The 72,089-nt window shown below is 48.1% G+C and overlaps 1 long non-coding RNA gene across 1 annotated transcript; it reads right to left on the bottom strand.

The window, feature by feature from the left end:
* Nucleotides 1–51,236: 51,236 nt before the first annotated feature.
* On the bottom strand, nt 51,237–62,123 carry LOC102555030 (uncharacterized). Its single transcript, XR_005489311.1, has 2 exons — nt 61,929–62,123; nt 51,237–52,385 (listed from the first exon to the last, which is right to left on the bottom strand). It is a non-coding gene; the product is annotated as an uncharacterized LOC102555030 (long non-coding RNA).
* Nucleotides 62,124–72,089: the final 9,966 nt, after the last annotated feature.

The raw sequence follows: 72,089 nt of genomic DNA, 5'->3' as shown, positions 1-72,089 counted from the left end.
AAGGGTTTGGTCCTCTGCCTCCATGGCGCCTGCTCCCCTCTAAGTTTCTGTGATGGATTAAGTGTTTACAGCTCCCCACTGCCTCCCCAAACTCTTCTTCCTTCAAGCCTGCTGTTAAGCTGTCAGTATAAACAATGACTCTGCCATGAGTTGCCCTCCACGTCCATCAGACTCAGAACAGCAGACGACTATTGTCACTGTTGGCTAAACGCCCATCTGAGGGCAATGGGGTTTTTTTGTTTTGTTTTGTTTTTTGTTTGTTGTTATTTTTCCTCTGTGTGGTCTTCATCTGGCTGGAAACAACTTTCCACAGAGCAATTAACTTTCCATTAGGAATGAAGTAAGCTAAGTTTTTCTTCTTTCTCCTCCTCAAGATGCTTTCAGGCTGTCCAGAGCTTCTTCAGACTGACTCACGATATGGGGAAGGGGGAGATTCTAGAAGATTCCACAGGTTAGGGCTTTATCCTAGATCCATCCCTACACACCCCAGGAATTCCATCAGAAGTGGGGGGAAGGTTTTCAGACATCTGGAACCCCGCCATCGTTTTACTGTCTCTCATTCATGCCTTTGCTCCTCAGAGTTCTCTTGGCTTCTGCCTGGCCCCGACCACAGACCATAACCACACATAAATGCACACACAGGCCAGCTTCTCTGGAATGCTCGCCAGGGACCACTGTTGGAGGCCACACAAAGGAAAAACCAGAGCTAAAGGATGGAGGAGGAAAATGGCAGTCCTCTGTATACAGCCTGCCACCTGTGCAGTCCCCAAGAGCACATCCCACTGTGTCTGCTACAGGAGTCCTTACTGTCTTGCTCAGTGGTTCTCAACCCATGGACTGTGACCCCATTGGGGTTGTCTAAGACCATCAGACAACACATGGTGATTCGTAACAGTAGCAAAAGTGCAGTTATGAAGTAGCAATGAGAATGATTTATGGTTGGGGGCCCACTATGACATGAGGAACTGTGTTAAAGGGTCACAGCATTAGGAAGGCTAAGAACACTGCCCCAGCTAATGAACACTTCTAGCCTTGTGACCAGGACAAACCAAGTCATGCTATGTAGAAAATACACACCAATTTCTAAGCCAACACACACACACACACACACACACACACACACACACACACACACACAAAGTCATCCCATTGATTTTCTTGTAGGACACATGGGGTAATATAATATTTTGCATGGAGTAAATTCAATAAATATATTTTTCCTCTTTTTTTTCTTTTCTTTTTTTCTTTTTTTTCAGAGCTGGGGACTGAACCCAGGGCCTTGCAGTTGCTAGGCAAGCGCTCTACCACTGAGCTAAATCCCCAACCCCAATAAATATATTATTAAAATTAATTCCACCTCGTTTTAAACATCAGAACACAGATTCTAGAACATTTAAATGTGCACATGTTGAACCCCATTGGATGGTGCTATCCTTGACCCTTGCCCAGGGAGCATGCTATTTACTCCATCTTTTGGTGTCCACTTCCCCTCATAGATGGTACTGCTCGGTTTACCCATTCTGAGGGCAAAGGAAGCTGGACTCCAGCTGGCCAGCAGTATCCACCGAGAAGGTTTCACAGGCACTCACTGCACACTGCCTGGCTAGGCACTCTGAACAGCCATAGGGCACACCTCTGTGTGTGTCTCAGTTCTATATGTTACACTGCCATTAAGCCCCCACATCCTCCACACAGAGAACACCAGCGTTTGCGAGTTTCCAGAGTCCTATCCACAGCTCCTCCAGGCCACCCCTGAATCCTTCTGGGATCTCGTCAGGTGAAAGTCTTGAGTTTTCTGCCTCCATGTCCCCCTCCAGGAAAACAGCAGAAGAATGGGATCCTGAGACTCTGGCTTCCCATGAAGATGCTCGCCAGGAGCTGGGTAAAAAGTCACAGAGAGTAAAGGGTGGGTTTGTTCTGGGAGCTCCTGTCACTAACAACTTCCGACCATTATTTAAAGTGACAGAAATCCACCCACTTATATGTAGGTATGTCAGAAATGAAAGCATCAAGGTGAAGAGAGCACAGCCCTCTAGGCACCTTGACTTGAAGCTCAGTGAGATGGCACTGCTGACATCCTCTCTGTGGGTACTTATGACCTCCTCGCCATCTGGACACCAGTCTATGCTTTCTTTTTAAAGTGTGTGTGTGTGTGTGTGTGTGTGTGTGTGTGTGTGTGTGTGTGTGTGATGTATGGTGTGGTGTATGTGTGTGTGTGTGATATGTGGTGTAGTGTGTGTGTGTGTGATGTATGGTGTGGTGTGTGTGTGTGATGTATGGTGTGGTGTGTATGTGTGCGTGTGTAGTGTGTGTGGTGTGATATGTGTGTGTGTGGTGTAGTGTGTGTGTGTATGTATGTAGTGTATATGTGTGGCATGTAGTGTGTGATGGTGTGTATGTGTGTATGGTGTGTATGGTGTGTGTGTTGTGTTGTGTATGTGTGATGGTGTGTGTGTGTGTGATGGTGTGTGTGTGTGTGACATGTGGTGTAGTGTGTGTGTGATGTGTGGTGTGGTATACGTGTGTGTGTGTGTGGTGTGTATGGTGTGGTATGTGTGTGTATGTGGTGTAGTATGTGTGTATATGTGTGGTGTATATGTGTGGCATGTAGTGTGTGTGATATGTGCGGTGTGTATGTGTGTATGGTGTGTGTGTGTGACATGTGGTGTAGTGTGTGTGTGTGTGTGATGTGTGGTGTGTATGGTGTGGTATGTGTGTATGTGGTGTAGTATGTGTGTATGTGTGGCATGTAGTGTGTGTGATGTGTGTGGTGTGTATGTGGTGTAGTATGTGTGTATGTGTGGTGTATATGTGTGGCATGTAGTGTGTGTGATGTGTGTGGTGTGTATGTGGTGTAGTATGTGTGTATGTGTGGTGTATATGTGGGGCATGTAGTGTGTGTGATGTGTGTGGTGTGTATGTGTGTATGGTGTGTGTGTTGTGTATGTGTCTGTGTGTAGTGTGTATGTAGTATGTGAGTGTGTGTCTCTGTGTGCCTGTGTGAGTGTAGATGTACCACAAGCTTTTGGAGACCCAGGGGTATCTGATTTCCTAGAATTGGACTTACATGCAGTTGTGAGCCGCCACTGTGGGCGCTGTCACCCAAACTCAGGTCCTCTGGAGGAGCCATGAGCACTCTAAAAGCATTCGTCCGGCCTGCTTCTGACCCATTGTTTGTCATGTACACATTATTCGCCCTTGCTAAATACCCAGCATTCTACAAAGCAAGCTGTAGCAGCTCATGTTTAAGTCCCACAATGCTTCCCGGTGTACTCTCCTACTTTAATAGGCAGTAACTGAAAATTTTACCATTCCTTTCCTTCATTCCCTACTTTAAAACACACATACTACACTTTAATAGTTATTACTGACAGGATACATAAGAAAAAATTAAATATTATACATGTTTACAGTATTTAGATTTGATTCTTTCTCAACATTTCTTTTTTATTGAAAATAGACTATTTTCATACAATATATCTGATCACAGTTTACCCTCCTCCATCCTTCCCACCTCCCCAGCCACCCAACTCTGCTCCATTCTTATAGGACACCCATCAATGGACTTGGGTTCCGAATTCTTAAGGAGATCATGCCTTCTGTTACCTAAGGTGTCATTCACAGGTCCCAGGTGATACATCTCTGAGGACACCATAGCATGATATCTTCTCGGAGGAAACATTTGCCTGAATGCCACTGGCATCCTGGACATCAGATGGCACAAATGCCCTCACCTGGGGTTCAGGGAAATAACAAACTCCATATTTCATTCAACTCTTCATTTGCTCTAAGTGAATACCCGACAGTCTGAAACCAGACAAGTTGCCCCTCTCCAAATTATAAGTAATTGAAATAGTATAGATGCTTACAACGCACAAATTTCTTTTCTTCACCACACACATGTGGACAAACCCAAGTTCGTTGGGAGCTATGAACTGATTGGTTTCAGGCATCCTGTACCTAAAGACCATGATCAAATCCACCCTCTCCACACAAACGTTTTTCTGTTTTCAGGAACATCTGTCAGGGTGCCAGCTCGCCAGACTCCCCCATATCACAGCCTCTGTGGATAAGAAGCTCAGAAGTTGTCGTGTACTAAGCCACCCTGGGCTCTTCAAAAGAGAGTTCGATGAGGACGTTTGACCTTCTCCTGGCCTCTGGGATTAGGGGACACTGTTTCTGCTAGTGTGGCATAAGTATAAGACGGGGTCATCAATCACACAGTGAAGATTTTACAGCGTGGGCCTCAGTCCTTGCTTCCGGACTGTCTGTAGCACCCAGTGCTGGCTTAGCTCTCTGCTCAAAATGAAGGAAAGTACCCTGCTTCCAGGACTGAGTCTGAGCCTGTCATGTCAACTAACTAGGGGTGACGTTACCAATTGGTCATTTTTCTTTCTAATTTTTTTTAAAGATTTATTTATTTTATTTATATGAGTACACTGTAGCTGTCTTCAGACACACCAGAAGAGGGCATCAGATCTCATTACAGATGGTTGTGAGCCACCATGTGGTTGCTGGGAATTGAACTCTGGAAGAACAGTCAGTGTTCTTAACCACTGAGCCGTCTCTCCAGCTCTCGTTCAAATTTTTACGTTTTAAAAATTAGTTCTTTTAGAATTTCTTACAATTAATTTTGGCTGTATTCACCTTCCCTCCCTGTGCTGACTAATTTTATGTCAAGTTGACACTTGCTAGAGTCATTTGGAAACAGGGACTATCATTTCAGAAAATGCCTCCCCTAAGATTGACTTGTAGGCAAGTCTATGAGGCATTTTCTTTATTAATGATTGATGTGGGAGAGCCCAGCTCACTGGAAGTAGTGCCAACCCTGGGCAGGTGGTCTCAGATATATAAGAAAGCAGCCTGAACAAGCCATGGGGCACAAGTCAGTAAGAAGCATCCCTCCATAGTATGTGCTTAGGTTCCTGCCTCCAGGTTCCTGCCTTGCGTTCCTGTCCTGACTCCCCTCAGTGATGAACTACAAGCTGTAGGATGAACTAAACCCTTCCCAAAGTTGCTTTTTGTCATGGTGTTTATCACAGCAATGAAAACCTGACTAAGACACACCCCTAATTCTTCTGTTTCCTTCCCCATCAAGTTTGTGCCTACGCCATCCAAGTCCATTTATGCTACATGAATATTCTGGGATTTGTGACCTCCCACTGAGGTATGGGGTATACTCTTAGAGAAAACTGACCCTTCTTTTCCTAGCAGCTAACAATTGCCAACAGGTTCCTAAGCCAGGGGCGGAACTTCATACCCAACCCTTCTTCTCATGCTAGAATTTGGTCTGCCTTGGGCTTCACAGATCTTGTGTATACTGTAACAACCACTGTGAGTTCATATGTGCAGCTGGCTGTCCTACCACGGGCAGAAGACATTGCTTCTTCATTTCCACTGGCTAGCTGTCACAACACTGGGAATGCTCCTGGCAGAGAAAAAAATAGGCATCAACCATACTCACCTGTGAACCAAGAGCTTCAAGAGCGACTGGCTTCAAAAGGCATGCGCACTGGTGTAGTACAGGCAGCAACACCACGGGAGTAACCAACCACTCTCTGGTTGGATTAAAGTTCCACTCCACAAAATAAAACCCATACCTGGTGCCATTACTGGGCTATGCACCTGTGGCTAGATAGGTCACATGACCTAGGGGAGGTCCTATGATTGTTATGCTAATACATCGACATACTAATACACTGACTCCTAATAGTTTATTGTTATACCTGTACATAGGTGCATCAGCCAATCAGAGAAGCTTCTGTTTGTAGTGGATGGTGACTAAGAGAGCCCAAACTGGCCAAAGTGCAGAGAACAAGGGACTGCAGAATCCTCAGTCCTAAGTGGAACAGCTATACTGAATCCCCCTCAAAAAAATGCCCAGGGATCATAGAGGAAGAGGAGACAGATTTAAGAGCCGGAGGATATGAGTAACTATGTCATTTTTTGATTTTAAGCGGATATAAATTTTCTCTTTTTACACAAAATGTCATGAAAATGGACTGTATTCGGTGGTCAACTTGCATCTTGGTTTGGTTAAAGAAGCCCAGACACCTGTTAAAATGTTACTGCTGGGCACATTTGTGAGGGTATTCCCAGGGGGACACTGCCATCCAAGTTAACAGACAAAGAAAGGGAGACCCATCCCCCTCCTTCAGCTGGCTCAATCTGACAGTTGAGGGCACAGGTGGAAAAGAGGTAGATAAAGAGGATGCATGCTCTCCATCCCAGAGCCTGCTACCGTCTTTTCCTGTCCAGGAGCATTGGAACTCCAGTGTCTCTGACCTTGAGACTTGTAATGGGTAGTTTTATGTCAACTTGACACAAGCTGGAGTCATCCTAGGAAAGGAATCCACAATTGGGAAAATAAAATGCCTCCATAAAATAGGACTATAGGCAGGCCTATAGGACATTTTTTAAAATTATTGATTGATGGGGAAGGGCCCATCCCACTATGGGTGGTGCCACACCTAGGTTGGCGGCCCTGGGTTCTATAAGAAAGCATGCTGAGCAAGCCAGGAGAAGCAGGACAGAAAGCAGCACCCTCCGTGGCCTCTGCATCAGCTTCTGCCTCCAGGTTCCTGTCCTGTTTGAGTTCTTGTCATGACTTCCTTCAGGGATGAAGCAGCGTGATATAGAAGCATAAGTCAAATAAACCTATTCTTCCTCAGTTTGCTTTTGGTCAGGATGTTTTAACCCTAGTTAAGACAAGGCCTCAAGATGATTCTGAGGCCCTTGAGTTTATACTGAGGATTCCAGTCATGGTGCACCAGGTGTTCAGGGCTTAAGTTTTATTTACCCACCTATGCTGCCAGCTTCCCTGGTCCTCTGTCTCGCAGATACTCTATACTGTCATCTACATTCTTTACCTTATGATCTGAGCCCCATAAATCACAACCTCTTCTCTGTAGGTCGAAATTCACTTGGTTCTGTTTCTCAAGAGAACTCTGTATTGTGTTCAGTTAGTCAGGGTTCTCCAGGGAAACAGAAATCTGCGTGTGTGGGGTGGAGGGGAATGTGTGTGTAAGAAGATAGATTTATCGCAAGCTGTTTCATTCAAAAAGGCCCAGGGAGTCCTAAGATCTGCAGGCTGCAAGCTGGAGACCAAGGGAAGCAGATGAACATTTCTCATCCTGAATCTCCACTCCAGGTCCCCTCCCTCCGTGGAGCTAATTTTCTTTGCACTAGAATATTAAAAATTCAATGGCACCCCTAAAAGGAACATCGCCGTTGAAAGCAGAAGTACAAATGTTTGAGAGTGTTTTTTGTTTAGGGCTGAACGCTTCCTGAGAAGAGAAGAAATATCTCGACATAAAAATACAAAATAAGGACAGCGGCATCCCTCAGGTGTGTGCCTGGTCAGTAGGAATGCCACCTGACGTCAGCTTTTGCTACACATTGCTTGGCGAGAGTTTGCTGGGTGCTGACTATAAGCCAAGGAAAAGCAGCCTAGAGCTGAGACTTAGGATTCTACATGAAGACTGTCATCTTTTTTCTTCTATTCACTTTACATTCTGATCACAGACCAGGCCTGCTTCCGCTCCTCCCAGTCCTGTCTTTTAAACACATAAATCTGACCCTCTATGGTCTGCTTATGGCCTCCCCTGGCCCTCCCTCATCCTGTGCTCAGAAGAGGTTCAACCTCCCTCACGGCCTCCTTTCCCCTCTCGCTGAACTGCCGATCCTCCTTCACAGGCCTCACTGTCCTTGTCCCCTTTCTCTTGAACCAGGATCACTGACATTTTTCTTTGAGGCTCACAAAGTCTGTGCCACCTCCCCAACTCTGCTGCCGTGGTGTGAAACCGCCACCAACAATATATGGCCAAGTGGGGTTTGGCTGGGCTCTAATAAAAGTTTATTTATGAATAAGCAATGTGCTGGCTCTGGCCTCGGGCTCCTCTGATTAGAGTCTGGCTGCACAGTTCTGCAGTCTCTGGGGTGCCTCTTTCTGCCTGCCTGGATAACAGTGGCTCTTCTGTTGGGTATCAGTGAATAACCTTCACCCTGGGAGTTCTTGGATTCTCCAGCACGGATTCTTTCTCAGAGCGATTATCCTATGTGCCTGTGTGTGACGGGTCGCCATATGCTTCTCCTAAAGTTACGAGGGGACAACTTCATTATTACACGCTCAGTATGGCTCCTGGGAGGTTCAGCCCTACCTCAGTCAAATCAGTCTGTGAATTGCTGAATGAGAAAATGAATAGGCAGATAAAGGTGAAGAGAAGTGTGAGTGTCTTTGATCTGCCAAGCCTGTTTAGTGCCCTTCCCGGCTCCTCTCCTCAGCGCGGGGCCTCGCCTCTGATAGCTTGGCTTTTGCTGTGATCTCCCTGAGGTGCAAAAGAGCTGTTCTCTCTGAGGTCCACCTTCAGCTCACAGAGCTGGTCTCCTATTCACTCATCTGCAAAGGTGTTAGGCACCCTTGCCTCTGGGATCTCTTAGGCAGATCAACATGGTTGATCATTGTTGCTTTGCCTGCGGGGGAAATCAACAGCCAGCACCAGGAGGCCTGTGATAAAAAGTCCAGGACCCAGTGAGTCCAGACAGTGTCTGGGGACAAAGGCCAACCTGTGAATACACATTTCTTCTAGGACAAATCATAGCTCCCCTCTCTCCCTTCTTACTGGCAGCGTTGGACCTATTTGAAATACTCGTCAAGGAAAGCATCTGCCGATTCGGAGTTTGAAGTGTATCGTCAATGCCCGCCATGTGTAAGAACAGCTAGAAACAATCTTGGTCAGGACTTACGGGTAGGGCAAGTGGATCCTGCTGCATGGGGCCATTCGGTTCTGTTGAACGTTTGTAAGCTTCGTTACATTAAACATCAACTCAACTAGACGGAAGACCAAATTAGAAATTTCATTACATAAAGCAAAAGTCACTGTGAGATACAGCTATGGGGCCAGGGAGATGTCCGGACAGGTAAGAGTGAGTACCGCTGTCGCAGAGGACTGGAGTTCAGCTCTTGCACCCCTTCTGGTAGCTCATAACTGCCTGTAAGTCCAGGTCTGGTGTATCCAGCGCCCTCTCCTGGCCTCCACCAACATTGCACTCACGTGCTCATATCCACTACACACACACATATACGCATATAATTAAACATAAAATAAGTCTTAAAATAACTAAAATGTCTCAATAAATAATGAACTAAATACTGAATTCAGTATTTCAATTAAATGCTGAAGAGTGTCTTCTTCCAGTATTTTCCTGATTTCCCAGCCTCAGCAATTGTGTGACTTTGACAATCAAGGAAGACAGATCAAGTGTCATTCAAAGCTCTCCAGCTGGACATCATGTGACAGAGCACCCTTTTCTGGGCTTGGACCTCAGAAACAGTCCCTCATCAGGGTTCCTAGCCTCCAAACACAGTGTTGTGAAAACATTCCTCCTGGTAAGGGTTGGGTCTCCGCAGGCTATGAGTGATGTCTGTGAATCTCTTCGATCCAAGGTTCCTTACAGAGGCTACCTAGAGAAGAGGGAGTACGTCAGCCATGGGAGGAAGCTCTAGCCTGATTTAGCTTCAAATCCTATTGCAGCTGTGACTTCAGTCATACCCTTTGTCCTTCTAGTGACAAAGTTCTCATTTGCAAAATGAGAAGATTGTACCAGGGCTGGGCTCAGCGGGGACAGGGTCATGCCTGGGAAGGACAAAAAAGAAGCTACTCTTAGATCCTGCAGGAACAGAGCAGGTTTCATGCCAATCTTTATCCTCTGATCCCTTCCGGCAAGGAGAGAATGTTCAAACTACTGTTCCATAGATGATAGGTCTCAGGTGAGCTGGTCTGAGATCAGCCCGGAAGGGTGGGATCAGAGCTTGAAAATGAACAGACCGGCCTGGAGGAAGGAGGGAGGGAGGGAGGGGGAATAGACAATACCAAAATGCACCTCGTGTGTTCTTGAAATGGCTCATTCACATGTGTGTGAATCGGAATGGGCCAAGAAATTTGATTCTCACATAAAATGTCTGGGAAGTCCAACACAAAGTCCCCTATCTCTGCCGAGGGCCTTGCAGACCCTGGTATCAGAGGCAGATGAGAGAAAGCATTGACTTTTATAATGAAGGTCACTTCTGAGACAACTGACCCTCTTTTATGATAATGGCATTATTCAATTTGTGAAGACAGAGCCCCAAGACCTAAGCTTCTTTTGCACGTGTGCATTTGCATGAATGAAAGCACATTCAGGGGAAAGCACACCCCACTTTATTTACTGAGGTAGAGTCTCTCAGTTGTACCCAGAATGTGTACACTCTCTAATTACTCTAGCTTGGCATCATTCCCCAGAGATCCCCTAATCCTACCTCCCAAGGGCCGGAGTTACCAGGTGGCCACCAGGCCCACCCATCATTTATTTGGTCTCTGAAGATGCAAACTCAAGTCCTCATACTTACGGGACAAGTGCACCATCCACTGAACCATCCCAAGCTCCTAGATACCCTTAGAAGTTCTTACCTCCCGAGACCTTCGAGATACCTGCTGCAGTCCTGTGTGAGTTCTAGAAAGGATGCCCAGAAGGCAACTCCCAAGTCTAGGGAGACAGCCTAGCTCCTGTGGAGCAAACACATCCCTGGTCTTCACCTACTGGGGTCTGGAGATGACAGTCACAGACAGAGGACAGCCAGATCCAAGCATCCTCGAAGGTCCTGTATCTTGAGAAAGCAGGAGAAGGAAAAGATGTTCATTCAGAACTGAATGCTCCAGGCAAGGGTCCGTCTTGCTGCCGTCTCAGGAATGGTGGGGTTCTGGATAGGGAAACTACCCGGTCCCTCATCCAACAGACACATATGCTATGATTTCCTTTTACTTTTTTAATGTCTGTGTGTATGTGTGTGTGTTTCTGTGTCTTGATGTATGTGTGTGATATAGATGTGTGTGTGCATGTGTGCATGTGCATATGTTTGTATGTGCATGAGTATGTGTGTGCGCACATGAGTGTGTGTGTCTGTATTCAGCTATGCAAATGTGGAGGGAAGAGGAGAATAGTAGGTGTCTTGTTCTATCATTCTCCTATCTCCTTGTGACAGGGTTTCTCACTAAACCTGGAATTAGGCTGACAGCCATCAGCAAGTACAACACTCCTCCTGCCTGACCCCACCTCACAGTGCTAGGGTTACAAATACACATACAGCCTTTTTTTCCCATGGGTTCTGGGGAATTGAACTCAAGTCCTCATGCTCACCCAGGAAGTAATCTTACCCACTAAGCCATCTCACCAGCCCTCTGATTTCATCTTGCAGGACCACCAGGAGATAAACATGAGCAACCTCCTTGGGAAGAAAGTCAAGAAGTCCCCAGAGAGGCCTGAAAAGTAGGGAGAGCAGTGAAGGGCTCAGAAATCTCCTGGTCACTTAATGAGGAAGCAGGACAGAGTTGGCAGAATCAGAGACCTCACTGCTGTCCAGTGACAGACAGTCTGATGCCGAAGGTCAGCACAGGGAAAAGTTGGCCACAGCGTTTGCTGTGGATCTCATGTCCTCCAAGGTGTTTCTGATGGTGTGCGTGGAAAATGTCTTAGCTGTTGGCTTTTTCCTTCCAACTAAGAAAGTCTTTGCTCTTGATTCATCATCCGAAATCCCCTTAGGAGCTCAAGATGAGATCCGACAGAGGAAATTAAGCCCAGGAGACATCAAGCCACACCACACTGGTTTTCCTTGGGAAACACTTTCTCCGAGGACCGCAGTCGTTGTGGAATGCGTGCTCACAAGGCCATTGGAGAATGCGGATATGGCGTGTGAGTGGCGGTTCCTGTAAAGGGTCAGATTTGCCTTAATAATGGCGCGTCATTAAGATGCAGACTCTGGCCAGTGACAGACGGGAGGCAGTGTGTACTTTTTCAAGCATTCGATTACGGCCTTCTCAGATGGTACATAAACACTGGAATGTGGTAGTGATTAGTATGTGTGAGCCGGGCGGCAAGGTTAATGCGGCTCCATTTTGACACCTAAAGGTGTCCAGTGAAATGTCGGTCAGAAACGTCCGGATAAGGCTGTGTGCCTTTCTGTTCCAAGAAAGCCAGACGCACCCTTGGTGCGAGTCTGAAAGCCGGTAAGAGAGAGAAAATGTAGATAACTCAAGCCATGTTCCCTCACCCTTGTTCTGTGGTCACTGTGTGGAGGACATGGTACCAGGGTGCTTAAATTACATCTAACCAAGCTCCCCATCACTGAGCAGATCTGAGAACCAGTCCTCATGATCTCTTCAAGAACTTGGGCATCAGGGTAGTTCTCTTCCTGGTGCTCTTCCTACTCCAATGCCCAGGTCTTTCTCAGTCCAGAAGCATCATTTTATTTCCTAATGTATTTGATGTATTTGCTCACTTTCATTATCTTCTCTTCTGACCCTCCCACTCCTACTGAACTATTTTCTCTTCCAAGCAGGAGAAGGGTCCTCCTTTCCTGACCTTGTCTATTTAGTTCTTCTTCTTCTTCTTCTTCTTCTTCTTCTTCTTCTTCTTCTTCTTCTTCTTCTTCTTCTTCTTCTTCTTCTTCTTCTTCTTCTTCTTCTTCTTCTTCTCCTTCTCCTTCTCCTTCTCCTTCTCCTTCTCCTTCTCCTTCTCCTTCTCCTTCTCCTTCTCCTTCTCCTTCTCCTCCTCCTCCTCCTCCTCCTCCTCCTCCTCCTCCTCCTCCTCCTCCTCCTTCTCCTTCTCCTTCTCTTCCTCCCCCTCCTCTTCCTTTTCCTCCCCCTCATTCTCCTTCTGTTGTTGTTGTTGTTGTCCACCAAGCTTAATTTGGGTGGCTAGCATGAATCTGGGTGCTTACTAGAAAGCAGGCACTTACCAGACTACACCACTGAAGAAAATGACTCCTTTTGCTGCACAGATCACTAACTGGCAATAGCTCCTTTAGGGGTGGCGGCCTCATGAACCCCTTCCCTATCCATGATGAAGTATTGAAGTTGTCTTTACCTTCCTTCCCTGCCCCCATCTTCCGTAGGTCTTGTAAAAGCAGAATCTTGATATATCTCCTGGTAGACTGGTAGGCCTCGATGCTTCAGCTGTGAGAGATTCCTGAGAAGTGTCCCTTGGAGCATGCCCTCCCAGTCTGCTCCTACACATTGTCCCTCCCCTGCACTGGCCTCTGGTCCTGAAATATTCCAGCAGTCTTTCTGCATGGTACACCCCCAAGTCTCTACACTTCCATAAGTTCGTGTAAGTCATATGGAGCCAAAGTACTCATGAGTCTCCTTCAGGAACCAGAGGACTTGAGCAGAGCCCTTCTCTCACAATTCTGAGGACCAGGCATGCTCTGTGGGCAGCAATTTTTCATACAGACCATGAGACTCCAGCACCAAGATGATGGGCAATCCCATGGAAGGCATTAAATCCTCATTTGATGCTCACTTCCGCATCTTTGTCTACCCTTGACCAAACCACATGCCACCCTCCTTCCAGGAGTCTCCCATGGACAAAAGCTCAAATTCAGACTAGATCAACATTTCCCCTAAATTATCTTCGGAGTCTCTGTAGAGCTGTCAAATCAACTCCTGGCCAGTAGCTAGTTCGCCAATCCCTGGGCTCTGTCCCCTTGTGAAGAACGGGAGTCTAAACCATGAGCTAAAGGAATCTCCTTCAGCCGGAGAAATGAACAGTCATACAGTCCATTCAAAGAGCCAGTTCCTCATACTGAAGGGCAGGACATCCACCACTGAGGTAAAGAACCCATTTCCTGACCATGGGGGAGATTCTCAGTCACACTTTATTACTGTGCAAAAAACAAAGACTTGGCAATTGACATTCCTGACTATGATTTCTGGCTCTATTTTCTACCACTCATGTGACTTTGGGCAAGATGTATGTTTAGAGGCCTTCATTTCCTCACCAGCAAATGGAGAAAGTTTAATTCTTGATGGGCTATTGAGGAAATTCAAAGGATGTCGAATTCACTGATTTACACAGTAGATGCTTGCCAGATGCCATTCCTTTCTCTCGGGTCTCCATTCCAAAGTCAAGCTTCTATCCCTGCTCCCTGGTACACCCTCCCTTCCTTTCAAGGCTGCACCTTGGAGTGTCCATGGTTGGAGGTCTTGCAAGTAGACAACTCTGGACTCAACCCACATCTAAGCCATGGCTTCGTTCTCTTCAGCCTGTCATGTACAGGTTGAGTTGCTTGATCTTTCTGCCTCTGCTTGGTCAGTTCACTGTGAGCACAGAAGAGATCACACTTGCCACAGAGAGGTATTATGAATAATCAGCAAGGCATTGATCAGAAAGCCCCGGTGATGCCTCGGAGTGCCAGCCCAAGTGATTTGCCTCTTCCTGTCTCTCTGAAGAGCTTCCAGGAGTAGGGCAGCCTCAGAACTGGTCTTCCTTGTAACACTAACCCCTTCCACAGGGTCTAGAACCATGGACTGTGTACAAAGTCATTCTATGCATTTCCAAAATGAGGGTTTGAGCACAGCATTCCAGGTCCACTTGAAGCTCCTGCATCCATCTTTCCATCTAGGTCCTCACCTCAAAGAGGCATCTGGGGGATGAGACCAACTCTGCTGGTTCTAATTCCTTTTATTTTTGTTCCCAGCCACCTCTGCCAAGGGTGCTACCAGTCCGATTATTGCCAATGGTGCCACTCCAAGCCCTTTTCCTTCCCCTGCAGGTGAGTTAAATAAAGACAACACGAACCATGACAGTGACAACAGCAAACAGATTGTGGACTAAGGAGGAAGGACTCAGGGCCCACTGGATGGCCCTGAGAACAGCCCCTCCATCTCTCCCTTCTTGAGATGGTACAGGTGGACTGCGTGTGCTACAGTGTGGACTACACATGTGCAAGACTTTCCCTTCATATCTGCCTACTGTGCATAGCCAGGAAGAGTGTACCTCTGTTTTTCTGGGGTATAGAGAAAGCAACTCAAGGACCAAAGGAGCCGATGGCCAATTTTTCCCTTTCCAGTCAGGAAGCAGGATGCACGAGTCTCTTGGGGACTCTGAAGGTAAATTCTACTTGAGCCTATCAATAGTCTTAGAAAATGCAACTTGACTGAGCAAATATTTGTCTGGACTCTCAGGCCTTGAGAAGCATCCCTGGAGAGACGTGTCAAGGGGGCCAGTGGGCCCTAGGCAGCTGCTCTGGTTTCTTTTCCTGAACAAGCACTTCACAGTCACCTGACACTTTGAATTGTGTAGCCCATAAAATTAACAACTGCCTACAAGATCAAAGGGCCCATTGGACACTGTTAACCAAGGGACAGAGGACAGACCTCATTTCTGGTGTGACAAATGAATCCCTTAATCTACAAAGAGAAATGAGAGCCTGGCAGAAGACAACTCCCCAATTCCCTAGCAGGGGACCAAGTGACCCCCAAAATATTTGAGGGGGAAAAAGAACTTTTAAAATACACGATATTCAAAAATTAAAATCATAGAGCCAGGTGTGCTGGCTCAGGGCTATAATCCTAGCACTCGGGAGACTGTGGCAAAGGGTTGCTGTAAACTTGAGGCTAGCCCAGGCTGCAAGTGAGATCGCCTCAAAAGACAAAACAAAGCAAAACAGGCAAACAAACAAAAACCAAAAAACCAAGCTAAAACAAACAAAAGCCTTTCAAGCAACTAAAAATAGAAATTTATGTATTTGAAGGCCCTGGGTATCACTTAAAATAGCCAATTGTGCTAATTTTTCATGATAAAACACTACAGCTGAAATATGAAAGTAATAAATAAGATACATTTTGACATCTGCAATGGCCAGTTTTGAAGAGGACGCATGTGGCGTGCTTTTATGTCCACTGACTTTCAGTACTAATTGAGTGCACTTGAGGACTGGGGAGCATCGGCTGTGATACGCACTCGTGTTATTAAATTAGGCATAGTGCTGGACCCTGCTGAAGAAAAGTTGAGGGGAATAAAGTGAGCGATTATTTCACAGTAAACAAAACCCTTGGCTGATGTTATAAACGTTATCTGCCCCTAGAAAGTCCATTTGTGTTCTCTCAGTCTGGTCCTGATAGCAGCCCACACTAAACCCAAAGCTGCACGTCCCTGGGTGGGAGGACAATGAGATGGGACCAGTGGGTTTCATCAAGGTAGCGACCCACATGCTAAGAGAATCTGATGTACTGGACCTAACCTATGTATGTAGTTGGCTTGGACATTCACCAGCCTGAGCAAAGCTAGGGAGACTTATACAGCAGAGACCCATGAAAAGAAAGAAAAAAAAAAGAGAACAGGGGAAAGAGACACAGAGACATCCCACTTTGGCTTTGCTGGTGTGATGGAAGATTTGTCAACTTGACACAAGTTAAAATTATCAAGGAAGAGAGTCTTGATCGGGGACTGTCTACATTGGGTTGATCTGTGTGTGTATCTCTGGAAGACTGTCTTAATTAAATTAATTGATGTGGGCTATTCAGCCCACTATGGGAGGCACCATTCCCTAAGCAGAAACTTCTGAACTGCATGAGATTGGAGAAATAAGCTCAAGGATAAGCAAGTGAGTGTGTATAAAAACATTGCCATTTAATATTTACTGTATATGTGTACATACTATATGCATGATGTGACTGTATGAAGTTCCTGTCCTGACTTCTCTGCTCTAGTGGACTGTAACCTGGGCTTGTGAGATAGAATAACCCTTTCTCCCCAGAGTTGCTTTTTATCAAGAGTATTTTTGACACAGCCACAATTGAATAAAACTTGGACAACTGGTCTCTCAGATATGCAGGTACTGGGTCATTGTCCCTATAGAGGACTGAGAGACACACGTTCTTCCCAGGAAGATACAGTAGTTCCCATTCAAGAGGTGAGCAATAGCTCAGAGACTTGGAACAGCACCATAGGCCACAGGCTGGGATGTTTCTGTGCTGGAATCAATGGGATTGACTGCATAGGATGAGGGGGATGAGGATGAGGCATGACCCAAGGTGAGGAAGGAAGAGAGGGGGAGGGGACACATTGTCGCTGGTAGACACCAGGTTAGAATGCATAGATGCTGTGCACTTCTCACTGCGTTAGGTTAACACACTGGACAGGAGTGATGATGGGTCAGGAAAAAAACTCAGTGACGAAGCCTTACTCTCTATGAATGGGGTTTGCAAATCATTCTACGTTGTACTGGGATCAAATCCATTGGGAGAGATGCCCACTACCCCCAGGGAGACCATGGGACAAGAAGGAAAAGCAGGTGGAGTTCCTGGCTCCCAAATCCCTGGGCATTGATGGCTATAGAAGGCAAGAGTTTGGTCTGACTATATGTCTCCTGGGGAGAAGGGATCCCAGAGAAGGGTTCTCTGCATCACTTTGTCCAAGGGAGGGGTTCAATGCCCATGTGATAAGTGGGTGAAAAAAGGCGTAAAGTTATGAATTTGAGTTCTAGGCCTGCAAGTAACTGCCTTTCAGACTCTATCATATTTGGTTTAGCTATAAAGGTATGATCATTGCATAGATTGTATGAAGTGAGTCACACGTCACTGATTAAAACACACACACACACACACACACACACACACACACACACACACACAAATCGTGCCTCCTCATTTGTAAGCAGAAGCTGTTAGACCAGGTGTATTTTGATATCCCTTTTTCTTTCTCTTGATATTTCAGAATCCCAAATGCACAAATGGGGCACGGATTCCAGGTAGGTATGGTTGGTCAGTGAAAAGAAGACAGATCCCACTCACGGGAGGTGGGGGTAGGACCCGTTTTTGTGATTGCAAGGAGTGTGATGGGATTTCTGACCTTCCGAGTCAATCTGAGGTAAGATGGCACATTCCTCCTTTCAATTGCTGTCACGGCTGACACATTCTTCAAGTCTCCCCTGTCCAGGGAGATGTAGAAAGGCTGAAAGCAGGCCTTCTGAAACTCAGCCCTTCACTGTGGGATAGCCCCTGCTAATGGAGTCTTACATCTCAGGACTCCATCCAGTGCCTCCTCTGTGGAGCTCTTTGAGGAGAGAAAAGCAATGATAATTGTGTATACATGCGGCCTGGCAAGTGAAACCTGCAGGTTCGCTGTGTGCAGTCTAAAGCTACAGGCATGGGGCTAGAGTTTCTTCCCTTCCCTGTGTCCTTTATGTCAATGTGCAGCTCTGGCAGAAATCCTTTAGTGGAGATCTTCTAATTGCCCATGAGAGGATTTCCGATTTGGTGTGTAAGTTCTGTCTTTTCCAACCATGAAGTCAATGAAAAAAAAGACGGGATCTCCCCCCCACCCCCAAACTGAAATTAAAATAGGAAACAAACAATACTCAAAAAAAAGTTTGACTTTTTTATGTACCTACAGGACAAGAAGGCAAACTGTAAACTACTGTGCAAATCTTACCCCCTCACTGAAGTGGAAACTTCTGGATTGTTTGGAAAGTCAGTTATGTCAAATGATGTTTTGCTGGGACACAAAGGTAAAAGGATGTTTTGCTGTAGCAAACATGTGAAAGGACACATGATGTTTAGAAGGAATATTAATGACCCCACAGACAGTGGGAGCTGGAGCATTGGTTTACCTGGCTCCACCCCGCTAGTCTTTGCTGATGACAAGCATGTATTAGTTCACTTCACATTGCTTTGCTGAGCTCCACTGGTGGTGACTTGATAGAGAGAAACTCACCAAGCAACTTCTCATGAGGTTCCTTTGGCTTGTCATTTCATCAGACTGAATTGGGAGCCTTGAGGTTTCTTCTGCATCAAACTGTCCTTGCTGATTTGTGAGTGGTGTTTGCTGAGTGGGCAGGACTGCAGCTTCTAATTCATGTTTGGTGTTTACCAGTGGACTGGACTGAGAGCAACAAAGATTGGAATCACCCTAAAGAACTATTCTGAAACAGATTCACTTCCCTCATATCCTAATAACCTTTCTTTTCCACTCCCTCTGATAGGTGGTGGGCTAGAAGGGAAGTTGAACCCTTATTAAGAAGTAGGTTGAAAAAAATATTCACCTCACAACTCACAAAGTTCCACTGTCCTGCCTACTGGGGCATAGTATATTATTCTTCTTCTATCTGGGACAAAATAACCTACTGTCTTTCCATCCAGAACATGGTCACTCTCCTTCCAACTTGGGAAGGATATCGTTTGTCCTTCTATCTTGGGTTCTTCCACATGATAGGATGTATCACTCTTCTTCCATTGGAGAAGGATACCTCACTGTCCTTTTATCTGGGGACAAAACATACCACTGTCTTGTGGGTGGCAGGATGTCCCACTGTTCTTCTTCCTAGAGATAGGATGTGTACAGAAGGCAGAACTTGTTAACCAAAGGAGCCTTAAACAAAAAGCCATTGAGAGAAGTGAGGATGGTTGTCCTACGGAACAGGTTCAACAGTCAAAGACAGGACAAAGTCAAATGTCAAGTAAACATTCTCCACAAAAAATAAATGCTCTGTGCTGATCTGATGCAATGATAGAACTGTGGTAGAATTGCCATCAGCAAGGACTCTGATGTCAAGGCTGACCATTGCTGACCTTGCTCCTTCCAGCTACCCAGCTTTGGGCCAGCTAGAGTATTTAAGTGTCATTCTCACACAGGTTCTTATGGGAAAGGCCTTCAGTAAACATGAGTTTAGGGAGAAAAGGAAAGACTTCACAAACTATCTTCCTTTCCTGCTACTATTATTAAAATACTTTGATAATTATTAAATTGCCTTAATATTATTAAAATACATCGGGGCAGAAGGAATTTGTTCTGAATCATGATTCAAAGGTTAAATCCACCAGAAGAAGGCGACAGGAGTCTGAAGCAACAGGCACATCTTACAGCTGGAAAGCAGAGAGCGATAAGTGCATGCTACAGCTCAGATCCTGTTTGAGCAGTCCAGGATCCCATCTAGGGAATGGTGCCGCCCACAGTGGGTGGGTTTCCCCAAGTCCAATGCTCCAACACAGGCACACTAGAGGCTGACCACCCAGGTGGTTCTAGGTACCCTCAAGTTGGCACTCAACACTATCCATCACACACATTCTCAGGCACGTTCTTGCCGTCTTAGCATTCTGTTTTGGCAGGAAATGAAAGTGTGGCCCAGCTGTCCATAAGCCCCACATGCTCTATGCCTGGGAACCATGTCCTTGTTTATTTTGTGCCACATTCCTGAGAGAAGGATGCCAACAACGACCCTACTGTAGCATGTGATGCTTCCTTCTGCACCTTCCCACCCTAACTTGACCATCCTGTCTTGTCTAAACTCACTGAGCAATGGGAAGCCATCTCTGAGCTCTCTTCTTCTTACCCTTGCAAACTACAGTGAGGAGACCAGGAGCCTTCAGGGACTTTCTCAAGAGATTTTATTCTTATTCGTTGACAATTTTGTAATGCACCTAATCTATGTTGATATTTTCACCCCAACCTCCTTCTCACTTTCTTCCCACTCCCACTGAACCCCTTGTTCCTAACATGCTCCCCCTCCCCGAATTTGCTTTATGTTGCTGTGATACATCGCTGACCAAAACCAACCCGGGAGGAAAGGCCTTACTTCAGCCCACTGGTGGGCTGATACTTGGTGATGCTGGCTGCCATTGCAAGCTGCCTCCCACTGCAACTGCAGTGACTTCTCTTACTTCTCTCTTTGACCCATGCCATCTGAGCAAATCAAGGTCACTCACACAAGGGAGACTTTCCCAGAGCTTGATAGGGAGGGGACAATGAGGTCCCCAGGGTCACAGACATGTTTCTTTACAGAACCAAGACTGGAAGTTGAAAGCGATATCAGACATTACTCGCTGAAGAGAAGGGGAGGCAGAATCCCACAGGCAGAGGCAGGAGAATCGTGTGAGTTCAAGGTCATCCTGGGCTACATCTAGAAGACTGTCTCAATAAGGAAGGAGGGGCGAGGAAGTGCAGGAGAGATGGGGGGGGGTGAGGAAGAAGATGGCAAAGAGGAGAAAAAGGAAGAAGAAAGAGGGGAGGAGAAAAAGGGGTTTGAAGAGACAGGAAAATGTCAAAGGGTGGACTGAGTATATAGACCCTTCCCAGTGTGGTGAGGAAGCAGGAGCCATCCTGCCCTGCCTCCTCCAGGCAGCTCCTCTAGGGTAAGTTTCCCTCTGCCACCTTTACTTCCTTCAGTTCCTTGACAGGAGTGAGGAGTGGAGAATGGTGGTAGGGGAGGAATGGGTGTGAGGATGGGGTAGGGGGATGTCACTTTCAGGCCTGCAGCTTCCTGGTCCTTGTCACCATAGATACTCACAGTCTTGGTTTTGTTTTGTTTTGTTCTCTTCTGTTCTGTTCTGTTTTGCTGCTATACCAGAATGCCACAAACTGAGTAACTTTCAAACAAGATAAATTCATCTCCCTACAGTTCTGTGAGGCTGGGAAGTCCAAGGACCAGAGGCTGTGTCTAATAAAGAGACTCCTGCTATATCATCTCGTGGAAGAGAGGCAACGAGAAAGCAAGAAAGAGGCAGAGGAGCCAAAGAGAGCCTTTTGCTTAGCCACCCCCATGATAGAGTAACAGTAATAAGCCACTCACCAGGGCAGAGAGCCGGGCCTGTATATTGTGATGGAAATGATTACAATGTGACTTGAAGCCATGAAGACATTGCAACTTCTCAGTATGACAGATGCTCTGCTGAGGCACCAGGGATGCAGGAACAGCTAAAAAGGTCCCCAATATCCTTGCTCTGACCCTGAGGCTCCCCTGGCTTTCTGTGTTCCCTGCGGAGAATCCCCAGGTCTTGCTTTCTAATAAGAACTGAACTTCAAACTATTTCAGATTACTCAAACTGCTTTTTCTGTGAAGACATTCAAAAAGACAAGCAAACCTGATACAGATGAGTGACACTTTGTGGTATTTCTTTCATTGTTAATTATAGTAACCAGAATAATGTTGTTAAGGACTTCAGGGACTCCCAAGATGGCTCAGTGGTTAAGGCTTCTGCCACTAAGCCCACCCACCTGAGGTCAGTTCCCAGGACCCATGTGGTAGAAGGCAAGGATAGATTCCCAAATTGTCCTCTGACCTTCACGTACATGCTGTGGAGCAAGTCCCCACCCCCATATATACACACAAATTATTAAATTTTAAAGGAATTCTAAAAGGTCTTTTCCATGATGTCATCATCATGGCATCATTAAAATAAGCTCACAAGACTATGGCATCAGAAGTCTAGGGATACAAGCATAGCGCTGATTAATTTGTGCCTCCATGGTACCCCAAATGCTTCCAGAAAGCGTACAAGTGATATCCAGACTTCAACCTCTGGGATGGGTTGCAGGTCTTATGTTCCTGCTACCTTTTGTTTATGTGTGTGTTTTGCCAGCATGTATGTCTGTGCGCCACATGCATGTGGTCCCTGTGGAGGCCAGAAGAGGTTATTACATTGTCTGGAACTGGAGTTACCAACTATTGTAAACCACAACCATTAGGATTCTAGGAATCAAACTCTTGCAGGTCCTCTGCAAGAGCAGCAAGTGGTCTTGACCTCTGAGCCAACTCTCCAGCTGCTATATTTTATATTTAAAAAATGATGACATATTCTGGGACCTGGACTTCAGGGACGAGAAACGAAAAGGGTGTGAAAAAATGGGGAGGTTGTCAGGACATGGAGTCTCTAGTGTCAATCCACCCCAGGGAACAGCTAAAGCTGAGGATTGTGAAGGAAGGGCTCTCATGCATGAGAGCCCAATAGTGGCTGTCACAAGACACTGACAGAGCTCACACAGAGGCCCCAGAGCCTTTCTGCAAGGACATCTGCCCAGCAAGTGTTCAACCTCAGACTAATGTCACCCTGGTTACTGATCCTTATGAGACAAAGACTGTTGTGTGGAAATCTCCGATACCCTCCGAGTTTTCAGTTTGAAGGATTTCTCCCTGGTGCACCCTTTTGAAGATGCCAAAGCTTATGCACTGCACACTCCTTTTGTAATGCTTTTCTGTGTCCAAACACAGTCACTGTTCCACATTTTGTTTTAGACTGACAGAAGAAAAGAAGTGTGGAGAGCCAGGGGTACTGAAAGGGAGGGAGGGAAGGAGGGAGGGAGAGAGGGAGGGAGGGAGGGAGGGAGGGAGGGAGGGAGGGAGGGAGGGAGAACCCCGTTCTTCCCTGGAATAGCTGCAGTTAGTTCACAGAAGTAGGTTCCCAGGATCACCACAGGACTAGTCATTTTGTGTCCTGTTAACAAAGGTCCACACAATGACTTCCTGTTTGGGAAAAACACAGGGGTGTGTGTGTGTGTGTGTGTGTGTGTGTGTGTGTGTGTGTGTGTGTGTTAAATAACCTTTAATTCCCTGCTGAACAATGAGTGGGTTGTCTGTCTTTTTTTGTTTCTCCAGCCCCTCTCCAGGCTGCCTCTGTGTATAGCTACAAGAATGACAGCCTGTCATATTTTGGGATGTACATTCCTTTGATTCCAAGCAGTTCAAAATGCTCTCCCCGAATCCTCACACCGAGACCCATCCCCTTGAAAAGAGAATAATTCTGTACCCCAAACTCATGGCCATTGTCTCCCTCAACAAGGATATCCTCAGTGTTACGTGTGGGCAGGAGCAGAGTCCCCTTTGCAGACACAGCCTTCACCCCAGAAGTCAACAGCAGGGACACAGGCTCTAGCCCACTTGCCACATACATGCACAGTCGAAAGAGAGTAATGCTATGTCTCCACAAAGAAGCATCTACCTACAAAGGCAACAAAGTTTTACACCAACTTGGGGCTTTCCACTTCTGTGGCCCAGCCAGGGAGAAGTACAACCCATGAGAAAGAGACACCTCCACGTCCTTCCCACCCTACCCCCACCATAGCCACTTAGGCCTGTCACATTGCCTTGGAAACCAGAACAATTCCCCAGACATCCCAAGATTCCCACGCACTCAGGAACTCTCCTGGAGATGGGTGGGGGACAACAGTGATTGTTTTCACAGATGAAGGGGCCAGGAGAGAACTTAATGGCTTCTTCCCCAGCAGGGAAGACTCCCTGAGTTACTTACAGCTGGTCCTCTGGCTGCTCTACACAAACCCAGGGAGCGGAAACCTGAGTGTAAGCTCCAACAGGTCACCAAGGGCTTCCTGGCCACTTCCCCCCAAGGACCTATAGAGGCTGTTGTGGCTGTGGAAGCCCTTCCCCGTGGACAGAAAGGCAAAACTTAGCCTCCAGGGACCTGAGGACATTTCATAGCCTCTGGCTTCAGGGAATGGGCTCAGGGCATGAGCAGGCCAGATAAGAAAGGGGAGGAGGTGGTTGGGGAGGAGAAGCCAAAGGGAGGAGAAGCCCAGGACTTTCAGACAAACACTTGTTTTCAAGGCTGAAGATTCCGGGCATAGATTCCCAATGTAACGAGCAGCCGTGTGCTCTCCCAACAAGTCCTGAAGATGGCCAAGTGCAGTGATTTTTCTCTCCCATATGCCCTCGGTGTGCTGGCAGGAGCACATTCTAGTCTACCAGGGTGTAGCCCTGCTTTCCCAGAAGACACCCTCTGAGCATAGGTTCAGGGGAGCAGAGGGTTCAGCTGCCTTCGGTGGTGCCTGCAAGCACCTGCTTCTCTTATAGCTTAAATGAGATACCAGATGCTTGACTCTGAGACTCTTTTCCAGAATTTTCTATCTGAACCCCTGTGCTTTCTGCCTGACGCCCATTTCTTCCACAGACTCCTGGCCAGCTAACCTTGACTTGACCTTGGCCTGACTCCATCCTGCACTCTGCTCTGACTCTCAGCTCTAGCCACCACCCTGTGACTCACTTTGTGGTGAGGATATCTCAGTGCCAGGGCCTCTGCCCAAGCAGACAAGCCCCACACACCCAGAAGAACCCAGCATGATGGCAGGCACTCCCCTGTACTCCTGTGTGCATGTGGCACTGTGCCTGTGTCTTGGGGAACAAAGAAGCTTCCGAGCAGAGTACAACATGGCAGCTCTGGGAAGGCACCGCTGTGTGGCTGGGCACGGGCCCACATTTCAACATTCCCGTCCTGTTCTGCATACAAACTCCACCTTCTCAGGCTGCCTGGCATTTGTCCTGCACTGAGGACAAAACACAAACACTGCAGTTTTCCAGACGATATTTTAAAGTGGATATTACAGTTTGAGCTAACAGAGCTGATCATTGCGCGTGCACAAATGCGCTCACACATGCACACTCTCATACAATGCACACACACACATGCACATGTGCATGCCCACCCACAGGCTCTCACAGATATGAAGGAGCTTGGCGGATTGGCACAGACAGAGGCTGTCAGGGAAGCCACAGCCTATGTTCTGCTGCCCTGGGATTTGACCCAAACAAGAGGAAGAAGACTGGGTACTATTTGCATGTGGGGAATCCTAGACCCTGAAGTTGGTACTGGGTGACTCTACCAGACAAGTGAGGCAAGGCACCCTTCAGTGAAGGATGGTAGGACCTCCTACCTCCTCGGGGATCTGATGGAGTCCTGAGTGGAGGCCAGATTGACAGATCCTCCTGTGAAGAGAGCAAATGACTGAGGCTGGGTGAGCAAGTCGCTCTCTATTAGCTTGACCTGATCCATGGGCTTGGGTCTGGATGAATTTTCTCCTCAGGTCTTAAGAATTCAAGGTTAAGATCATCATCATTGACATATTTGGAAGGAAAGGAGTAATTTCGGCATGTTCTTAATATCCATGAAAAGGAAGCAACTTGTCTCCAGAGAAACTTTTGCCAGGAGCAAAAAGTCTATGGGGAGGGAGCCGGCCAAGGTGTAACTTCACAATGCTGGAGAAGTGACCTTACCATATAGAATGTCACCAGCTACTAAAGGACACATGACATATGAAGCCTGCATTTAGTGTCTAATTTCACACATAAAGGGAGCTCACTCAAGGGGGAAGAGGAGAAGGAGACTTAAGAGAATTAGGAGTGAACTCTGATTTTGAAACCTTTGACTAGTGTAAGCTTCTAAAACTAGGTTTTCAACAGCCAAAGCTGAAAGGATTCAGATACCGCCGCCTTACATGGAGTACTCAAGGAGGTGGCTGAGTTCAGGGAGACGCTTTATGATGTTCTTCATGACGTCTTACAGGGCGAGCCTAGGCTTTTTAATCCAGCTAGAATATTCCGGAACAGTATGCCAGACAGGATCCGGCAACAGAGCCACACAGAGACAGCGACCAGACATGAGCATTGAGTGACGCTGAGGCCCCCGAGTAGGGAAGTCACGCAGTCCTTTTGGGTCCCTGTGATGAGTTGTAGAGAGATACAGAATCAGACTCTGGGGGCTGCAATGCAGAAGTCCCGCCTTTGTGGGCATCTCTCTGATGTCTCAGTCCCCTTGTTACCAGGAAGCAGGTATTTCTCCTCTGTGTCCGAGCTTCTCACCTGTTCATCCCTCACCTGAGCACTGATGTGAGCTTAAGGCAAGTACCAGGCCCAGCCCTTTTGCCATGGTTTAAAGGGAGCCTGGCTCATCTTGTGTGAGGCTCCCACCCTAAGCTGCAGGATTTATGAGTTGCCCTTTCTTTTTCTTTTTCTTGTTTTCTTTTTCTCTTTCTCTCAGTTTTGAAGTGAGGCCAATGTACTTTTACAGGCCCTTGCTTCCCAGAAACTCACCAGGTGTCTCTAAGTTGACTCCGCGCACCCCCAACCTCGAGTTATGTAGACAAGAATAAAATCCCTTTTCAAAACTCATCTCCGCCCTCTTAGTTTTACTCCACAGCAGTAAATCAAATCCAGACAATAAATTCCCAATGAAACAGGGCTTTCCTGCAGCGATTTCTCTTTCCCTGATATTTTCTAGAGCTCTGTCCTCAACATGTTCCAATCACAAATCCCTGAAGAGAGCCACAGGGAGTGGGACACCAGGTATCTCAGCAGAAACGGACCCCAAGCAAACTGCTTAGCCCGCCTTCTACATGGCTCTGCCCTGAAAACTCAAGCAAAAACATTCCCTAAGGGGTTGGCAGAGTGTGCGTCACTCAGCGTGGACAGGTGTCCGTGGGCCTTCCCTCGGTGGCAGCTGTTCTGGGATTCCACAGGGAATCTCAGAAACGTCTGTATTCTGGGCTGCATGGAATGCACCAGAACCACAAGATTAGGTCTCAAACTCACGGGTATCCCACTGGGAGCCAGGCACACCGAGAGAGTGCTACCCACTCTCTCAGACCCAAAACATGTCTGGAGCTCCAGTGCTGAATTCTGGGAAGACTTCAGAAGGCCCAGCTGTGAGGCATCACCCAGTGGAGGCGCCTGCGGAAGTTGCAGACCTTTCTTAGATTAAAGCAAGAGGGGTTGCTTTCCGTTGCTGTGGTAAACCCCACGACCAACAGCTGCTGGGGGAGGGGGAGGTATTTCACCTTACAAGTCACAGTGTCTCCTGAAGGGAAGTCAGAGCAGGAAGCTGGAGGCAGGAACTGAAGCAGAAGCCGTGGAGGAATGCTGCTTACTGGCTTGCTCCCCATGGTTATTTAGTTTGCTTCCCTGTATCTCCCAGGACAAGCTGCCCAGAGGTAATACTGCTCATAGTGGGCTGGACCTTCCCCTGTCAATCATTAGCCAGGAAAATGTGCCACAGCCACTAGCCTACTTCTACAGCGAAAATGAAGACATTTCCCCAATTGAAACTCCCTCTATCTTTCTAGAGGACCATAGCTTGTGTCAGGTTGACAAGAAGCTGACAATCGCTGCTGCAGGCTGGGATTCCTAGCCTTGCTGGCCTGTCATCCTTTTTGAAAAAAAAGGATGCCTCATCTGGCTGCTGACACTACCCAGCATGTGTCCTTTAACTTCTAGCCAGAGGCACAGCCTCTGTAATCCAGGTCGGAGTACGAGCCTGGAGGTGCACCCAGAACGACCATCAGCTGTGGGCACCGTTGGCAGGCCTCCTTCCACCAGCCCGAGGCTGCAGAGGCCTGAATGCTGACTGATGAGGAGCTGGGACGTGCGTTTTGTTCTGATGACTGTACCTCAGTATTTTACTTGGGTAAAAGGCTGACGTGAGATACAAAGAGAAGGAGGTAGAAGAACTCTGTTTTCAGGCCGGGGTGAGGTTTACAAGCATGCTGGCTGCTAGTCAACTCATAATCTTATATGCAAGAGAGCAAACAGGATACAGGAGAGCCAAGTGTCTCTCCCTGGACCAGACGGTTTGGTTAGCACGAAGAAACAAGGCACAAGATGCACCTCAACCCCTAAACCAAGGGCTCCCTTCACTTTTCCTCTTGCCCTTGGAGGTACGTGTGTCACCAATGTAATCATGAGTCCTGGCAGTGAGCAGGGCAGTTCCTAGCATAGGCTCTGTGCTCAGTGTCCTGGGGTCAAACACAGCCAGGATTAAGGAATGAAAAACAGTTGACAAAGCAGTCTTTGAATAAAGTAATCCTAGTCTGTCTTAGAGCTGTTGACATGAAGGTTTGTAACACAAATAGGGTTCAAAGTTTCCTTCGGGAGACAGACACTAGGCCTTCAGTTGTGTTCAGCATCTCGGAAAGGAGCACGGTTACCATGGTGACCACGTAGGACTGAACACCAAGAACAATTGGAAACGCCTTAGATGATTTGGGGTGTTGTTGCTTTGATTGCTATTTTTATTCATTGTGTCTATGTGCACACGGTGTGTATGTGGGTAGATCAAAGGACAACGTGCGAGGGTTGGTTCTTCCTCTTCTTCTGTGTGGTTCCTGCAGGTCAAGCTCAGACTGTTGAGTTCGATGGCAGTCTTTACGAGCTGGTCCATCTTGCCAACACAGATCACGTTTTTCATATATAAACCGAGCAGGCTTCCTGGAGAGTGTTTCTAGATTTGACGTTGTTATTTACTTAGGTTGGACACAGAAGAGCTTTTACTCAAGTTTCTACTCTGCAGTCTGCCAAGAAGCCTTGTGCCCTGATTCCTTAAAGAAACCGATGGGCAGTAGGGAACATTTCTTGGCTCCACTTAGAGACGGGATTGTGAGGGTTCTGCCTACGATGTACTGGACCCTTTTGCAATGCCAAATCACAAGGCATGGGCAGGACTGCGGCCCTCCCAGCCCGGAGCACATTTCAAAGGATCTGTTTTGACAGGAAGGGATCAGATGAAACTGAGTTGTGAAGGTGAAGAATGTCTTAAGGGGGGAGAGGTGCGATTCCGTGGATGTTACTTCAGAAAACTGAGGCTTTTTTTTTTTGAGATAAGGGTATTAAGAGGTAAAAAGAGAACTAGCTAGCTCGGATTATCAGCTCAGCAAGTCAGAAAGAGCAGTTACTATGGTGACCGTGTGTGCAACTAAAGGTGAAGAAAAGTTGGAAATGGCTTAGATTATGTTGAGGTCTTGTTGTTGTTACATTTTTATTTACTTTATGTATGTATACATGGGGGGGTCAAGGGACAGCTCATAGGAGCACCTCTGCATTTCATGCAGTGTTTATCTGAAGGTCAAGTATAATGGGATGGCCTGTGCATGCCTTTGCCAAACCCTGCAGCATTAGGTAAGGGGTGCCGGCAGACATTTCCGGGTAATCCCTGTCCCTTTATCTCTTCTTAGGAATTGTCACCACTCCTCAGTTTGAGCTGCACCCAACATGGACCCCATTTCTTAACTGGATGCTTCCAATCGTTTTGGATTGCTATCTCATAGACAGGTTGCCCTAACTCCGTAATGATTGCCCCCGAGTCCTGCAAATGATGCAAATGACACCGGCACCTATTTCCTGTTCTGGAGAAACATCTTTCCAACTCACATAGAAGATTTGCATGCTCTTGTGTTTCAAAGAAGAAAATTAAAACACCACGGTGCCACTCTCTGCATTTTACATCTGGTCAGCATGACTCTGAGAACCCAAACATAGAAGCTGATTTCTTCAATGCCAAGCACAGTATATTTGCCCTGTAATAGAATCACTCAGTTGCCTGTGAGAGAATCCCAGAAGTCTCAACAGGGAGCCTCAACAGCAAAGGGCTACTCCCTGGCAGAGCATTCAGGGAGGCTGTGGACCTTCCCTCAGGTTTACTAGCTCTCTCCCTTCTTAGCATGTGGTCACCGACCCTCTCCCTCCCCGACACTGAGCTCCTCATTGCTGCCTGCAGTTCTCTTTTTGCAAAGGACTCAGCTTCCCAGGATCAACATTTACAAAATGTTTTGGCACAGCCATCCAAAAGGATAATGATACGTACCAGGGGATACCTTGATTGGCCCAGCTAGGAGCAGCCAGCCCTGGACCAGCTTCTAGGATTAGATCATTCCCACTGGGTGAGTTTACTAATGTGTCCTCAGTAGGGGTCTTAGAAGCACTTCTACCCTAGTAATGAAGCTTCAAGGATGGTGTCTAAATTCTCTGATCTGCCAGCCAAACTTCTGCCAGTAGATTCTGCACTGAGGCATGTTGGGGGGTGTTGTAGGCGAGCTCACCCTGCAGTCACCAATAATCTTGTTTACACACGCCTAGGTATTTCTGAAGATTGCCAGCTCATCTCGGGAATCTGGAACCAACCGTGGCCCACAAGCAATCCGCCTGTGATCTCTGTCTGAACAGCGAAAGCTGTCAACAAGGACCGGTGCAGAGAAAATAAACAAGGTTGCTGCTGTAGTCTTTGTAAACTGTTACATTCGGTCAAAGTGCCACACAGTGACTTCAGTATCCGCTTCCTTTGCCCATAGGAAATCGATTGCTACATGTCAGATTCCCTACTCTTGCCCACACCCACACCTCTCCACGTTTGTTTGTTTTGGTACATAATTAATCCTCATCAAGACCATGTACACAACATCCCAGCGCAAGAAGAAAGGTACACAGCCACCCGTAAGTAGACGTGAGTGTTTCTCCACCACTCCCAGGTGAACAGCCACAGTTTAAGAGCAGATGAATTCACATACCTGCCTTTTTGACTGGAAGTGCCATGAGCTCCCCCCCACCCATAAAGATATTTTTAATGGCCACGTGGAATCCTTCCCACTCAGTCCCCCTTCTCAGATGTTTTAGACAGCCCCCACGTTTCCTGCTCCGGCCCTTGGAAGCAACGCCCGGCATTACCAGGGCCAAGCTCTTGCATAAATCCATACAGATTGTTTTTTACTGTGGTCCCGATTTCATCCCTGACCCTGTATCTACCCGGGAATGTTTTGTTTCGTGTTGCTCTGTTTCCATTTTCCAGTGGCCTCACTTTCCTGTTTATCTGTCCGTTATTGGGCTCCGGTGTTATTGTACTGCGGTCAGAGAATTCAGATGGCATGTTTTGCTCTTAGGAATTTATGGAGATTTCTAAGTAGTTCAATATACAGTCAGGTTTTGTAAATGTCCCAGGGAAAGTTAGAAGACCTCTCCTTTGTAGACTGTAAGTGGACTTTTGGCTGTAATTTAATTATTCAGAATTCTCCTTACTACTCCTTTTTATCTCTTAAAAACCAAGGAATTATCCCCCACCATTACTTAGTTCTGGCATGTCCTTTCGAATTAATGTCAGAGTTTGGCAGCCGCTGTTGGGTTTGGACTTTAAAGCCAGGGCAGACCACAACTCCATCCCACCACCTGGGAGACATCCTTCCATGGGATAGAAGAAGACGCCATTATCTCTCATAACTGCAACTCACCTTCCCAACAGTTTTGGATCCATCCTGAATGACCAGAGTGACTCATTTGACTAGGTCTCCTGAACTCAACTGAGTCTTACCTTTTCCTCTAAGATGTATTCCTTTTGTTTACCTTTGACCCCAGGTGCATGTGCACATGTGAGTGCATGTGCCCTCGGAGTCCAGAAGAGGGCGTCGGCATCCCTAGAACTGGAGACACAGGCAATCTTGAACTGCTTGACTTGGAATTGAACCCTGGTCCTCTGCAGGAGCAGCTCCTGCTCTCAGAGGTTGAAGCCTCTCTGCAGCCTGATGCTTACTTTCCCTAACTGCAGGTTAGCACTGCATTTCTCTGTTTGGCTTATTTTACTTGTCTGTTGGTTTTGTTGCTGTTTTCCCATAGCCTCATAGGCCATTCTCTTCTGTGTACAGTCTAGAAAGCAGAAAATCCAATACTGTTCCTATGTCCTTCCTGGCCCCATGTTGCCACACACCAGTGTGCATGGTGTTGACTGTGATACAAACCCATTCTTTTCTACTGTGACATCCATTCTGGGGGAAGTGATGTTTTGGGCCAGGTACAAGATGCGAGCTGTCTAGAGACGGGAGAGGATCATCCTGACTTGCGGCTCTAGAGAGGCCGGTATGGGTCTCCATCGGATCCTGGCTCGCTAACTGTACAGAAGCCCTCAGCCCATCTCTTGGATTTGCTGACTTCTTGGATGGTGGAGACCTCTCACTAGTGCCATTTTGTATATATCAAGCGGGCTGTCTGGTTGGGACACACTCTAGATTCAGTAGGACTTTGGCTAGGTCCTCTCCAGCACCACTGCTATACTGAGGAGTGACTCTCCCATCCCAGAGAGATATAGGTCCAGAGTGCTGGAGCCTCAGATCCCCTCAACATCAGGAGGTCCCATAACCAGGAGGCCACATCTACAAGGTTTAGACACCCTTTCCTTGCCAAATGGTCTGTTTCCAGGAGACTGTTGTGTCAAGCTAAGGGAAGCCAGAGGGCATCTCTGTGATCATGGCCCATACTTAGCTGGAGGGTAGCCTTTCCAGACTAGGGTCTCAAGAAGGTTCCTGAAATGCTTCCCTGTGATGCCTGCCTCCCCTGCTCAACCCTGAGGAAGGCCATGGTACCTCATTGTCCCTGCACAGCACCTTACTGACATTCCCAGGGCCCCAGCCTTCTGAGTCCCATCTCTGTTCTCAGGGACATTAACATCTACGTTCCCCCACCCCCAGACAGTGGTATCTTACTGCTAATCTTTCCCATTGGTTCCCAATAAAAAGACTCTTGAGTTATAGTCACAATATTAACCTCTAAACCAATAAACTATCAATCATGTGCCGGGACCGGTCTTCAGAGTTTTATAGACCTCAGTCCACCTGCCTCATCAATCAATTGATTTCTGGCATTGGCCTCAGTTCCGGAGGAGGAAACTAAGACACACTGTTGAGAAACTTACCCCACAAACATGGCCACACGGACCCCACAGCCAAACATAGTCTGACTCCATGGTCTGCTGATACATTCAGTGCTCCTCATCCCCACCCAATGCCAACCCTGTCCTGATGTGCTTAACACTCAGCTCCCCGGGAATGAAGGAAGGAGAGTCACGGGCAATGGCGTGGAGGCTTAACCCCTAGCCCCTATAAACACTCGTGGGAGTGCTTTTGGACCATATATGGGCTATAAAATAAACAGGTGGCGGGGACAAGTGTTCTCTTTTATGGGATTCCCCCAAAGCTCAGCAGGGCAGTTGGAGCCCACACTGACTCTGTGATCATCAAGAAAGGTCCTTGTAAGTGGCCTTCCCATGGTACTTCAGGGCACCACTGGGAAACTGAAGGGCCACTGCTCACCACAAGAAGAACGGGAATTCTCCTGAGCAGGTGGAAGCCGATGACTGCAGATCCTGCCTCCTCCATTTTTGTTTCTGTTTTTGTTTTTGTTTTCTGCCTCCTCCTTTTAAATACTCAAGCTAAAGTGGCATCCCTGCTAACACCAATGTCACAGAGAGTATGATGGGAGTGCCACTTGCCAAAAGTCAGCGGTGCCCATCAAATGCTAAATCAGTGTCCTAGAGCCAGGAGTCCACAGACACTGTGGTATGTCAGTGATGTCAGCCAGTGTCCCATAAGCAGCTGATGGAGCCACTGAGATCAGTGATGTCACCCTTTGATGATTCCGAGGCCCGCAGCCCCACAGGGCACCTCTTCCAGAACTAGCTGACATCTACTCTGGAAGCTGCAGGAAGAATTGTCCCATAGCCCCATCCAAATGGGACACACTCCCAAGCCTTCCTTTTCCTCTAACTACCAGAACGTTAACTTCATCGCTAAAGAATCAAAATATTTAAAAGATACTTTGCCCAATTAATGCGGTGACACACAGACAGAAGTGTTTGTGGGGCTTTCGGCTTTCCTTAATTAAAGATCTCCATGGAGAAATAAACAAATACGCTCCTCTCGGGCGACGCTGAGATAAGAGGTAGAGAATGCAGTCGCCAACTAAGGTACGGGAGCCTCTGCGTGCCGGCAGCGTGATTAATTTAGGGAATAACCTGGTCTTCCTGGGTGATCCCAGGCAGGTCCCGGAGCCTCGATTGACTTGTCCAGGCTGTAAAATCTTGCAGGGATGTTAAGATCAGTCAAGGAATGCCTATAAAGTGCTTTGAACTCTTAGAGTTAGACATTAAATAAATACCCAGTGTTATTAGAACTCCACTGGGGCCCTCGAATGTTCGAAATGGGACTTTATTATAAATACCCTCTGAAGTTTGCCAAAAATAAATTGAATGGGTAAAGTCAACATACTTGGCTGTAACTTAATCCAGCTTGGCTTATTTGCCAGAACTTGGCATCATGACGCATGAATAGAAACGTCTGGAGGCAGCATGAAAGGATTCATTGTAAAGGCAACCGCTGCGCTGGACTTCCATATCTTCATGCATTTGTTCCAGGCTCTAAATGGCTGAGTGAGAGGGGAAAACAAAAATTACAAAACAAAAATAAGGACCGGAAAGAAAGCCTCTTTGCGCTTTTCTGCAATGAACTTAGCGAAGGCAAATTGGTTTCAAGGTCACCAAACCAATCCACTGACTGATGGAGGGAAACCAAGGTTCTCCTGTTTTAACTCAGGAGGCAAGAGGCAGGGCAGCGCTCTGCCGCCTTTGTGAGGGCAGCGATATCATCTCTGAGCAGAGACGTCTGCACCTGCAATCGCATTGGATGTGTTTTAAGTCTGGCATCTTGTAAGGGAATCGTGGTTTTCCTCGAGTTTAATGGAAGATTAGAACGGCGGAGCTGGGAATGCTGCTCTGCTTTGACCTGGCGTTTTCATGAGGAAACAGCATGAAGCCCACATTCGGCGGATGTCAAGAGACCAGGCAAGAGCTAGAGGTGAAGTTTCTGAAGACTGACTTCACTTCAGCCTTTTGTGAATAGGCTTGTGTGTGCACATGAGTGTGTGCTGGTGTGTGTGCATATGTTAGAAGAGTCAAGATTGGGTGTCATTCCTCAGGTGCCGCCCACAGTCTCTCCCTGAATCGGAAGCTCAGTGGTCAGACTAGAGTGGTTGGCCCGCAAGTCCTAGAGATCTAGCTGTCCCTGCTTCCCACTGCTGAGGTTACAAGTCTGTGCTGCCATGCTAGGCCTTTTCACATGAGTCCTGGGACACAAAATCCAGTTTTCTTTCTTGTAAAACTGAGCCATCTCCACAACCATGAGTCAAACTATCCATGTTTCTATTTCCCAATCTACAGAATACTCATCTACAGGTAACCATGTTTTAAAAGGCGTTGCCCATAAGACTATATACAAAGTAACACATCCCTGAAAAACAGCCCCAAAGTGACAGTAAAACCCTGAGCCCCAGGAAAGAACTGTTTGGGAAAGACTTAGCTTCCAGTCAGCCTGAAGTCTGAGTTTCCCGTCACCCTCTTCCAGGAAAAGGAAAGTGACTGCATGCTGGCAGGTGCCCCTGGATGTTTTCAGCAGCAGACTTCGTCATGTGTGCCAGGGTTTAGATTCAGCACGTCTCAGGTTCACATCCAAGCAAGTGTTTAGGGTGGGTCCGAGATATGTTTAGTGCGATATTCGATCTGCCAGCGATGGACAGCGGTTGCCGAGAAGAGCCTTCTAGACTAAATGAATTGCATATTTTCTCTAGAGACATAAACAGGGGATGAATAGAATATTGTTCAATAGAGCATCACATGGGCACGGGTGGGTGGGGGACCTCAACACACTCTCTTTCCACAAAAGGAGCAGGCCGTCCAGATCTGCTGAGACCGGTATGGAAAAATAACAGCATCTGGCTGGGCCTGAGGAAGAGGCAGGCATTGGATACAATGATGCAAACGGATCAGCCGCATAGCCTGTACCCTCTGTAGTCATCAGCCAGTGCCTCAGAAGACCAGGCAGAACTGCAGAGCTAAGAGCTGGGAGCATGTGGCTCATGGTGAACGGCTTCCAGAAAAGCTACTTCAGAGTCTGAGGAGAAAGGTGACATATTCATCTGCTCACGAGACAGCGTCTGTCAGACCTTGGAGTCGTCTGGAAGCTACTGCCGCTGGGGAACTATGGCCATGCATTCTGAGTTCTGAAGTTGACCCTGGCTCTGGCCTGGCATTGCTATTGCCTTTTGGAAAGAGACTTGGGAGAGGGCTGAGTCACCCCTACTGCATACAGCAGAGAAGAGGAGGCCTTGTTAAGCCTGAGGCCTGCCCGGGAGGGAACTGGTCTGTCTTGAAGTGGGTGCATCTCTAAAGGCCAGTCATATTACAGTGTTGCCTGAGGGCTCTCTGGGGACCAATGAGATTGTGCACCCACAATCCTTAGCACTAGGCCCTGCTGGCAACCGGAAGTATCTCCAGTCACATACGCAGAAGTCCCCTCAGCCCTGTTGGCCTCATTCAGGAGTCCCTGCACAAGATGGCATGGGCCTTGGGTAGAAAGCGCTACCGACAAGAAGAGCCCCTTGTCCATTAGAATTAGGTCAGGCAACTATTGCCAGTTATAGCTTATCAGAGCCCACACATCCTGTGCTAGTCACAAACTCCTGAGCCACTGTCCCTTCCTTGGATGAGCTGGGCTTTCCTAAGAGAATCTTGCCCTCTGAATTTCCCTAGGCTCATCAAGAAACCACCTCAGCCTCACCCCCTTTCCACCCTGGGTGAAACTATTTCTATGATAGACACCCACTCATTTCCTCCTGCTCCTTTACCAGGGTTGGGGTCAAGATGTGCCTGTCTTTAGCTCAATTCCTGAGCAATATGGCAAGGAGAACCAGGCATGCGTTCCTCCCTGGGGTGGTGAGTTGAAGCAGGAATTGCTGTCAATAGTCACACACAACACATATATTAATACAAAGACACTCGCATTTGCACATGGGTACATTAAATCCATATAGACTCACACGCATAGACTCACACGTATGTGGACTTGTACAGAGAACACACTCAGAGGTAAACTTTAACACTGCACACTGACAGCATAGGCTCACCACCCACACCCCTGTACCTGGAAGGTGGCTAAGGGCATTCAATCCTCAGTCCAGAGGGGCAGGCTTGCCATCGCATGGTACTACGAGGGTCTGTCGAATGAGAAATCAAATCTCCTATATGCTTCCTGCATTTGTTCCTGGATTCTTGGCACCCTGAAGAAGAGCAAAGAAACAAACGTCCCCAGTCCAACCACACCCTGCCCAGCAGGCTGCAAAGGATCTCCACAGGCTAGCAGGCAGCGTTCCAACCAGTTGCCAAAATCTTCCTCACGTTCCAACTCATGTGGAAGAGCTCAAGCATCCCGATGTTCTCTGACCCGCCTTCATTCGGTTAAAAGGAAACTAGCAGGAACATCCTTTGGTCCATCATCTGCACAGCTGGGCCATTTCCACTTTAAACACCTGCTTGACAGCTGCAGATCTCACCATTCCTCTCTCTCCGATGACACCAGCAGGCCATTCACCCCCTCCATGTCAGGATGTACATGGCTGGTTCCAAGATGGCGCCCCCATGCTCCAGGGCAGATCCTCAGGCTTCTAAGCATGTTTACGGGTCTTGCCTAGCCTTCTCACCACCAGCACCTCAGGGTGGACAGTCTATTGAGTATCTTACACCCTCTGCACTGCAGCCAGAGCAAATTCCAGATGCCCCTGCTTCCTATTCATCACAGTTGTGAAGAGGAAAGGCTACCTGGAAGCTGCCCTCCCTGGCAGCCCAAGTGTGGCTGCTCCCCCCCAGGTCCTGCCCACATCCTCGCTCAGCACTGAAGAGCAAACTTAAGGGTCCTTTGGCGAGTCAGTTGTGTTGCATGGTGTTTTGTTGGGGCAAACACGTAAAAGGAGTGTTTTCGTGACGTGGACACAGGTGAAAGGCTAAGGCAGACTCTCGAAGGAATGTTTCACTGAAGCAGACACAGGTGAAAGGGTGTTCTACTAAAGCAAGCACGTGAAAAGACACGTGATGAAGGATTCTTGGCTAATGACATGTATGTATGTACTGGTCCGCCTTACATTGCACAACTGAGCTCCGTTTGTTGGGACTCCATAGAGAGAAATGCACCACAAAACTTCTGGTGGTGAACTATAGTTCCTTGCCGCTTCTGTGGACTCGGGCTGGTTGGCAGAGTGACGTCAACTGGGACAGATGCTCATGCTGAAGCATGACCCATAGAGGACACGTGATTTTAGAGATAATAAAAATAGAACTCCAAGGGGGCTGGGGATTTAGCTCAGTGGTAGAGCGCTTACCTAGGAAGCACAAGGCCCTGGGTTCGGTCCCCAGCTCCGGAAAAAAAAAAAAAATAGAACTCCATAGACAGTGGCAGAAACTATGCTTGGCTCACTTATAGAACTAACCGTACAACAGTCTGTGGGTCTCATGGCTTCACTGAGAGAGGCACAGCTAAGAACTTCTGATGTCCCTCCTAGTTCCTCCTGCTGACTAGTGCCAAGACTGAGGCCTGGCTGTCTCCGCTAGGTCATGTCATCATTGCTGACTTGAGTTTACTATCCCAACTCTACCGAACTGGACTATAGACATATCCATAAAATGTTTACAAGTAGATTGAGATGCTACTACTACTAACCTGTAAATAAACTGCCAATTTCTAGAAAACACAGACGGGAGTTGCTCAAAAAAAAAAAGCTTTCTAAACTAGTCCCTTCCCCTATATCCTTTCTTTCCCACTACCTCTGGTGGGTGGTGGGCTAAAGGGGGGGTTAAAACATTTAAGAACCATCATTAAAAATAGGCTTAAAAAATTAAAGTTACTCAGCACTCTGGAAGGTGGTTGATATAATTAATCCTGAGAAAGGCAGAAAAGAGCTGTGAAAGACACCTAAAGGAAGCACCCAGATACAGCCAGATACAAGGAGGAGGAGCTCAAGGGACTACTATGTCTGCTTGGGGTCATAGAAGAATTTGAGAGGTTTCGATTTTAAGGTTTTTCTTACTGGAGCTGGAAAGATAGCTCCAGAGGCTGCCCTAACAGAGGACAGATTCAGTTCCCAGCAACCCACACTGTGGCTCAAAATAAAGTACCAAAGAAATGATGGATACCCAAGGGCTTAACTCCCCCAAAGCACCAGGAACCCCACCCCATTATTATCACCTCCCAGAGATGAACCTTGGAGCCATCTCTGGTTCTTGCAGCTTTTGAGTTCAGACTTGTAGTCTCTGCCATCAGACTTACAGCCTCTGCCCTCATACTTGTAGCTTTTGCCCTCAAACGTCTAGCCTCTGCCATCAGACTTATAGCCTCTGCCCTCAGACTTGTAGCTTTTGCCCTCAAACTTCTAGCCTCTGTCATCAGACTAGAAACTTACACACACACACACACACACACACACACACACACACACACACTCCACTTTCTTCTTGTCCTTGCCTCCTTCCTTCCTTCCTCCTCTGCCCTTTTATTTGGGGGCAGAGGAGACAAGATTTCAAGATCTCAAGTTCTCATTCTGTAGCCCAGGCTGACCTAGAACTTTATGTAATTCAAGATTGCCTTTAACTTGCAGCAATCCTACTTCAGCCTCCCCAGTGCTAGCATTACAAGCATGGCCCTCTACATCTGACGTCTTTCTGTTTCTAAGTTAGAGTCCTGTGTGGCTTTGCAGTTTTAAATTATTAGACACAATCTCTTCACTGACCTGTCCCCCATTCCTTACCCCTGGCTCTGACTCATTACTCTCACTCGGTGGCACAGTGACTGTGGTCCTCACATCTTTCCAGCCAGGCCTTGGTCAGCTTCTTGTGCTTTACTCTCTACCCTTGGTCAATTCAGCCTCATTTCTGCATGTGGACAAAAGCTTGTGACTCATCCAGGAGCCATGAGTCGCGATGGGCACGATAAATTCTTATAACTCAGGGTGGCTATTTACCTCAGCCTGTAGGGCACTCAGGAACCCATCTGGAGGAGAGGCATGTTATTAATGTAGAACATTATCCTTACAGCAACAACCACAGGGTGTCAACATTCTGGGGTCCGCCCCCCTCAGAGAAAACAGGCCTGCATTGCTGGCACTCAGCGCAGGTCTCTGTGGTGCAGACAAGTGTCCAGGCCGGGGCAGGTGGCATTTGCTTAAGTAAAGCCTTTGCTGACATGTGTGTGGAGGAAAGAGAGAACTCTCTTTCTCCAGAGCGAGGCTGCTCAGAGTTTCCAGCCGAAGAGAGGCTCACATCCACACAGCCATGCAAGTGCGAGCCACGTGCCTCGGTGATTAGGGCTGTGGTTTGGGCAGCGTGTCAAGCGCTCCCCATGAGACCCCCAACCCTTCTCTGACTGAAGCAGGATGTTCCGTATTTTCATTGCAGGAAATCCAGCTTCTCAGAGAGCTGGTAACAACAGTCCCCAAGCGTCCATTCCCCCACATGCCTTAACATCAGCTCTTCGGCGGGATCTAAGAGATTCATGCTTGGCTCTGCTCCTCTGTCTCCCTGGCAGGACCCCCGTGCCAGCCGATCATGAGGAACGCCTAAAAGCCATGCTCTCAACACAGTGTGAATGTCCTGGAGGCCAGAGAATTACCTGGCCCCAGAACAGGAGTCAGCAAGAGGCTGGAGACAGAAGAAGCAGAGGGTAGACTCTGAAGAGGTGGTTTATCCCTCGTGTCCAAAGCAGTATTTCTGCATGTGTTAATGTGATTAATGGCCATGATTAATGAGAGAACTGTGCCTGATTTTTTTGTATCGTTAATGCTACTTGCAATTGACAAATTGTGGCTCTGCATTTATAGACCACAAAGGGTTGCTTCTCCTTATGGGTACCATGCAGTGATTTAGCAACTGGTTAACATGCCCATCACCCCTGGCTTAGCATTTTTTTGGTGGTAGACAATTTATTTTAATACTTATTTATTTGTGTGTGCCTGAATGACACACCCACTCTCTCTCTCCCTCCCTCCCTCCCTCCCTCTCTCTCACACTCTCTCTCTCTCTCTCTGTGTGTGTGTGTGTGTGTGTGTGTGTGTGTATGTGTGTGTGTGTTCCTGTGGTGGCCAGAAGAGGGCGCCGGCTGCCCTGTTCCATCACTCTGCACCTGGTCCCTTGAGACAGTCTCTTTCGGAACCTGGAATTTACATTTTCTTGCCATGTCTGGAAACCAGAGATCTTGTCTCTATTCCCTCCAAAAGATGGGTTACAAACATGTGTTGGATGCCCAGCTAGTCATGCAGGTGTGGGGTCCAAACACCAGTCCTTATGTCTACTCAGTGCTTTTGACCACCAAGCATCACCCCAGCCCCACTCATGGTTATTTCTATGTTTACATTATCATGGGCTACAGTCGCTGTACTGAACAATAAACCTCAAAGTACCTCCTCCTGTAGACAAGGACCTCTGTCCCCTTGAACCGGAAGTTCCCGGCCCCCTCCCCTCCTCATCCTTAGCCTCTGATAGCGTTACCCTTCCTACTATATGCAGGACCTCATCTTTCTGCATAATAGGCCATATTCTAGGGTGAAGGTTAGAATTGGCTGTCACCTTGATCAGAGCTGGAATCAACTGAGACATATGGGGACAGTCACCCCTGGCTGAGACCCACTGGGATGGATGTCTTGCTGGGTCCCCTTTCATGAAGGTTCCACACTTTAGTGAGTCCATGAATCTGCTACCTTTCCCTAAACTATCTGCTGGATTCTGACTGTGGAGCCACTGAAAGCAGAAAGGCAGATTTTAAAACAAGAAAGAGTAATGCAAGCTTTGACGTGGTGAGGATTCAACTGTAGAGGGGTGCCCCACTCCCTTGAAATGGAGGAGTGGAGGGAGACCCATGTACAGGGTTGGATGACCAAAGTGCAAGTCCTGTATAATTCCCTTCAGAGCCAAGGCTTGGTCTAGCAGACAGCTGGTAAATGAAAGTCACAAAATATTCTTTCCATCTGCAGAGAATGGATTCCTCTAAGTGCATCTGGCACGGAGGGGCCAAGATAAAGGAACCAAATGTTTGGATGAGATGCAATGGATAGGTGGTGTCAAATCTGTGGTTGGCTAACACCAAGTAGGTTCTTAAAACGGTGAGAGACGGCCTTGGGTCTGCCCACCTGGGCTGCAACTCAGCCAGAACCAAGGTCTGGCTAAGGGTATGGCAACATCTGGTCTGAGTCTACAGAACATCTGATTCTGGTTCCCAATAGACATGGTGAGCCTTGGTGAGCCATGGGAGGAAGCACCATGCCTTCTACATCCAGAACCCGAGATTCCCCTGCCCCAAAGCCTGTCTAAGCCTCTCCACACACACCTGTACATCGGCATTCTTTGAGATGGATGAGGTCACTGATAAGGATTGAAATGGAAGCTTTGAAACACATCCTACTTCACTTTACCTCTCGGGCTTTTCCCCTGAACCTCACCATGAACATGTAGAATTTGGATCAGTGGAATAGGGTGTCAAACAGCTTTAACACCCAAGATTCTTAGGGACTGTGTGCTGTCCCAAGAATGTACCTCTCAAGCTTGGTTCCAGGTGGGTGACAATGAAGGATTGGAATGGGCTCAGAACTCAACAAAACTTGAATAGGCATGGGCCAGTCTCAGATGCAAAGGCAACTGGGAAAGGACGCAGTGCCCAAAGCCCCAACAGTGGCTACCTACCTGCTCTGCAAAGCAACCCTTGAGCAATGCCCAGCACCAAATGCCTTACTTTGCCCTAGGCACTAGAAGCACAGTGAGCCCAGGGTGTAGCTTAAACTCTGCTCTGTCCAGCTTCTGTCTTACCTAATCTGTCTTCGTCGGGGTTTTACTGCTATGAAGAGACCCCCTGACTAAGGTAACTCTTATAAAGGACATTTAACTGGGGCTGGCTTACCAGTTCAGAGGTTCAGTCCATTATCATCATGGCAGGAACATGGCAGCATCCAGGCAGGTATGGTGCAGGAGGAACTGAGAGTTCTACATCTTGTTCTGAAGGCAAACAGGAAAAGACTGGCTTCCAGGCAGCTAGGATGAGGGTCTTAAAGCCCATGTTCACTGTGACACACTTCTCCAGTAAGGCCACACCCCCAAACAATGGCACTCCCTGGGCCAAACTTATTCAAACCATCACACAATCTCGTGAGTGGTTGGATTTGGAGACCTGGCCTCCCCACCTGCCAGTTCCCATGGTATAAATACTCCCACAGGGGCAGTTTCAGGTTCTGAGTACGAATCTCACAAGCTCCCCTAATATCTGTGGATTTATGGATCAGGGCTCAGTATACACAGGCACCATGGGCACATAGCTGCATCTGCAATGCTGGTCCTCTCCCATCAAACCTTATTTACTCTGGTCTCGTAAATACTGAAGAGTTAAAAACATTTTTTGGCAAGAGACCCAGACAGGCTGGCTCTAAGAGGGCAACGGGAGACTGAGAACACGAGTCTCCTTTTTCTCCTCGTTAGGAGGAGGGCTAACTGCAGGACAGGGCGGAGGACCTTACAGCTCTCCTCTGTGAGCCCCCAAAATACACACCGTGCCCAGCACCCAGTGCCACCAGATGGTTATCAACCAAAGAGAGAATAGTGATTTATTTTTCTTAAACTTTTCTTGACCAGAAAAATGGCCCACCTCATAAAACCAGGCTAATCTTTATTACAGATCAGAGCTGCTTTTGCCCAGTCATTTTTTTATTATGGCTGAATACTGATGAACTTTTTTTAGAAAAATAAAACTTTTTCTAAAGTTTCCTCTGCTCTGTGAGTTACTTTCTTCATTGCTAACAAAAGCAACTCAACTTTCTAAGGGAGGGGTTTTGGTTGGTTGGTTGGTTAGTTGGTTGGTTGGTTGGTTGGTTGGCTGGCTGGCTGGCTGGCTGGCTGGTTGGTTGGTTGGTTGGTTGGTTGGTTGGTTGGTTGGTTGGTTGGCTGGCTGGCTGGCTGGCTGGTTGGTTGGTTGGTTGGCTGGCTGGCTGACTGGCTGGCTGGCTGGCTGGCTGGTTGGTTGGTTGGTTGGTTGGTTGGTTGGTTGGTTGGCTGGCTGGCTGGCTGGCTGGCTGGCTGGCTGGCTGGCTGGCTGGCTGGCTGGCTGGCTGGCTGGCTGGCTGGTTGGTTGGTTGGCTGGCTGGCTGGCTGGTTGGTTGGTTGGCTGGCTGGCTGGCTGGCTGGCTGGCTGGCTGGTTGGTTGGTTGGTTGGTTGGTTGGTTGGTTGGTTGGTTGGCTGGCTGGCTGGCTGGCTGGCTGGCTGGCTGGTTGGTTGGTTGGTTGGTTGGTTGGCTGCTGGCTGGCTGGCTGGCTGGCTGGCTGGCTGGCTGGCTGGCTGGTTGGTTGGTTGGTTGGTTGGTCAGTTGGTTGGTTTGGTTTGGTTTGAATTTGACCCACCATTCCATGGTCTATCATGATGCTGAGAACATGGTGTCAGAAGGGTGAGGCTGCATTATATCCAAGAAGAGAGAGATGAATGCTGGTTCTCTGTCCACTTTCTCCCTTTCTCCCTTTCTCCCTTTCTCCCTTTCTCCCTTTCCCAGTCCCGGAGATGTGTCACCGTCATCGAGGTCCATCTTCCTCTTCAGTTCTGCCTCCGTGGAAACACCCTCACAGACATGCCCAGAAGTTCTTCTCCTCAATGACTCCAAATCCAGGCCAGGGGACAATGGAGATGACCCATCCTACCTACCTGCCCTGTCAGGTGACTTTCTGATGTTTAGCTTTATCTATTAGAACAAGAACAGAAAGAAAGTAACGTTGCGACCTGGCTGGAAGCCCATGTGTGGCCACCCGCCTAACATTCAAAGAATGTTCACGTTGATGAAGTCTGGGCCGTGCCTCCAAGTGTACACTCTGCCAGAATTCCTCAGAACAAAGAGAAAAGACAGCACATGGGAAGCCTAGGACAGATCACCGGGAAGAGAAATGGCTCAATAAACCATAAAGAAACTCAGCAACGACTTCCTAAGTCGTTCATAAGACATCAAGTAACTGGGCGTGAGCATCCAAAATCAACCTAAAAGCCATTCCTCGCACGACCATGCTGGTTCCAGATGAGAAACAGCTGCAAAGAGAGAGAGGGAGCCAAAAGAAAAGGGGGGGGGGGAGAATGTTCATTCTCTCCCAGGGATTGCTGGAGAAATGATGTGCTTGATTTTATCTTGATGGCTAAGTGAACCGGGCTAACTCGGAATCTGTTCACTTAACCTGGGGCTCGGGGGTGGGGCACTGAGGGCCGAGAAGTGGGGGGAGGAGATCGACTTCCAGAGCTAATTGCTGGACTTTCTCTCAAGCAAGCTCACCTCCAGACTCCTCACTCACAGCCTGTGCAGGTCACTCTGTAATTTGCTGAACATGTCAGCCATTATCTATAGCTTAATACACCAAGGCAGAGACAGAGCCCAAAACAGCAAGTCTGTGCCAAGGTCCAATCACTGCCCATACTCTAACTTCGGGTCAGCAAGCTGCACAGTTCAGCTCTGTAGCTTGGTAATCAGTCACGTCTAGGGTAACAAGGAGACTCCCGGAGACAGACCATAAAGCCATCTAAATGTGACTGCTTGGGAAGGTTAACAGAGGAGCAGACTTGACACACATAATTAGGTTAGGAAAGCTCTTTGAGTGAAACCCGAGAGAGAATCTTATAGAAGCAGATGCTCAGCCAGCTGATGCCCTTGGTTACGTGCCACATGGCCACTCTGAGAGGTGCTGGAAACTACAGCATCCTGGAATGAATGAGAAGTGTGCGGGATACTGGCCCAGGACTTTCTCTGCTATGCCCTGAGAGGCCCTGCCTGCCTCCTGCTCCTCTCAACAGTATAGCAGACATGGACTTAACACCAGGCAGAGATGGCCTGGGGTGTCCATAGAGTCACCAGGCGAGGCCAAGCCAGAAATGCCACACAGGGAAAGGCCTATGAGAACAGCAGGGGTGTACTGGACAATTTCAACCAAAAGGAACCACTTTGCTCTCAAAAAGAGAGGGTCTCAAGGGAAGACTGAGGTGGGGTGTGAATCTCTTCTCAAGAGAGGAAGCAGATGCGGTGACTCTCCACAACTTGGGGAAAGAGACTGAGATGGACACACATAGAAGGCTCAGCAACCAGGAGGTTTTCATTTGGAATCATGGGTGGGGGTGGGGGAGAAAACTCATCTCCCACCAAGGAGTGTCCAGCTGCTAACTCAGACAGCGGGACACAAGTCCTGCTTTGTACAGGTCCCTGTTCCCTTGAGGGAAGCAAGGCCCCTCCCACCCTAGTCTCTCCTCCTCCTCCCTCTCCCCCACCTCCTCCCCTTCTCCCTCCTCTTCCTCCTCCTCCCCCTCCTAAGATTTCCTGTCAATAGTTGAGTATGGGGCCTGAAGCAGGGTGCTCTGGGGTCCCCTCTTCTAACAGACTTCCTCCTCATTCTGCTCCGTCCCTGGTAACCAGCCCTCAGCGGCCAGTCTTCTGCAAAAATCCTATCATCACAAGTTCCCCCACTACCTACCCCTGCTTGCTTTGACTCTCTCTCTGCCTCCCCCACTCCCCTCCACTCTCCATCTCAAGTGTACGATGACCATGTGCATTCATATTCAATCATCATTGCTCCTCCAAAGTCTATGAGTCCCGTTGCTTCCCATTGCCCTTTGGGTAATACTCAAACCCTGCCACATGTCCAAAAGTCCCTGTGCTGCTGCCAGAGAACCTGGGAATGAAGGAAGACGACCAAGCCCCTTCTCTGAGGGTAAGGAAGCACCCCTTTTGGACGCTGTGGTGAACGACTACTGGAGGAGCCACTGTGGGTGGAGGGGAGTTGGGAACCATGCCAGACAGGATCATAACACTTGAGTTATCCTGGCTGGGACTGGAAAACCCCTCCTAACAGCAAATTGTGAGAACTCTGGGCTCAGACAAGCATAGTTTAAGAGAAAAAGGACCAGGCCAATGAAGACAGACCCATGAAAGAGTAAAGGGGTCTCCAGATGTCCTACCTGATCTCCCAGATGTTGCATGTGGACTTTGCCAGGGGTTCATCAGAATGTATAGACACCAGACACCAAAGGCATATAGGAAGATAGGGGACTGGGACTGGAGTCTAGAATCCAAAGAGGATTCATAGCCTCTTCTAGGATCAAGCCTAAGACTAAGAGACCACATTGGTCTGGTGCAGTGTGTGCACCAGAACCTAATCCATGATCACTCTAAGAGAACTGTGCCCTGTGTCCAAGGCCTGGACCACCTTGACCCAGCCCTCTAGGACATCAGGGTGATACAGTAATGGCTCTGTTATCTCTTTGTCCCCATGTCAGCCACCACAGGGTTCCTTGGGTAACAGAGTACAACCGTGTCTGCCTCTTAATCCAGACAGTGAGACACAGATGACAAGTTTTCCCACCGAGAGCATCCCTAGCCTGGCCGGCCTCCACAGAGGAGCAGTTGCTTACATCCCCAGCCAGCCCACCCGGGGTCCACCTGCCAAGAGCTCCCTCCAGTGATTTTTGCTGTTAGTTTCTAGTGACCCAAACAGAAATTTGACGGGATTTTGATATTCCTAGGTTAGGTTTTGTGACTTGTTGAAGGGTTATAAAGGTGATTCATAACTATTGGATTTGGTTTTATGTTATTTGTAAGTAATGCAACTACATCTTATTTACTTCTAAGTGAGCCTAACCTGAAGGCATTGTTTCTCTCTCTCTCTCTCTCTCTCTCTCTCTCTCTCTCTCTCTCTCTCTCTCTCTCTCTCTCCTTTCCTTATTTCTTGTTTTCTGACACACAGTATAGCACTTCCATACCTTCAGACTTTGGTTGGCCCTCCCCTGCCCACCCATCCCCATCTCCCTGCCTCCCTTCCTATTTTCTCCCTCCCTGCTGCTCTTCAAAACCCCTTTAAAGTCCTCCTCTCACTGGTCCCTTCCTACATCCCTAGCGTCTACACACTTGTATTCACACGCAGACATGCATATTTAGAAATTAGAAGCCAAGATCCACGTATGAGAGAGGACACATGGTATTCGTCTCTCTGAGCTTGGGTTACCTCACTTAATATAATATTGATGATACTTTCCAGATCCACCCATTTTCCCGCAAATTGAATAATTTCATTTTTCTTTATGACTGAATAAAATTCCATTGAGAATGCAGACCACATTTCCATTATTCATTTGTCTGTTGATGGACATCTGGGCTGATGGCTGCTTCTAAAAAGGGCGGCAATAAATATGGATAAGCCAGTATCCCTGTCGTAGGATGTAGCATCACCTGAGTCCCTCCACACTGACTTACATGTGGATGGAGCTCCTCACAATGCTACCGACAGTGGATAAGGGTCCCTCCTGCTCTGCATCCTCCCCAGCATTTCTCCTTGTCTGTTTCCTTGGTGATGGCCATTCTAACAGGGGTGAGACCCAGTAGTATCAATGTACACTTCCCAGATGGCTAAGGATGTCGAGCAGGTTTAAAACTCTACTTACCACGTCTTCTCTTCTGTTTGACTCCTTAGGTCATTTTAATGTTTTAGATCTACATATTGTTTTATGTGTATGGGTGTTTTGCTGGCATATTTGTGCATGTAACCGCATGTGTGCCTGGTGCCTGTAGAAATCAAAATAGATTATCCAAACCTTTGGAACTGAAGTTATGGGGCTGTTTTGAGCCACCATGTGAGTGCTGACAATTGAACCTGGGTCTTCTGCAAGAGCAACAGATGTTCTTAGCTGCAAAGTCACCTTCCCAGGCTTTCCAAGTTTGTTATTTGATTTGGTCAATTTCTTGTTTAAATTTTTTGAGTCCTTTCCGTATTCTACCTATTAGCCCTCTGTCAAATGTTTAGATGGTAAAGATTTTTCTCCTAGTCTGTGACTCTCTCCTCATTCAACTAACTTGTTTACTTTACTCTACAGAAGCTTTTTAATTTCTTAAATTAATTAAAAATTTAAATTAAGTTAAATTTCTTAAATTTTGAATGATGTCCCTTGTATCAATTATTGGCCTTATTTCTTGAGCAACTGAGTCCTATTCAGAAATTTCTTAGCCATGTCTGTATTTTAAAGAAGTGTCTCCTTGGTTTTTTTTTCTAGGAGTTTCAGAGGGCTGGGGCTTACATTAAGGCCTTTGATTCACTTGGAGTTGCCTTTGGGGTGACATGAGAGAGCAGAGAGTTTTCTGGCGGGATCGTTACGGTCTCTGACATATAAGAGCGTTGTCATCATACAAAGGATTCCGTGCCTCTTTCCTGTGCTATATGTGTCTTTTTGTCTTTCCTTCTCTTGTTCTCTTGTCTTGCGTTCTAGCTAAGACTTCCAGCACTGTTCTGAAGAAGGTTGGAGAGATTCAACACCCTTGCCTTGTGCCTGATTTAATGGCAATCTCTCCCCCATCAGCCTCAGCACAACGCCACTTAATAGAATGTTGGGTATAAGTTGCTCTAAGGTGACAGTCATCAGGACAGGGTCCCATCAGGTGGGAAATGGCTCACTTGGGAGGCTGCTCCCAATAGTGAACTTTGTACAAATCAAACAGCCTGGCCCTGGTCTCATCTCCTTAAGAACTGCACCCTCTGGCCAGAGCAGCATTGGGTTCACAGGCATCTCAGAGTCATGCTGGTCACAGGCTGCCTCAGAGGCCGGGGACATTTAGTTTACCTGACTTCCTACTATGAGTTTATGAATTCTTATAACCTCCTCCCCTTCAAGAACATGATGACCAAACCGTGTATTATTTTGCCACCACATTTACCAAGTTGCAGTTTCATCATGTAGACTTTGCTAGATTCTGGGCCCTGAACATTTATGGTCAGCCTCTGATTCTCAATCCAACACTTAGTGCAAACCGCAGCCTTGAACAAGCGCACCGACCAACTTTTTGTAAATGAAGCTTTATTGGAACACAGATACAGTCATTCAGGCATCACCGGTGACACAGTTTAAAAGCTGTAACAGTGTTCTATGGCTCCCACAGCTACAGTATTTACTATCTATCTGGCTTTATATAGCAAACCTTCATCACCTCTAACAGGTATCTCGAGTTTTATTCTGCCTGAATATCTGTGTCGAGCCCATTAAAGCTGTTATTTGACAGAAAGTTCCAAGCATGTAGTTGGGGATGGGACAGTCAGAAGGCTCCATGCTTCAGGATAAGCAAATGGCTGGCCGCTCTCTGAGACAGCCTATCAAGCACTGTGAGAAGAAGAGGCAAACAGAGCAGCAGACCAGGTGTGTTGGCAGCACGAAGCCTCAATTCCTGCTTTCTACTGAGATCTAACAACCCCGCCCTTTTGGAAGTTGCTACAAGTGTTTGGAGGTGGCGCCCCCTGGATAAAACAATATTTGGAGAACAGATACCTCAGAAGAATTATGAGCACAGGTTGCACTGCTCACATGGTCTGCCCTTATGAATACATATAACACTTTGCAAGAAGTCGGCAGTAAAAACCGCACATTATTTTGGAGCTCAACCTCAGCCCAGCCCAACCCAGGGTTCAGTGGGGAGGAGCCTGCCCCTCTGCAGGAAGAGGGTGGTTGATCCATTTGTCATCCTGATGGGTGGTTGGAGAGGGGCGGCATAGGGGAACATTTATCAATTCCATGTAGTTCTCAACTATTTCTTCTAGATCTTTCTCCAGCATGGCATCTATCCCTAAACCCTCCATTCAATTTTTCTTCTGTCCCACTCTACTTCAGAGTGTAAAGGCCAGGCCCTACCTAAGCCCAGGAGGCCCTATAGGCTTCCATTCAAAATCAAAGCAGCAAGCTAAGAGATGGCTCAGTCTAGGGATTGCCTCCACCCAAATTCAAAGCCCAGAACCCATGTAAACAAAAGTCAAGTGTGGTGGTACACGCCTGCAGTTGGCCTAGTCTACTTGGCAAATGTCAGACCAGTGAGAGAGACCCTGTCTCAAAAAAAAAAAAAAAGAGGTGGAAGGCCCTTGAAGAATGTCACCTCATGTGGACCTCCATACACATTCATATGTAAATCTGTATATGTGCACACACAGGTGTACACATGCAGGTACACACATACACACATGTGCATCTGTATACATGCACACACAGGTGTACACATTCAGGTACACACATACAGAGAGAGAGAGAGAGAGAGAGAGAGAGAGAGAGAGAGAGAGAGAGAGAACTGGAGCCAAAGATAGACCATCTTAACCATCCAGGAAAGCTGATGATACATAACCCGCCCACATTCATCAAACATGGGTGAGATTTTCAAAGATGGAGGGAAACAAAGTAGGAATGTGAACAAAGGGCTCTGGGCTTGAGGAGCAAGTGAGAGACAGGACTCAGCAAGGGAGAGAGGGACTGTGTGTCAACCTGTTCCATCCAACAACCACCCCCTCCACCCTGAGGGAATCCGGCATGTGTTGATGGCACTTTGCCTCGAGAGCCAATTTTGACTGTTGAGCTCAGAACCCTGCTGTCATCCCAGGGCGATCTGGTGAATTCCATCAGCTTTAGGGCTGTAACAATAACATTTTTAGAACATTACAACATGAGGACATAATTGCTTTAATTAGTAATTATATGACATCACGGCTGGGAAGATTTTATTTCGAGAGCGAAGCTTCCCGTGATTCACAGTGAAATTATTATTTTGGGTCTTGCGGTGTCCCCCCGCCCCCATGGCTCATAGCTGTGTCGCCTCCGAATGGATGTACCATATCTGACACTCAAGCACACATTCTTGTGAAGGACTGCTTAGCTTCCAATGACGAGTTCCTTGACCTCTCAGTCTGAAGCTAAGACAGCCCTTCCTTATACCAGGGAACAGTTTGCTATCTGTCTTCTTCGTTTTCCTCTGTGGTTCGTATTTGGCAAGACTGATGTGTCCAACAGGTGTGTCCCGTCTGACCTTCGACATCAAGGCACATGGCTAGAGCATTCTATTATGGTGGATGGGAAGGGAGGTGAAGGGAATGTGTCTAACCAGCATAAAAAAAATAAAATTTGGAGTGCCATTGCTGCATGGGAGGGAGGGAGGGGGATAGGGCAGGACACAAGGAGGCCAATGTTGATTCATCTTGTTGGAACCAACACTCCCTGAATACCACCAAAAAGGCAGAGAATTCTCCAGGATCCCATCCACAAAAGGTCATCATGAAACTGATCAAGGGATTTTAAAAACAAGGTAGCCACGGATCTGCTATCCTTGAAATCATGAATTGCCTGCCTTTTTATATTTCTTTGGAAATAGTATAAGTCCGACTTTCTATCAAAAGCAATATCAAAAGAAGATACCTTCCCCGGGAGTGTCGGCTTTGTAGGTTAGGAAATAAACCCTGACAGACGCATAACCCAAACATCTCTGGAAATGAGGATTCTGCTGTAGACACAGTCGCAGTCACCGTGAGAATTCACTCAGGATACAGCTAGAATTATCACTCTCAGGAATGCTAATGATATGTTGTTAGCGGTATTGGAGTGCTGAAGTCCATCCTGTGGGGAAGGGGTCACTGGCATCAATCACGTCTCAGAGTTTACTTCAGTACGCATGAGGCAGGAGCATGGGAAAGCCACAGGGATGCGCTGCCAGAACTCACAGGTGCCTCACATCGTCTTGATAAATCTCTCTTCACAGAAGGGATTTCAGGAGGGAAGTAGGAAGTCTTGGTGTAGGCCATATGGAGGCGTGCGGTCCAGACCTACAATTAAGTTGAGATAGCGGTTGAAATTGATGGACCAGAGCAGCCTGGACTTGTGAGTTTGGACAGAGAGAATGTCAAAGCAGGTGATCAAAGGACAGGCACCCTAAAGCTATTGGCTTTGGGTCCAGCACAGAAGCCAGATGAGGGGTTTTGTTGATGTGGAAGTACAGGGCTTGACTCTTGTGAGGACAGTGATGGGAGTAGGGGTTGGAATGGGACATCTCAACTGACTCCTCCTGCCACTTGAGTTGACAGAGCAGAACCCCAGCTGAACTCCAGGATCTGGATGGAAGCGATGTGGATTTAAGAAAGGAGATGGTGGGTGCTGAGTGGGTCTGTGGCCCAGTCTAGGCATCCCTATTCCCCATTTGCCCTCTCCATCCTCTAAGATCCCAGCCTCTATGCTTACAGCTCCCTCATTAGCGGTGTGTGTGTGTGTGTGTGTGTGTGTGTGTGTGTGTGTGTGTGTGGCATCTAACATCAGGAAGCCTTATGCTTTGGAAGGACACAAGTCTTCAGAAAGATGCATGTAGGGGATGGCCTCCACAAAGGTACTAGGAAAAATGTTCCTACGTTCCTTATACTCCTGGGTGCTTCATACCAACCTCTACCCTTCAAGATCACACGCCATTTCTGTCTCCCGTTTCTCTTGTAAGGTCACCAGGCATTGGAGATCCTTAACTTGCTTGTCCCTGCAAAGACCCTTCATTCAAAGAATGCAATAAAACCCCAGAAGAAACAAGGTATTAACAGCTCAGGAAAATATTAGGAAAAAAAGCCTCAAAATGCGCCGGACTTTAACTCACTGTTTTTGAACAAGTTGAGTCTTGTCTGTTTAACAGACGAGAGCACATCCCTGGATCAAGCTGAGGCTTCCTGGAAATGGTTTGACTTAAACAAACCCAGGTTCAGGTTATGAGATCTATGGAGGCTCCTGAATCGGCACTCGGAGACCAGAGCAACCAGCGGCCGTTCTGCCCCTTCAGACAGACTTCTTTGAAATCCATCCCACTTGTCACAACCCTTCCCTACCTCTGGCTATTTTCCACTTCTCTGTAACCACTTCAGTCAAACTGCCCTCCAGGGGATGAAGTTGGAAGCCTCGAATCTGGGTTGTGCCCCTAATGGTGTACAGGACACTACGGTGACTCAGAGAGGAAAATGCATGACCACAGTGCCGAATCAACCACTTCATGGCTGTTTTCCTGAACCTCTGGGGTGATCTGGAAGCTATCTGAAGGGCCTGTCTTTTGAAAGAAGCCTGTGTGACATCACCAGGGACATGATTTTCCAACAGATGTGTACACCAGCATCATCTGTGGACTTATAAAAGCTACTGCATCCAGGCTCTCCCCAACCTATTAAGCCAGAGCTGCCACGTGAACTTGAGTTTGTTTCTCTGTTTCCATGTGAGAGGGTGACTCACTTTTACTGAGAGTCCTTGACTACATTGAAGTTGAGAGTAACCAACAAGAACACAGCGAGGCCCTGGGAGGTCAGATACTTTTCTAGGCTTTTGTCCCTACATGAATCTAATTTTTTTGTTGTTCCGTGTATTGAAGAACAGAGCCCATTCCTCCATTTGTTTTGGGCCAGCATGACAATGAACAGAGTCCAGATATGTTGTCTTGTTGAAGGTCAACATTCCGGATGGGCCAAGCTGCTTCCTCTCTAGTCGTATTTTGGGGGAGACACCCTGTAAGGTTCAGTGTTATTCTCTGAGAGCAGCAGCTTGCCCCGCCCTCAGGATACATTCCAGCCATTCCCGTGTGCTCTGTGCGTCTAATGCACACTGCTGGACCATCGATCTAACAACCATCCTCAGCCTCTGCTCGAAGAACTCCAGTAGAAAGCCATGGCCACTGCCGTGGCGGGAAGTTTGGGCAGCAAATCCATTTCGATCTCATTCTGAAGCTCAATGCTGAATGGCTGGCTGCCGGAGTCAGGTGTCCACCTCTGACGAACACCTCCAGTCCTGGCTGTTGTACGTGAAGACATCTTGGGAACACACAGAGAGAACAGCTTCTGGGACACATCAGACTCATAGCACCCTGCAAGTTTAAATCCCCACGTGCCTTTGGGACGGAGCATACCTGGCTGTTGCCAGATACCTGGGGGGTGGAGCTTAGACAGAATACCAATCCCCACATCTGCAGCTGGAGCTCACCGCCAACCCCATCCTGCCACAGGGCCATAAGTGGAGCCACTCACATGGCCCAGGGGAGGGCTGCTTTCAGCCTCTCGAGAAGAATCACTCCTGTGACTGTGAGGTTGTCTCTGCTCTGCAGGATACCAGGTTTTCAACAACGTGGGAGCTGTGTGGGGCTTACAGGGAACACTTGAAAATTGCAAAATCTAACCTGTTTCCGGATGTGAGCTGTTGCAGATATGCTGCTCATTTCTGCCCAACTGCCACTAGCTGTTCTACCTGATGAGTCCCACTACCTAACTGCAGGCTGCGGTTCTCCGTGCTCGCCCTCCAGCCAACCACCCTGCACCGGAAGCTGCATGGCTCCTTCCTCCTAGCCTCCACCCACCCTGATGGGTCCAACCACACCTGCAGACAAGCCCCTTCGTGCAGTGTTCTCAGGGGGAGCTCTTCCTACAAAATAAGTCAGCCTCATCACCAAACTGTGGATTCCAAAGCCAGGCTTGTGCTTTCAAGTGTTCCCTGTACCCTTACAGGAGGTTTACAGGCTTACACTCTGTAGAGAATGGAAGGACAGCTTCACCATCACAGGACAACGCAGCAGATCAGAGCCCTTCTTGAATGTTGTTGATGCTGGTCTGGTTAGTAATGGAATGCACCGTGAAACTCGAGTTAGAAACAAAGGGGGAAAGTCCACTTCCAAATGACTACAGCCCAGCACTGAGGATTCCCCTTCGCATTGGAGGACGTTTTCCAGGGTTGGTTATTATCCACAGATTCTCTCTGGAATATGTTCCAGTCTTAATAAGGAGATGTCCTTCTCAGGGACGCCCTTGTGTTTTAAATCTGGGACTTGGCCTCCACAAAACCGAAGGGATTTTCCACTGGAGACTTCTGGACAAAACTTGGAACCTGAGAGTCTGTCCTCACTCCCCAAATTCTGCCCCTCGCAACAACGCTACCCCTGAACTCGTGTTTATAGCAGTGCTCTGAAAGCCAGCCTGTAGAATAGATGCTCACTTCAGGGTCCTGTTTGCACGAGACACTATTGTATACAGGAGCCCAGCTATGCTAGAGAAGTCTGTGACATTGGGCTGATTTATGTAACTCAAAGTCTCCAAGAAGTAAAATGTGTTTTAAATTGCACACTGTCTTCTGCCAAAGCACGCTGCCTCGATGTCTCGTAATGCTATAATTAGAAGGTAACCGGGCTGAGGAAGGGTGAGAAGTAACTCCTAAGGGGTTTCTTTGTTAGGTAGTGAGAGTGTTCTGTAATTAGAGTGGTGACATTTGTGAGTACAGATAATGACTGTACACTTTGGATGGGTAAACCTTATGGTATGTGAATTGGGGAGGCTTTTTTTAGGTTTGAAAAAGCATCAAGTCTCTCTCTCTCTCTCTCTCTCTCTCTCTCTCGTTCTTTTTCCTCTTGTTTCAGTTAGAATGGTCTATCTTCTAGCCATGTCTGTGGCTTCTCCCCTTTACTGGACTCATTCAGAGGAGGAAGGGGTGAGACTATTATAGACGAAGAAAAGACCTTCGGTGGTATCAGGAAACCCTGAGTGCAGTTTACCAGAGGCCCCTAATTGGACAGCATCCCCAAATGGCTACCTAGATGGGGCCAGAATGGATTGTTTAGAGTTGGGATGAGAAGGTAGGATGGGACCAGGGCTAGCAGGAGCTCAAGAACAGGTCTCCGCATGGGCATATTGGAATAGGGTCTTGGGGGATTATTAGAAGTCCTCCAAGAATCAGATGATCTGGTGCAAAAGATGCTCTGGGACCTCAAGAACAACAGCGTTCACACAAGACACACAGAGACACACAAGGCAGACATTCAGAAGGAAGAACTGAGGTGCCATTTCAATCCATTCTTTATCTACGGGTTTCTTCAAACTCGCAACCTGCTGAAGGGCGTTCCCAAGGTGCATCATGGGCTCAGTCATAACCAACGAGTCTGTAGCTCTATGTCCAGGTCCCTCCAGGACAGACACTGCCCTGCTGAGCTAGAGTTCTCTCCAAGTGGCACCAATTGTACACGTGTCCCTGTGGAGCATAATCTAGGACCTCAACCTTCATGGGAAGCATCAGGCCATTTTTCCTATGAAAAGGCAATTCAGGAAGCTTCTAGCTACTTGATCCAAGGTCCACCTCTCCTGGTCATGCCCTGTTTTAGTTTTCTTTATACTGTTGTAATAAACAACATGACCAAAAGCTATTTGGTGAGGAGAGAATTTATTTAGCTTAAAGATTGTAGTCCATCACTGAGGGAAATCAGGGCAAAAATTCAAGACAAGAACCTAAAGACAGAATCTGGGGCCTAGATCACAGAGGTATGCTCCTTGTTCTCCATAGCTTTCCCAGCCTGCTTTCTTATAGAACCCAGGGCTCTCAGCCCAGGACTGTCACCTTCAACAGCAGCCTGAGGCTGGGCCTTCTCACACTAATCCTTAATCAAGAAAACTCCTCCCACACAGATTTGCCTATAGGCCAACCTTAAGCATTATCTCAATAAAGGTTTCATCTTCCCAAATAATTACAGCTTGTGTCTAGTTTGCAGAGAGGGGAGGGGAGACTAATCAGCACACAGCAGTAGCTCAAAGAACATAAGAAATGTACTTCTGGGAAGATTCAAATTCAGCTGGTCTGGGGAGCCTTGGGAATTCTGCTCCAACAACTCCAGTAATAGGAAGTCCAAGGCCCTGCAGAGATAATAGGGACCTTGGGTAAGTTGTCTTGACCCCACCATGACCTCTACCATCCTTCAGAGCACCTTTACAAGGTACCCCAGTATCCCTTCACAAAGAGGCTGGCATCAGCAGGGTCCACAGTGTTTGCTTTTGGGGGCACTGGTTGTTGGTGAGATGAATAGCCTATTTATTTACCCACATCCAGTTCATTCCAGAGAAGGGTTTACAGAGCTAACCACATTATTCAGGACTTTATACAATAAAAATGGCAAGATAGGCAGGAGTTGGAAGTAACGCTGTTCTTTCTGACCTAGATGGCCAGATACCAGTGTGGACTAGGCACCGGATCTGCTACAGTAAGTTGCCCAGAGAGGATGCCAGAAGGAGGCCCAGTTCAGTATCCTACACCTCTTCTCTCTAAGATCCTGGGAAGAGAGATTGATCCTGGAGAGGAAGGTTAAGGACTAATGATTGACAACATGGGCCACTACATAGATGGCATGGTGACCGCATGCCACGATGTATATGAAACAATGAGGAGCCCATCCTGGGGCTGCCACAAAGCACCAAAGGCAGGTGAACTGGAAGAGTTTGTTCTCCCTATGAAGAAGATGGAAGCCGGACTCTGGCTGACAGCAGGGCTGCTCACCCAGAGAAAGGGCAGACCCTCCCTTTGTAACACCCTCGCCATTGACTTGGAGCTGTGTTATTCTCTGTGCCTGCATCTCGTGGGTCCTCTGTACATCTCTTTATTGTCTTATATTCTCATGAGGCTACCAGCCGTTGGATTTAGGGCCCACCCTTATCCAGAATGAGCCCCAAACATATTACATCTGTGATGACCCAATTTACACATATAGGTCACAGTCACCATTTGCCAGGTATTGGGATATAGACTTGACTCTTGACAGGGAAAGACGGCATTTAACCCATCCTGGGGTCGTTACTGTTCTACCACTCTTATGGATAGAGACATAGAAGGAAAAGTTCAAATAATGACGGAGTGCAGAGCCAGTAAGGGCTGCAGCTCAAAGCTGGGATGTGGAATGGAATGAGTCGGAGAAATATAGAGGTACAGACAGAAAGACAGACAGATGACAGAGATACACACAGAAAAGGACAGGCAGGTAGGCAGAGGCAGGGGAAAACACAGAGACAGAAAGAAAAGCAGGAAGAAGACAGTGAAAGGGCTAGCAGGTAGACAGAAGCCACAGATTACTAACACAACCTCAAAGACAAGCAAAATTCCACTCTCAAGTTTGACTCCGCCAGGATCAGAGTGTTTGAATAGCTTCTGTCCATGCAAAGAGCACGGACCACCCATCCAAACTGCACCTGGCGGTAACAAGCTGCCCACCCATCCACTGGCGTCTGTGGTTCCAATGCTTTCACACCCAGGCTCACCAGCTTCCCCTGACCAAGTGAGAATTTTCCCTCCCACTAATTAAGGAAGACGCGTCGGTGTGGGCTCCCCTGGGCTCCCAGGCAACCCGAATCCGTGAAGACCGATCATAAATCTCATTTAGTACAAATCACCCCACAGCTCCTGCAGAATATGTCAGCTGTCACAGACACTAGGGGTTTCGCCTCACTGCCCCTTGGAAGTCAGGCTGGATCCGCATGGAGAGATGGTTCGCGCACCAACCTCCAGAAACACTACGGAAATGTAGGAAGAGACATGGAGGTCTCCGGATCACTGGCCCAAGACTGAAGGAATTACCACTGAAACGCTGACAAGAGCAGGGCAGATAAATCATAGCCTGCCTGTCATCTACCTACAGAGGGAGGAAAGTGGAAGAGAAAAGAAAATACGGAAAGTTAATTAACCTGCCAAATTTTTAATCATTCACCCACATTTCAGAGCAGGAACAAGATGACGTAGAAACAAAGACAGATGAATCCTGGAGTGTGGGGAACACTCAGAAGCCCTCCTTCCGGGCCCCATCCTAGGGAGGGCACAGGATAATAGAGAGAAGGTGCTTCTGGAAGGTCCTGCTCACCAGTCAGGCTGTTGTCAGAGTGGGTTCTGGGATTCCAGCTGCTGCCTCCTGCCCCAGGAAAGTGTTCTTCTTTAAGAGAGCAGCCAAGATCCTCCTGACTTGTGCTTTCCCTGAGAACCTTGCTTCTTTTCAGAGCCACGAGCATGATAATGCTTGTGACCGTTCAGAACAGGACACGGTGCTGGGATCCAGATGTCAGCTTCTAAAACCGTCAATGCCTGCTCCATGTTTAAAGACATGGGTGTGTCTGATATGGCCACACTTCTGTAGGTGGAGTGAATTGTCCCTCCTTCATTGCTTTCTGGGATTCCAATCCTCACTGTCTCGTGTGTGAGTGTGTGTGTGTGTGTGTGTGTGTGTGTGTGTGTGTGTGTGTGTGCACCTTCACCAGCACCTCCTGCCATATACACATCCAAGCAGGCATCCTTAACTCTCGCTGGATGTGTGTAGAAGGCAGGGACAGAGCTAAACATCACAGAAAGTAGGGTAGACTCGTGCCAGGCAGATGGCGTCTGGAGTGTGACTTACAGAAGGAGGTCTGCTTCAGAGCTGCCTCCTTCCTGTGAAACAGTACATAAGGGATACGACTCACGGGTTGCAGGATTAAATAAGGTAACGGCCCGACAAGCCAAGTGCGGTGTCGAATGCCCAGTGGGTGCTCTTTTGGCAGAGATGATTAAGCTGACGGTGTCTGTTGTTTTCAACCCTTTCCAAAACCAGCTCGTGACTACCTTTTTTCCACACACAGAGGGGCCTCGTGTTTTGTCCCAGAAAGAGCCCAGGATAAAAATACGCATGGAGCCTTTCCCACGAACCCCAAGAAGGGTAGAGAGATGCATTTTCCAGCAAACCTGCATTTCTCGGCTGATAGAAAACAAAAGGGGAATTTCTAAGCTGTGCTCTGAGGTGAATGACAGCTTCAGTGTGTGTGTGTGTGTGTGTGTGTGTGTGTGTGTGTGTGTGTGTGTGTGTGTGTGTGAGTCAGAAGGAGAATCGGGAGAGGAGATGAATCCATAAAGAAAAATAAAGGGGGTGGGTGTGGGAGGAGATAAGGAAGCTCAGCCTCACCCTTGCCTCTGCTTTAAACTCCCTCTTGTGAAAGTGAAAAGTGATCCTGGGTGGGGAGTGTAGCATGTTCATGGCAGTAGGCTCGATCCTCAGCAAAACACACACACACACACACACACACACACACACACACACACACACAGAGAGAGACAGACAGACAGAGGAGACAGACAGACAGAGGAGATAGACTGACACACAGAGGAGACAGACAGACAGACAGAGGAGACAGACAGCCAGAGGAGATAGACGGACACACAGAGGAGACAGACAGACAGAGGAGACAGACAGACACACAGAGACAGAGAGAGGCATAGAGACAGACACACAGAAAAAAAAGAGACAAAAACAGACAGATGGACAGAGAGAGAGAGAGAGAGAGAGAGAGAAACAAAGGATTTGCTGTGATGAGGGCTTCAGAGGGATGTGGGGTCTGTCAGAACCATCTAGGAGTAAAAGCAAAACCCTACCCCATCCCTTGAAATGGGATGCTGAAAGGGAGTGAGGACTTAGCCCTGTCACAGAGACGGGTCCCAGGCTTTAGGCTGGGTGAGCTGGTTTCCTGGTGGATTATCGAAATCTGAGAGGAGCTCTGTGTAAAGAAGCCAAGTGATTCACTCCTCTCCATACAGCTGTCATTATTGGCTACATAGAGATGCGCCGGTTACCAAATGCCTTGTCAGGCCCACCTAACGGTTAAAACTGAGCGAGGAGCCCTGAGGTATTAGAGCAGACACAAGGAACCTGAGGCGAGAGCAAGGGCAAGAGCAGGGGCCAGGCTGCTGTCTCTGAGGACCCTGAGCAAAAACGCCAGTTCAAAGTCACATGGCTGCCCCCTGGAAACGCCACACTGCCCATCTCTTGAACTCATACACTATCAGGTAATTTTGCTCAGGAAAACTGGCTAATCACATCTAGAACAGCGACTCTAGACAGCCTGCTCTTGGCTGAGCCTGGTAACCTTCCCATGTGAAGCTCTGAGCCACCAGACATGGCAGAGCTAGGGGGATGACAGTGAGCACGGAATCCCAGATTCCAGAGGGGACAGGTGCAATAGTCACCAACAACAGAGCTAGCCACAGCCCCCAGCTGCAACCATGGCAACCTAGGTGTCAGGGCTGAGTTGAACAGTGACCCCTGAAAGGTACATCACATCCAGAACTTGTGACTATGTCGCCTAATCCATAAGAAAGAATGCACCACATTGAAGAGAGCCTCACACCTGCCCCTGATGTCACATGGGTGTCACCTGCTGGGCAATGACCTCATGTTGGAGATTTCCTGGCTTCCAAGGTTGCTTGTGGCCACCCCAGGGAGTCCCCTTGCTGGTCCCTGGTGGTATCTCTCTTGCGATACTTCACTGGTTAAATGATTGCTGTTCTGTCACAGGCCTCAGTTTTGGAAGGAGAAGCCATTCCTGTGCCTTTTGGGGACTCCTGGCACAGAGGTGGGGGGAACGTGCCCTGCGAAGGCCAATGCTGGCACCACTTGTCTGCAAGTAAGAATCATCGCTGAGACCCCTCCTAGATTGTTTTTATCAAAACCACAAAGAAGCTGAGTGGAAAACCACACTTCTGACAACACACACCGCCAACTCCCACTCCCGGGTTTCATCCCTTCCATGACCAGTACTTACTCACGTCAACAGGAGCCAGGTACCGCCTTAGGTGTGTGGAATGTAACAAGGCAAATGAGGAGAAACACCTGCCCTTGGCTTTCTAAGTTCCTGGGGGAGGTGGGGGAGGAGCAGGAAATGAACGGACAAGCCAGCAAGATGTACCACAGCGGCCACCAGACGGGGGCAAGGTGGCAACCAGCAGCTGGAAGCCTAGGCCACTACACAGGCTCTGTCAAATCATTTCTAAGCAACAGGAAGTTGGATTGCAATATGGAAAGACTGACGCTGAGGCACTCCCATAAAATGACTCAGTGAGCACCCTTCCGTCAGCTACTACCCTAGACCGCTAGCCTGTCTGTAAACCACTGGGACCCCAAAAGGAAATGATGTATCGGTTTTTAAAAAAGGCACTTCGCATTTGGACCCCTTTGGGTCAGCTGCTATTCTCTCTGGTCTCCCAGGCCCCAACCATGGTTCTGCCTCTCAGAGGCCCACCCTCACCCCAACCCCCACCACGCCCACCCTCACCCCAACCCCGAGCCTGGCCAAACTGAGCTGGGAACCAGAAGTCACACAGACCTGCCACACAGGGTGATGTGCCTTTGAGAGCTGGCCAGATCCTCAAAGTAACACCGTGGGGGCTGGTCCTCCACCTCCCGTGAGGGAGACGCTGGGAACTTGGCTCCCAAATGCCAGGAGGGAGCTAGCTGCCTTGAGGGTGCTCTCCTGGGAACCGAGAATGGTGACAAATGGCCCCTTGTCTAACTAGCTCATATGGCTACTCTGGTGAGCACCCAGGCCACGCCATGTTAGCAGGGTCCTGAGAAAGGGGCCCTCGGGGCTCCTTCCCTGAGCCTTTATGCACTTATAAGGTCCTTTCCACACTGAACACAGCCCACCCGGCCAAGGACACGACGACCTAGGTAAATTAGCTTCCATGCAGTGGAGAGCTTTATTCTCTAAGCACTCAAGAGAGGGCTTTCATTCCAGAGGGGCCTTCAGCTGGTGGAGCAGAATAGATAATGAGGCCAGTGCTGTAGGAGGTAGGGGTGGGTGGAGCCAAGCTAGAATCCCTAGGAGCCCACCCTTCCCTTCCCACAAACACAATCACCGGCCAAAGGCTCAGGTCCAGTGGCTTCCCCATGAGACTCCACCCTGTCAGAGGCTTACCAGTTTGCTGAGGGGCCACCTCTGTCCACCTCAGGCCTTGGGCAGTTCCCTCCTGTCTCCTTGATCTCACTCTTCCTGCAATGTTCTTGCAAATGCCAGCTCCTTCCTTCGACTTTATTAGCCCTCATTCCTGAGTAGTTTGTTTTAAACTGAAAAATATTGAAGAGAGAAACTAAACATTGGGGAAACCCAGCCCCCCCCAACCCCCACCCCCTGACACTGGGGCTCCTTGCACTTGAAAGGCTAGGGAACTGCTGTCAGGACCAAGTTAGTAAGGCAACACAGGAGCCCAGGCAGCCTGGGACCCCTCCTTTCTTGCTAATGGAAGAGTGTGTTGCCCTCTCTTGGTAGCTGCCCTTTCAGTCTGCCCCTTGTGGCTGGACCCTCTCTGTGACACATTGCCCCAGTTCACCAACCACAGAGCTTTGTTAGGGCACAGCCTAGAGGCTTCCATCGTGCTCTAGGGGGGGCCTTTGTACTGATCACACTTCATCGAGTTTACTGGAGTGTGTGTTCACCACCCAGGGCAACCCCGTACACACACGCACACGCACCCACACACGCACTCACATACTCCCCCCTCAATTTCCTGAGCATAAAAATGGAAGCACGATCACTTCTATAACATAAGGAGGGTTTTTTTAATAAGTTAGTTTTTAATAAGTCCCACATACGTTAACTAGAAAGCTCGTCTTTGACCTTGTACCCTTACCCTAACAGTTCCACTACAGACCTCGTCCTCTGGTGGATTAACAACTCTCATGCCAGAGGCTGCCACTGTAGGCCTCAGAGCTCTCTGAAGCCCAGGCCTGAGGCGTTCTCAAGTCTGGGTCTTGGAAACTCCATCGGTGCGTTGACACTAAATTGTCACCCCCACAAAGACGTTGGAAGTGCAGCGCGAGCCCAGCACTGAAGCCGATCTCCACACCCCACATCCCGTCCTCACCCCAATACCAGGGTTGGCCAAAGCATTCAGGAAATGGAATGCTTTCTGGACAGAGAGGACAAGCATACTACTCCACCGCCATGTTTCTTGCAGACATGTCCACTGTCGGGGTTCAGCTTCAGAAATGAGGCACCAACAGGGGCCTGTTCCCCACCATCTCCGAGACGTCCTGCATAGAACTTCTAAATCCTCAAACCTGCAGCCCTCCCCCAGCAGATAACACCAGGCTGCAGGGACCGGTGGCTCCCAGGAGACAGATAAGAGGGTCAGCTATTCCGACACTAGGACCTTCTTGGTGGCCTCCTCTGAGTATCTACACTGACCTACTGTGAAGGTTTTCTATGCCTTACTGTCCTTAAGATGTGATAGGTGTTCATAGTTTAAAACTTAACTGCCCTTCACACATAAAACCCATCTATGCTATCCCAGCAAAATTATCAAATCAATCTCTTGGATGCTCCCATCCAAGGCCCTCATCCTCATTAATTCATACTTGGTGGGTATCACTGGGGAGTCTGTAGTGGGACAATTTCCTTCAGGCCACCCTAAGCAAAAGGTAGGAGTTGACCCCTCCATCCAGTCCCATCCAGTATCATCCAGTCCTATCTAGTTTTATCCAGTCTCATTTCCTGACCCTGCGGCCCATCCTCTTGACCACACCTGGTCTATTTTCAACCTTCTTCCCATCCTGGGGCTGCAGGCCATGTTCCTTGGTGATCTGAAAAGCCAGAAGGAAAGAGTCCACGTATTCTCAAACCTTGATGGCATCTATCACTTCAGTACAGCCAGCCACCACCACATTTGCAGGCCCCCAAACAACTAGGAATAGTGATGTCCTAGCATCAGGGTGCGGTCAGTTTCTTGTCTTCCTGCCTGTTGTGTAGATGGAAGAACACAGGGCTGACCAGGCCCAGAGCCCACCTCCAGGGCATTATAAATGATGGATGTTGTTTCTTTCCCTCCCAGTGTACTTGCTTCCTCCTTCCAGATACCCCTTGGCTCCCACCCAGCGAGCCCCAGTGCTGACTCCCACCATCCCAGTGGCTAAGAAGGCATCAGGTTTAAACCAGGCCTCAGCCGCTGCACTCACTGGGCAGCTGACCTGTCTTGTAGATCTGCTGGTTCTCCTTCAGGTTCTCTCTGCCCACTGCCGGCAGTTCACCCATCCAGGTGTGGCCTGCTCCCTGCTGCCTCTCTTAGTTTTATTTGAGCTCCAACCAGGGACTAAACAGGGGCCCCGTGAGGCTGTGTAACCTGGAGGACAGACCCTGGCTTGAGGTCTGGATCTCCCTCACAGAGCTTCTGTGTGCTTTCCCTCCTATGCTCCCCACAGAATGCCCGTCCTCTGCCAATGAGGTTTGCACCCTTAAGTTTCCCTCTCACTCCGTTCCTCCACCAGTGCTCCTGGGACAGCGGCTGTCATTGGTCTGCAAGAAGTCAAGAGGTAGCCCCACTGCCTTGGGCTATAATGGCGCTCTACCTTCCCTGGGTTCTCAAGCAGGTCTGGGGCTGCTCTGTCCCTTTTACTGAGCCTCAGCGAGCTCTGCTTCCTGTTATCTTGTCCAACCATTGAACCATCCTCCCCCTATCTCCCTGGCTGCAGTTTCTCATCTCCCAAAGGCACCTGTCCCTGTCACCAGATGACCAAGCTGTTATGTAACTCATGTGTTTTTACCACCACCCTGTTTATTTCAAGAGAAAAAGGTGCAATGACTCTTCATCCTCTACCCTATCATCCCCTGCCTCCTTTCTCTTCCCTGCAGGGTATCTGGACAGCTTCTCAGGACAGAGATGTATTCAGTTCTTCCGGCTCCTCCCCCCTGGGCCTAACCCTTCATTCAACCAACATTGAATTATCCTCCTTGGCCAGACCCTGGACTCTCCTAGTGTATGATTGTCCTGCCTCCCTGTCTTATTCAGTCCACGTCTCCCAAGGGCCACGGGAGGCTGTTTGTACGCCTGTCACCCACTCACGGGTCAGCCTGAGCCTTCCTTGGGAGCTGACAGGGGCCAAACTCTTTTCATCTTTAAATCCACAGTGTCTGGTTCACAGCGGACACCCCCTGGTGATGGATAAATGAATGAATGATTGATTGAAGCAGCCTGAAGCCTGGGGTCTGTGTCCTCTTCTTAGGAGACAGTTCATTGTGTACTAACTCGTGAACTCCAAAAAACAAATAACTTTCTAAGAACCCAACAACCAAGGCTCTTCATGGGAGACTGACGTGTGTCCCTCCAGGCCAAGGAATGTAAAGCACTCTGGGCTCGGCACCATCGACCAGTCCCTACAAGATTAAGGCTCTGGAAGTTTCGGAAGGGAGAGAGTGTTGTCATTGATCCAGCTTGCCCCAGCATCGACTCCAGGAATGCTGTAATATCTCAGTACACATCTATTGTGCAAGCAAACAGAATTAAGTATGAAGGACTCCCTCAGCCCTGGTACACACAGAGTCCGGGAAAGTCGGGCTGTCTCCTGGACAGAGTGACAGGGAAGACAGTTCAGAAAACAGCTCAGCCTGTCAGTTTCTCATCGGCCCTCTAATCAGTTGTGAGAATTGGTTGACAGCGGGAAAGTGGGGCCATTTTGAGCCATCCTCGAGAGCTGGAAGCCTAGAAGAGGAAGCCAAATCCTGAACCACAGAGTCGGATTATGGTCTCATTTCCCAGACTGTGGAAACGAGAGTGGAACAGAACCAAAAGTCTCACTTCTGTGTGCTAAGGCCAGGACACCTTTGCCTCCCCCCCATCCCCCACCCCCACCCGGGACAATGCAATCCATGCACACCATACTCTCTGAAGTTGGCGCTGTGCCTCTAAGATGAGCCAGTTTCCCTGCCTGATCCAGCTCTGCTGGGTCAGCTCTCCAAGGGGGCTTAAAAGAAGAAGGCTAGGAGGCTGGGGACAGCCCACAGGAAGTGGCAGCACCCCCACCTTCCACCCCCCCCCCGCATTCACTCTTCATGCAACTAGTACGTGTGGAGCCTACAGTGACTGCCAGGCACAGTCTTAGACACAAAGGACAGGCCATATCCAGACCTTTATCCACCTTGGCCTCTCTTTTCCTTGGTTGCTGATTACCCTAAGAGCATACATCCCAAACTCCGCCTTCTCTGCCTTCACAGACCCATCTTCTCTACTGCCAGTGTAGAGGACCTGCCGACCACCATCTTCAGTCTTACCCTCTCCCACTCTGAGCTAAGCTCCGTGCTGCCCCATTCCCACAAGAAGAAAACGTCCACATCTGATCCCCAGAGTATGTGTGGAATGCTTCCTTTCCTGACATGAGGGAGTGCACGCACACGTGCGCGTGCGTGTGTATGTGTGTGCGTGTGCGTGTGTGTGTGTGTGTGTGTGTGTGTGTGTGTGTGTGTGTGAGCGCGCGCATGCGTAGGCCAGGAGACAGCCTCAGTTGTCGTTCTTCAAACATGTCTAATTTGTTTTGTTTTGAGTTGTTTGTTTTGTTATTTGTTTAGGGTTTTTTTTGTGGGTTTTCTTTTTAAAATTTTTTTTTGGTTTGTTTATTTGGTTAGTGTTTATGATGGGCTTTTTGGTTTGTTTTTGTTGTTGTTGTTTGTTTTTGGTTTTGGTTTTGTTATTTTACCTTGTAGCCCTGGCTGGCCCAGAACTCCCTATATACACCAGATTGGCCTCAAGCTTAGGGGCTCAACTAGTTTCTGCCTCCTAGGTTCTAGGAGTAAAGGTGTGAACCATCATGCCCAACCCCCTACATTGTTTCTCTGACTTGCTTTGATGATTCTGATTAAGCAAGGCTAGGGGCCAGCCTCAGGAATCCTCCTGTCTCTGACCTTTCCCTGACTCCACCCCCATCAACTGAATCCTAAGTGCATACCAACACAGAAGACTTCTTCTCTCTTGGTTCTTGGACTGGAACTTAGGTCCTCACGCTTGCAATGCAAGAGTCCTTACTGACTGAGTCATCATCCTCACTCCAAGATAAGAGTCTTAAGGAAAGACAGGCCTGGGTTATCAATGTGGCCTCTGTGTGCATCAGCCACTTTTCCTGCGTCATTGTGACCTAGATCCCTGACAGAAACAACCTATGGCGGTCACAAGGGTGGGGGGTGTATCTTTGTCTCACAGTTTCAAAGTGAGGATGACATGGTAAGCAGGCTCCACCCTTGGAGACAGCGTCTGGCCTGTTGATGTCACCTCTGTTCCTTGAAGCAGCTCATTTAGGACTGAGAGGCACCTACCACACAAGCCTGACCCATGAGCTCAGTGTTAGAAACCTGGGAAGATACTTAAAGGTTCAGAAGGTCCCTTCTGTGTCTGAATACCATGTTCTAGAACATTCCAGCTGAAGGCACAGACTCCTGTAGGATCTTCTTTGGTGTTGAAACAAGTTACCCTACGTCAGCAGGATCCAGCAGGGAAACAAACATGAGGCTCTGAGGTCATCTCATGTTCTGCTCATAGCACCACATCCTCAAAGAGATGAGGCAGAGGGATGACTACAGAGGAGAGAAAAGGGGTGTGCCAGGGACAGCAAAGGATTTCCTCTGAAGGAAGGCACCACAAACCAAGGAGCACATGTAGATGTCCAAATGATGGGGAAGTCTGTCTCTTCACAGCTCCGAAAAAGAAGCCAGCCCTCTAAACAGGACAACTTCGGCAGTGGCTAAGATCAAATTCGAAGGACAGGATTGTGTTTTGCTGGATCCAGCTGAGGTAGGGTAACTTGTTTCAACACCAAAGAAGATTCCACAGGAGCCTGTGACTTCAGCTGGAACATCCTAGAACATGGTATCCAGACACAGAGGGGACATTCTGGGCCTTTGAGTATCTTTCCAGGTTTCTAACACTGAGCTCTTGGGTCAGGCTTATGTGCTGGGAGCCTCTCAGTCTTACATGAGCTGCTGCAGGGAACAGAGTTGACGCCAACAGGCCAGATGCCAAAGAATTGCTCCCTGATGCAAGGGTTGTTTATTCCCACCATGTGACAGGGAGCCCACCCCCCCACCCCTCACATCCAAAGGATGTTTGATCCTTACAGGGTGCTGGCTGCTGGGATGTTCCTTGACTGATCTGACAAGGACTCCCTAAAACCACCTCTTCCAGTGAGTAGCTCCTACCAGAGCAGAGTGGTCCAAGACCCCTTCTTCCTTTCGCGTGCTGTGTCTGTATGGATGCCCCCAGCTGCTCACTCTTAAGATTGAATGTTATATGGATGGCTCTCAGCCCCAGCTCCTTACCTGTTTGCTGTGACTCAGACACACTGTCCTGCGGCTGGGCAATTGATTTGCTTGGGCCAGGTCAATTTTGGTTTTGACTTGCCACCTCTTTGAATTGGACCAGGTGGTCCTGCTTGCCTGCATCAATTGAATGCCCTCAGCCTCTGCCAGTGGAAAAGTATAGCTTCTGTTATCCGGTCAAATGAAAGCTCAAGCCATAATCTTTATGCAGACCATTCGTCTCCTGACTCCCAGGCCTACTCTTCTGCAGGCCATTGGATCACAGAGTCTCCTAGACTCTGTGATCACAGATCCATGAGACTCCCATTGCCTTCCTCCTCAAGGCAATACCAACCTTTACCCAAACAAGAAGAGTTTAAGTCATCCCTCACCTTCATCTGTCTGAGATCCTGACAGGCTGCCTGTGAGTACATTCCACTGGCATTAGGGTACCAGGCAAAGCCTTCCCACAGGGATTCCAAAGGGAGGCCAGGGCCTGTGAGTCAGGACACCAGCCTCGGATAGAGATTGGTGAGGCCCTCTCCATTGGCTAAGGGGGATCGCAGCCAGCTACCCCAGCACACCCTAATCCTTCCAACAGAAGACAGATCTCAGTAATTACGGACATAACATTTGTAAAAGACAAAGTACATGGGCAGGCAGATAAGCCAGGGAGGGTTGGTAGAAAACAATATGTATTTGGAGGGGATGATGCGGAGAGGCCTGCCAGTCATAGGCCCTGTGCGAATGCTTACAAGGCTTCCTCCCCGCAAGAGAAGCACCCCTACAGAAGCAGTCCCTTACTCTGGCTCACATTGTCCCCTCCCACAGTTTAAGCCATCAAGGGATGCTTCAGTCTTCACAGAAAAGATGAATAGTCCTCCCTAGTCTTCTTGCCATATTGTACTATAGTTTTCCTGACCATTTCGTCCTGCTTGATCTTGCCTATAGATCCACACTATTATGGAAATGATTGCATGTAATAAATACCTTTGAAATATTAGCTAGTCTTTTCCTCTCCCTTTTTACTTTTCTCTCTCCTTTTCTTTCTTTCTCTATTTCTATCTTTTTCATACATATGATGTCCATGTTTTACATCATATCATAGTTTCTTAGTATCACTTCTTCTGTGGGCAGGTAGTTTAATGTGTATATGTATGTGTATGTGTATATGTATGTGTACATGATGTATATGTATATATGTATGTATGTATTTACACGTGTGTCCAGGTGTGTGTGCCCATGGTGTGCATGAAGATGCCATAACAGGCTTTCGGAGTCCACTACGCATCTATACACCCTCAAGACAAGATCTCTCATTGACCCTAGTGTCCAGTGGTCATCATGTGTCTGCATCTACAGCTGTAGGTGCCCAGATGCATGTAGCCATGCCCTCAAGATGCATGTAGACATGCCCAGATTTTACACGGGTATTCCATACTCGGGTTCTCATGGTTACACAAACTCTATCACCTAGAGCCATCCCTCAAGACCTATAATTTGCCTTTGCCAGTCATCAAATATGGGTTGGGCTTCCTTCTTGTGTGTGTGTGTGCGTGTGTGTGCGTGTGTGTGTGCGTGTGTGTGCACGTACACGTGCGCGTGCACGTGAACTTACAACCCATGTTCTTACACAGCAGAATACTTGTCACAGGGACTCTCAGTCTGTCAGTGATCTTCATAAGAAATCTTCTGGCTGCTTCCCATTTCTTCAATGACTAGCGGAGTTTCCCCGAAGTCTTTCATGACAGGCTGCTGTGAGATCATCTGAAAGTGTTGATTTCCCCTGTCTCCTTTCCCTGATTCTCCTCCTATCGTATGCCCACAAACTTGCTTTTTAGTATACCAGTGTTCACCTTTAGCTTGACGGGGTTCGTGCAAAGACACTGCGCAGCCTCTCAGATGGGCTCCAACAACCTTCTGCCTGTGTCCTTGCTGCCTCTAGAGCTCTGGGAAGAGCCTGTACCCCTAAAAAAAACTCAAGCCAAAACCGGACTATTGTTCCTATCATAAAACATAGCTTTCTGTGTCAGTCTTCTGTTTCATCCAGCGTCTAGAACAATGAAATACATTGACAAGTGTGGGTCCCTCCTGAAGTAACTCTCATAGGCAGCTCCTGGGGGGGGGGGTAGTACACACCTGTACGTCTTGGGCCCCCCAACAGCCACTGCTCAGCCTAGTAAGCAAACACCCTGACTTTTTTCCTCCCTTTGTTAGAAAGTGGAATCTGGCTACGCAAAACTTTTCCCTGGCCAGACAGATGGCCATACAGGTTAGGAAGAGACAATGGACCCAGAGTCACCTGCATAGTTTGTCAAGCCCTAGTGCAAGATGGAAACTAGACCCTGTGTTCAACAAGCACGTTCTCCTCTGCAGCCTCCCTCTCTCAAAACCACTGTGACTGGGCAAGTAAGATGGCTCTGTGGATAAAAGTGCTGTGGCCAAGGTTGACAACGTGAGGTTCCCCCCACCTCCCAGGACCCACATGGTAGGAGAAAAGTGGCTTTTCCAAGTTGTTCTTTGACTTCTGTATACATACCTTGCTATGCATGTGTATATACAGATGCACATAAACATACACAAATAAACCCGATGCCTGCACTTGCTCAGGATAGGGGTGGTACTGAGACAGGGAGGGGAAAGGATAGCATCAGAGGAACCTCAGCCTTCAAGTACAAGCCCCTGGATCCTGGCAGGAGAGAGAGAGAGAGAGAGAGAGAGAGAGAGAGAGAGAGAGAGAGAGAGAGAGAGAGAGAGGGAGAGAATCAAGGGATTCACATGACAACTTTGAAACGTTAAGCCCCAAGTGTGGTGTCTGGGTCTGCGTCAGTCACGCATCTGTGAGGACAACTCAGATAAGACCAACCCAAG

The sequence above is a fragment of the Rattus norvegicus genome, chromosome 9 (genome assembly GCF_036323735.1).
Source record: "Rattus norvegicus strain BN/NHsdMcwi chromosome 9, GRCr8, whole genome shotgun sequence".
NCBI lineage: Eukaryota > Metazoa > Chordata > Mammalia > Rodentia > Muridae > Rattus > Rattus norvegicus.
This window is presented reverse-complemented; position numbering and strand designations above follow the sequence as displayed.